Source organism: Apteryx mantelli, unplaced genomic scaffold, assembly GCF_036417845.1.
Source record: "Apteryx mantelli isolate bAptMan1 unplaced genomic scaffold, bAptMan1.hap1 HAP1_SCAFFOLD_261, whole genome shotgun sequence".
Taxonomy (NCBI): Eukaryota; Metazoa; Chordata; class Aves; order Apterygiformes; family Apterygidae; genus Apteryx; species Apteryx mantelli.
Genome location: NW_027118613.1, coordinates 1 through 62,500, shown reverse-complemented (window position 1 = coordinate 62,500; position 62,500 = coordinate 1). Strand labels below are relative to the sequence as shown.

At 54.0% G+C, this 62,500-nt stretch overlaps 5 long non-coding RNA genes across 11 annotated transcripts; all 5 read right to left on the bottom strand.

Moving 5' to 3' along the window:
- Positions 1-24,165: 24,165 nt before the first annotated feature.
- LOC136996225 (uncharacterized) lies at positions 24,166-36,648 on the bottom strand. Of its 7 annotated transcripts, none has more exons than XR_010887523.1 (8): positions 35,935-36,648; positions 33,488-33,615; positions 32,906-33,075; positions 31,252-31,441; positions 30,978-31,166; positions 30,475-30,558; positions 26,325-26,415; positions 24,166-25,822 (listed from the first exon to the last, which is right to left on the bottom strand). It is a non-coding gene; the product is annotated as an uncharacterized lncRNA (long non-coding RNA). The 7 variants fall into 7 exon arrangements; XR_010887526.1 differs by lacking the exon at positions 35,935-36,648 and adding an exon at positions 35,514-35,589; XR_010887522.1 differs by lacking the exon at positions 35,935-36,648 and adding an exon at positions 35,471-35,569.
- A 445-nt stretch (positions 36,649-37,093) lies between these two features.
- On the bottom strand, positions 37,094-43,438 carry LOC136996227 (uncharacterized). Its single transcript, XR_010887529.1, has 3 exons — positions 43,398-43,438; positions 39,253-39,343; positions 37,094-38,750 (listed from the first exon to the last, which is right to left on the bottom strand). It is a non-coding gene; the product is annotated as an uncharacterized lncRNA (long non-coding RNA).
- LOC136996228 (uncharacterized) lies at positions 43,437-44,270 on the bottom strand. The gene is made up of 3 exons (XR_010887530.1): positions 44,176-44,270; positions 43,902-44,090; positions 43,437-43,482 (listed from the first exon to the last, which is right to left on the bottom strand). It is a non-coding gene; the product is annotated as an uncharacterized lncRNA (long non-coding RNA).
- An 11-nt stretch (positions 44,271-44,281) lies between these two features.
- LOC136996229 (uncharacterized) lies at positions 44,282-46,439 on the bottom strand. Its single transcript, XR_010887531.1, has 3 exons — positions 46,422-46,439; positions 45,843-46,012; positions 44,282-44,366 (listed from the first exon to the last, which is right to left on the bottom strand). It is a non-coding gene; the product is annotated as an uncharacterized lncRNA (long non-coding RNA).
- Positions 46,440-57,052: 10,613 nt separating this feature from the next.
- On the bottom strand, positions 57,053-59,418 carry LOC136996226 (uncharacterized). The gene is made up of 4 exons (XR_010887528.1): positions 59,401-59,418; positions 58,818-58,988; positions 57,160-57,349; positions 57,053-57,074 (listed from the first exon to the last, which is right to left on the bottom strand). It is a non-coding gene; the product is annotated as an uncharacterized lncRNA (long non-coding RNA).
- Between the last annotated feature and the right edge of the window lie 3,082 nt (positions 59,419-62,500).

The window sequence follows — 62,500 nt, the reverse complement described above, 5'->3', positions numbered from 1 at the left end:
TAACCCTAACCCTAACCCTAACCCTAACCCTAACCCTAACCCTAACCCTAACCCTAACCCTAACCCTAACCCTAACCCTAACCCTAACCCTAACCCTAACCCTAACCCTAACCCTAACCCTAACCCTAACCCTAACCCTAACCCTAACCCTAACCCTAACCCTAACCCTAACCCTAACCCTAACCCTAACCCTAACCCTAACCCTAACCCTAACCCTAACCCTAACCCTAACCCTAACCCTAACCCTAACCCTAACCCTAACCCTAACCCTAACCCTAACCCTAACCCTAACCCTAACCCTAACCCTAACCCTAACCCTAACCCTAACCCTAACCCTAACCCTAACCCTAACCCTAACCCTAACCCTAACCCTAACCCTAACCCTAACCCTAACCCTAACCCTAACCCTAACCCTAACCCTAACCCTAACCCTAACCCTAACCCTAACCCTAACCCTAACCCTAACCCTAACCCTAACCCTAACCCTAACCCTAACCCTAACCCTAACCCTAACCCTAACCCTAACCCTAACCCTAACCCTAACCCTAACCCTAACCCTAACCCTAACCCTAACCCTAACCCTAACCCTAACCCTAACCCTAACCCTAACCCTAACCCTAACCCTAACCCTAACCCTAACCCTAACCCTAACCCTAACCCTAACCCTAACCCTAACCCTAACCCTAACCCTAACCCTAACCCTAACCCTAACCCTAACCCTAACCCTAACCCTAACCCTAACCCTAACCCTAACCCTAACCCTAACCCTAACCCTAACCCTAACCCTAACCCTAACCCTAACCCTAACCCTAACCCTAACCCTAACCCTAACCCTAACCCTAACCCTAACCCTAACCCTAACCCTAACCCTAACCCTAACCCTAACCCTAACCCTAACCCTAACCCTAACCCTAACCCTAACCCTAACCCTAACCCTAACCCTAACCCTAACCCTAACCCTAACCCTAACCCTAACCCTAACCCTAACCCTAACCCTAACCCTAACCCTAACCCTAACCCTAACCCTAACCCTAACCCTAACCCTAACCCTAACCCTAACCCTAACCCTAACCCTAACCCTAACCCTAACCCTAACCCTAACCCTAACCCTAACCCTAACCCTAACCCTAACCCTAACCCTAACCCTAACCCTAACCCTAACCCTAACCCTAACCCTAACCCTAACCCTAACCCTAACCCTAACCCTAACCCTAACCCTAACCCTAACCCTAACCCTAACCCTAACCCTAACCCTAACCCTAACCCTAACCCTAACCCTAACCCTAACCCTAACCCTAACCCTAACCCTAACCCTAACCCTAACCCTAACCCTAACCCTAACCCTAACCCTAACCCTAACCCTAACCCTAACCCTAACCCTAACCCTAACCCTAACCCTAACCCTAACCCTAACCCTAACCCTAACCCTAACCCTAACCCTAACCCTAACCCTAACCCTAACCCTAACCCTAACCCTAACCCTAACCCTAACCCTAACCCTAACCCTAACCCTAACCCTAACCCTAACCCTAACCCTAACCCTAACCCTAACCCTAACCCTAACCCTAACCCTAACCCTAACCCTAACCCTAACCCTAACCCTAACCCTAACCCTAACCCTAACCCTAACCCTAACCCTAACCCTAACCCTAACCCTAACCCTAACCCTAACCCTAACCCTAACCCTAACCCTAACCCTAACCCTAACCCTAACCCTAACCCTAACCCTAACCCTAACCCTAACCCTAACCCTAACCCTAACCCTAACCCTAACCCTAACCCTAACCCTAACCCTAACCCTAACCCTAACCCTAACCCTAACCCTAACCCTAACCCTAACCCTAACCCTAACCCTAACCCTAACCCTAACCCTAACCCTAACCCTAACCCTAACCCTAACCCTAACCCTAACCCTAACCCTAACCCTAACCCTAACCCTAACCCTAACCCTAACCCTAACCCTAACCCTAACCCTAACCCTAACCCTAACCCTAACCCTAACCCTAACCCTAACCCTAACCCTAACCCTAACCCTAACCCTAACCCTAACCCTAACCCTAACCCTAACCCTAACCCTAACCCTAACCCTAACCCTAACCCTAACCCTAACCCTAACCCTAACCCTAACCCTAACCCTAACCCTAACCCTAACCCTAACCCTAACCCTAACCCTAACCCTAACCCTAACCCTAACCCTAACCCTAACCCTAACCCTAACCCTAACCCTAACCCTAACCCTAACCCTAACCCTAACCCTAACCCTAACCCTAACCCTAACCCTAACCCTAACCCTAACCCTAACCCTAACCCTAACCCTAACCCTAACCCTAACCCTAACCCTAACCCTAACCCTAACCCTAACCCTAACCCTAACCCTAACCCTAACCCTAACCCTAACCCTAACCCTAACCCTAACCCTAACCCTAACCCTAACCCTAACCCTAACCCTAACCCTAACCCTAACCCTAACCCTAACCCTAACCCTAACCCTAACCCTAACCCTAACCCTAACCCTAACCCTAACCCTAACCCTAACCCTAACCCTAACCCTAACCCTAACCCTAACCCTAACCCTAACCCTAACCCTAACCCTAACCCTAACCCTAACCCTAACCCTAACCCTAACCCTAACCCTAACCCTAACCCTAACCCTAACCCTAACCCTAACCCTAACCCTAACCCTAACCCTAACCCTAACCCTAACCCTAACCCTAACCCTAACCCTAACCCTAACCCTAACCCTAACCCTAACCCTAACCCTAACCCTAACCCTAACCCTAACCCTAACCCTAACCCTAACCCTAACCCTAACCCTAACCCTAACCCTAACCCTAACCCTAACCCTAACCCTAACCCTAACCCTAACCCTAACCCTAACCCTAACCCTAACCCTAACCCTAACCCTAACCCTAACCCTAACCCTAACCCTAACCCTAACCCTAACCCTAACCCTAACCCTAACCCTAACCCTAACCCTAACCCTAACCCTAACCCTAACCCTAACCCTAACCCTAACCCTAACCCTAACCCTAACCCTAACCCTAACCCTAACCCTAACCCTAACCCTAACCCTAACCCTAACCCTAACCCTAACCCTAACCCTAACCCTAACCCTAACCCTAACCCTAACCCTAACCCTAACCCTAACCCTAACCCTAACCCTAACCCTAACCCTAACCCTAACCCTAACCCTAACCCTAACCCTAACCCTAACCCTAACCCTAACCCTAACCCTAACCCTAACCCTAACCCTAACCCTAACCCTAACCCTAACCCTAACCCTAACCCTAACCCTAACCCTAACCCTAACCCTAACCCTAACCCTAACCCTAACCCTAACCCTAACCCTAACCCTAACCCTAACCCTAACCCTAACCCTAACCCTAACCCTAACCCTAACCCTGACCCTGACCCTGACCCTGACCCTGACCCTGACCCTGACCCTGACCCTGACCCTGACCCTGACCCTGACCCTGACCCTGACCCTGACCCTGACCCTGACCCTGACCCTGACCCTGACCCTGACCCTGACCCTGACCCTGACCCTGACCCTGACCCTCTAACCCTAACCCTCTAACCCTAACCCTCTAACCCTAACCCTCTAACCCTAACCCTCTAACCCTAACCCTCTAACCCTAACCCTCTAACCCTAACCCTAACCCCTAACCCCTACCCCTAACCCCTACCCCCAGCCCTACCCCTACCCCTAACCCCTACCCCCAGCCCTACCCCTACCCCTACCCCCAGCCCTACCCCTACCCCTACCCCTACCCCCAGCCCTACCCCTACCCCTACCCCCAGCCCTACCCCTACACCTACCCCCAGCCCTACCGCTATGGCTGCCTGTAGTCCTGCTGCTAGCCCTACTGCTTTGTGTTCAAAGGAATTAGTCCTAGGCCTGTATTTGTGAATCCTAGGTCTTGTGTTTGCACTCATATTTTGGGCAGTGCATGGGTTTGCATGTCTGGATGATCACAGCTTCAGGTGACTGCACCGTCCCTGGGCTTGAGGTGCTAATGGGTGTCTGACCTGTGTACTGCTGTGTGGAGTACTGGCTGTAGTCTAAGTTTGTGGTCTATAGTTTCTGTAGTCTGTCATGTGTCTGTATGTTATGCTGTACATGCATGCAGTAATGTGTTTAGTGTGAATAGTACATTTATATTTAAAAAGAAAGAAAAATAATAAGTATAGGAAGAAATAATTTGCATATTTAATGAATTCATTAGCAGAAGTAGGATACTGGCTGGGAGTAAATAATTATTTTTTTATTTTAAATTGTAGAGTAAAATTGTTTACTCCCAGCCAGTATGCTAGAAAAAAAGCAGACAGAAAAGTAAAGTAAGGAAAGAACAAAGGAAATGCTTTTTATTCTCAGCTGAGAAAAAAAAGCAGAGAATAAAAAGCTAAAAGAAGAAAGCAAAGACTAAAAAGAGAGGAAAGAGGGGAAAAAAGGAGAAGAGAGGAGGGAGTAGAAAAACAGCAAACAACAGAAAATATAGAGAAAAACAAGAAGGAGCAGAGAGCAGAAAACAGAAGGAGCAGAGAGGAGAGCACAAAGAGCAAGGCAAAATCAGCAGAGAGGAGAGCACAAAGAGCAAGGCAAAACCAGCAGAGAGCAGAGCGCAAAGAGCAAGGCAAAACCAGCAGAGAGCAGAGAGCAGAGCACAAAGAGCAAGGCAAAACCAGCAGAGAGCAGAGCAAGGCAAAACCAGCAGAGAGCAGAAAGCAGAAAACAGCAGAAACAAAGGAGAAAAAAGCAGAAAAGAAAGAATAAAAAGCAAAGAGCAGAGAACAAAGCAGAGAATAAAGAGCAGAAAGCAAAGCTAAGCAAAGCTAAACAAAGGGCAAAGGGCAAGGCAAAGAGCAGAAAACAGAACAAAGGGCAAAGCACAGAGCGGGAAGCAGGCAATTAGGCAGAGAGGAAAGAGCAAACAGCAAAGAGATGAAAGCAATGAGCAAAGCAAAAAATGTAAAGCAGGATAGCACAAAGCAAAGAATAAAGAGCAAAGCACAAAACTAAAGTAAGATAGAGTGGAAGACTAAACAGTAAAGACTAAAGACAAAAAAGTAGAGAAAACCAGGGGTAAAGCAAAGACAAACTGGGAGAACAGAAGAAAGAGACAAAATAAGAGACACAAAGAAATAACAAAAATTAAAAAAAAGAAATCTTTTTCTTAAGAAAAAAAGAGGACAGAGGAGGACCAAGATTAAAATAAGAGGATGACAAAAAAAAATCTGTCTTCCTCTTATTCTAAAAGCAGAAAGGACCAAGAGCAAAGGGGAAAACAGCAAGAGCAAATGTGTGGCGCAGGTACTTCAAATAACACAACAGAAACAAACAAAGCCATCTTTATTTGAAAGCAGACACAAACTCAGGCATCTTGATCATGTTTATTGCTCAAAAAAATACACAACAATCTCTTTATTACAACATCATGAACAAATCTTGGCCTTCCATCACCACAAAACCAGCAGCCTTCCCTTCCCCCTACCAAAACTCAGCATCTGCACCAGCACAACAACGTTACATTTCAGTTACACAATCCATTACAAAGCAACAGACAAAACATCACAAACAAGCCCACACTCTGCATCAGCTGCACATACTCTTCAGCATCCATCTCTACAATCTCACCACTACCACTCACATCCACCCACACATACTCTACCTTCCTACAGTAACAAGCAAGCGCCACAGGTTTTTTAGACAGCCCCCAGTAACAGGGTTACCGAGTGCCTCCAAAAACCATCCTGCCTAGAAAACCCCAGCCCCGAGCCAAAACTCTGCAGCAATATTGGCGATGATCATCGCCTCGCAGAGTGGCCGGGACCAGGGAAAAAAAAACCCAGCCAGGGGAAAAAAAAAAAAATCCCCCGGCTGGGGTTTTTTTTTAATAGTTAAAAAATTCTAAATGCTAACTCCACCCTAGAGGAAAATAAAATAGAATAAAAAAACCCACACATGCATACAAAGTTAGACACATTCAATACCCAGCCCACCCAACAACCACACAACTGCCCACTCATTCCCACCATCACTGCTAATAAGATAACCACCACCTTCCATCCCTTTTTTAAGCACAACACTATATCAACATGAATAAGAACCCCCCAAAATGCCCACACCAATCAAGACAATTTAATTTTTTTTTTTTAAACAATACTTTTACACCTTACTGAAACCCCTCAAAAACTTTCATGGATACATTACTCTGCTCTGGCCACAGCCATTACCACACCCACAAACAAGGCAGCTCCAAGCACAGACACACACAGACACACACAGACACACACAGACACACACAGACACACACAGACACACACAGACACACACAGACACACACAGACACACACAGACACACACAGACACACACAGACACACACAGACTACAAGAAAAACAGCAGTACAGAAGACACTGCCAGCCAGAAAGCCCTATGAGGCCACAACCACATGGCTCTGATGCTCTGGGCAAGCCCAGAAAAGAGTCAAATGCCACTGCCCGTGATTGAAAGGGCCCAGCAAAGCCAGGCAGATCGATGCAGAAGAGGCCAGCAAGAAAGAACTAAGGACGTGACAACACAGGGAAGAAAACCCTGAAAGGAGGCCAGGAAGATGTAAAACAAGGGCGGCCTCAGAAGAGGAGTGGCCAACAAGGCCTCGATGAGGGCCACAGAGATGACTGGCCACAAATGGCCACAATGCAAAGACAGAGCAACAGACAGCCCCTTTTAGCGGGCTGCACAGAACAAGATGCCATCCATTGGCACAAAGCTGATGAGTCAGACCACTCAAAAGACAACAGATGCCTACTGCGCTAGTGCTGTACAGCGTGCTCCTTGAGCACAAGGAACAAGAGCAACATCAAGACCTGAGCAAAAGGTAGCACAACTATAACACACACCACATAGACTACACAACAACACAGACACAGGCTGGAGCTGCCCTGCCTAGCACACACTCACCTTCTGCCAGGCACACCCCACCACCTCTGCCTCACACACAGCACTCATCCACAAGAGCCCTCAACACTACACTCACTGTCAGCACACACACAGACACACCGCCAAGACAAACCAACACCCTTTGCCCCTCAACTTAGCTTCTGCACTGCTCTGGGTCACCATCTGTCTTCAAGACGCATCCTCAATGGCAGCCACATCCTCTCTGATCTTCCTCCGGTCACCACATTCACCTTCATCACCTGCCAAAACAGAGCACAAGTGGTCACCCCCACGCCAGTCAGCTCCAGCCTCGTTCACAACAGCACCCTCCACAACAAAGCCCCGCTGGCACTGCACTCACCTGCACTGCGCCAATCCCAAACTCCAACATTGTGGCTGGGGGGGACACCCATGGCACCTGCAAAAAACAAGACAAAACAACAAAATTTCTCCTCTGCCAGGCAACACTCACCAACCCCACAACACCCAACACCAGTCAACATTTCAGGCCAGCACTACTCTCCCCTGCACACTACCATAGCTAACACCCACAAGCAAGGCAGCTCCAGCCCCAAACAGACAGACACACACAAACAAACATCAGACAGACATGAAGGAAAGCCCTACACAAAAAGAACTATTCCTATGCATAAGACACTGCCAGCCAGAAAGCCCTTTGAGGCCACAACTGCATGGCTCTGATGCTCTGGACGAGCCCAGAAAAGTGACAAATGCCACTGCCCATGATGGAAAGGGCCCAGCAAAGCCAGGCAGATCGATGCGGAAGAGGCCGGCAAGAAAGGCCTAAGGACGTGACAACGCAGTGAAGAAAACCCTGAAAGGAGGCCGGAAAGATGTAAAACGAGGGCGGCCTCAGAAGAGGGGCAGCCAACGAGGCCTCGATGAGGGCCACGGAGATGACCGGCCTCAAACAGCCACAATGCAAAGATGGAGCAACCATCAGCCCCTTTTAGCTGGCTGCACAGAACAAGATGCCATCCATTGGCACAAAGCTGATGAGTCAGACCACTCAAAAGACAACAGATGCCTACCATGCTAGTGCTGCACAGCGTGCTCCTTGAGCACAAGGAACAAGAGCAACATCAAGACCTGAGCAAAAGATAGCACAGCTACAACACACACCACATAGACTACACAACAACACAGACACAGGCTGGAGCTGCCCTGCCTAAAACACACTCACCTTCTGCCACACACACCCCACCACCTCTGCCTCACACACAGCACTCATCCAGAAGAGCCTGTCACCAAAGGATTGATGCACTTCACTCCTAAGAGGGAATCAGCACTACATTTATTGCAGTAAGACAGCAACTTAACAAAGTTTACTATTAAATAAGAACAATTTAATGAGGTTCAATTGGCAAGGTTCACTCAGTTATTTACTGCATGAAGGACAGGGTCAGATGCATGCACAACAGAGACCCTCCCGTTGAGTCACGAGATTCAGACTGGACCCCCTTGCTTTCTAAACTCCTTCAGAAAGGAGCCTAGGTGCAGCTGGATCCAGTCCTAGTCCCAGACTTGGTCAACAGTTTATGTCTAAAGGGGTGAGTGCAAAGAGAACCCTCCCGTTGAGTCACGAGGTTCAGACTGGACCCCCTTGCTTTCTAAACTCCTTCCGAGAGGAGCCTAGGTGCGGCTGGATCCAGTCCTACTCCCAGACTTGGTCAACAGTTTATGTCTAAGGAATTATGCACGCAATTAGTCAGAGCTATAACTCAGGAAAGTTTCACAAAGTTTGCAAAAGTTCAGTATGCTATTAATCACTTGCTGAGGATCTGTCACAGGCAAGGAATCTCTCTCAACCTCGAGAAGTAACCTGGAGAGGCGTCCCTGCTCAAGAGGAGGTTCTGCAGTGCAGTCCGCTGCCCTGCAGGAGGGCTCAATGGGCTCTGGGCTGCCGCCTATTTATTGGGGGGGGGGAGATGATTGACTCATAGTCACATTGGCATACTAGACAGGCCTTAGTCGGCACATGCTCAACTAGCCCCTACATACGTGCTGTTTACAGGGAAATCAGGTTGAGGGGGACAGAGCACATCAGTGGTGGTGGGGGGAAAGGAGCACACCATCAGAGCCCTCCACACTACACTCACTGTCAGCACACATGTGCGCGCACACACACACACACACACACACACACACAGAGTCAAGACACACCAACACCCTTTGCCCCTCAACTTAGCTTCTGCAGTGCTCTGGGTCACCATCCATCCTCAACGGCAGCCGCATCCTCTCTGATCTTCCTCTGGTCACCACATTCGCCTTCATCACCTGCCAAAACAGAGCGCAAGCGGTCACCCCCACACCAGTCAGCTCCAGCCTCATCCGCAAGAGCACCCTCCACACCAAAGCCCCGCTGGCACTGCGCTCACCTGCACTGCGCCAATCCCAAACTCCAACACTGTGGCTGGGGGGACACCCACGGCACCTGCAAAAAACAAAACAAAACAACATTTCTCCTCCGCCAGGCAACGCTCACCAACCCCACAACACCCAACACCAGTCAACGTTCCAGTCCATCACTACTCTCCTCTGCACACTACCATAGCTAAAACCCACAGGCAAGGCAGCTCCAGCCCCAAACAGACAGACACACACACAAACATCAGACACAGACATGAAGGAAAGCCCTACACAGAAAGAACTATTCCTACACATAAGACACTGCCAGCCAGAAAGCCCTATGAGGCCACAACCGCATGGCTCTGATGCTCTGGGTGAGCCCAGAAGAGAGTCAAACGCCACTGCCCATGATGGAAAGGGCCCGGCAAAGCCAGGCAGATCGATGCGGAAGAGGCTGGCAAGAAAGGCCTAAGGACGTGACAACGCAGGGAAGAAAACCCTGAAAGGAGGCCGGAAAGATGTAAAACGAGGGCGGCCTCAGAAGAGGAGAGGCCGACGAGGCCTCGATGAGGGCCACGGAGATGACCGGTCTCAAACGGCCACGATGCAAAGACGGAGCGATGGATGGCCCCTTTTAGCAGGCTGCACAGAACAAGATGCCATCCATTGGCACAAAGCTGATGAGTCAGGCCAAGCAAAAGACAACGGATGCCTACCACGCTAGCGCTGTACAGTGTGGGCTGTGCTCCTTGAGCACAAGGAACAAGAGCAACATCAAGACCTGAGCAAAACACAACACAGCTACAACACATACCACATAGACTAGACAACAACACAGACAGAGGCTGGAGCTGCCCTGCCTAGCACACACTCACCTTCTGCCAGGCACACCCCACCGCCTCTGCCTCACACACAGCACTCATCCACAAGAGCCCTCCACACTACACTCACTGTCAGCACACATGTGCACGCGCGCGCACACACACACACACACACACACACACACACACACAGAGTCAAGACACACCAACACCCATGGCCTCTCAACTTAGCTTCTACAGTGCTCTGGGTCACCATTTGTCTTCAAGACACATCCTCAATGGCAGCCGCATCCTCTCTGATCTTCCTCCGGTCACCACATTCACCTTCATCACCTGCCAAAACAGAACACAAGCAGTCACCCCCACACCAGTCAGCTCCAGCCTCATCCACAAGAGCACCCGCCACTGAACAGCCACGGGCACTCCATTCACCTGCGCCATGCTAATTCCAAACTCCGAAATTGTGGCTGGAGGGAGCCCACGGCACTTGCAAAAAACAAAACAAAGTGACTCTTCTGCCAGGCAGTGCTCACCAGCCCTACAACACCCAACACCAATCCACTCACCTGACATCCTCAGCCATGCCTGGGAAAGGCCCACACAGGACCTGAAAAAGCAGAGCAAAAACCATCACCAACAGGCAGCCCAGCACTACCCACCACACAAGAAACCTCTGACCCAACAAGCGCACATTCTCACCTGCTCAGGCTCTTGTCAATGCTCAACTTTGCCTCTCCACAACTTCCTGCAAAACTTGCAAACACAAACAGAAAGCAAGCACTCGGGTCACACCTGCAAAACCACAGCCCACCCACATCAACCATTTCCTCCCACACCTTCACCTGTTCTGCTCGCCCATCCCAACTGCCATGCAACCAGCCACCACACCGAGGCCTGTCATGCACCTGTAAAACCAGAACAGCAGTGGGCAATGGGGACAGCACCAATGAGACAACAGCCCTATGCTAGGCTCTGCTACCGCTCTCAGACCGACACTCACCTTGCCGTGCTCCTCCCACATGTGAACAACCCACTCTCCACATTCCTCCACACCTACAAACACAAAGCAAAAATTAACCAGGGAACCCCTGACCACAATACTCTGCTTCCAGCAACAAATCTCTAGCTCACCTTCCTAGGGCATGACCCTTTCTTCCTCCATCTCCCTCAGGCACTCCAACTGCTGTGCCACATCTACAAAAAAAAAAAAAAAAAAAAAAAAAACACACACACAACAAAGTGGAGCACACAGATGCTGACTAATCACCATTCCATCACTACTCTCCTCTGCACACTACCATAGCTAAAACCCACAAGCAAGGCAGCTCCAGCCCCAAACAGACATACACACACAAATATCAGACACAGACATGAAGGAAAACCCTACACAAAAAGAACTATTCCTACACATAAGACACTGCTGGACGGAAAGCCCTATGAGGCCACAACCGCATGGCTCTGATGCTCTGGACAAGCCCAGAAGAGAGTCAAACGCCACCGCCCGTGATGGAAAGGGGCTGGCAAAGTCAGGAATATTGATGCAGAAGAGGCCGGCAAGAAAGACCTGAGTTCATGACAACACAGGGAAGAAAACCCTGAAAGAACACCAGAAACACATGGAAGAAGAATGGCCAAGAGGATCTCAGAGATGGCTGCAAAGATGACTGGCAACAAATAGCTACAATGCAAAGCCAGTGGGACAGACCACCGCTTTTAGCTGACTGCACAGAAAGAGACACGATCCATTGGCACAAAGCTGATGAGTCAGGCCAAGCAAAAGCCAACAGATGCCTACCGTGCTAGTGCTGCACAGTGTGGGCTGTACTCCTTGAGCACGAGGAACAAGAGTGACATCAAGAGCTGAGCAAAAGATAGCACAGCTACAAAGCACACCACACAGGCCACACCACATCACAGACACAAGCTGGAGCTGCCCTGCCTAGCACACCCTCACCTTCTGCCAGGCACACTCCACTGCCTCTGCCTCACACACAGCACTCATCCACAAGAGCCCTCCACTCTACACTCACTGTCAGCACACACATGCACGTGCACACGTACGCGCGCGCACACACACACACACACACACACAGAGTCAAGACACACCAACACCCATGGCCTCTCAACTTAGCTTCTACAGTGCTCTGGGTCACCATCTGTCTTCAAGAGGCATCCTCAATGGCAGCTGCATCCTCTCTAATCTTCCTCCAGTCACCACATTCACCTTCATCACCTGCCAAAACAGAGCACAAGCGGTCACCCCCAGGCCAGTCAGCTCCAGCCTCGTCTGCAAGAGCACCCTCCACCAAAGAGCCAGGGGCACTCCGCTCACCTGTGCCGTGCTAATTCTAAACTCCAACATTGTGCCTGGAGGGAGCCCGTGGCACCTGCAAAAAAGCAAAACAAAGTGACTCTTCTGCTAGGCAGTGCTCACCAGCCCTACAACGCCCAACACCAGTCTGCTCACCTGACATCCTCAACCATGCCTGGGAAAGGCCCACGCAGTACCTGAAAAAGCAGAGCAAGAGACATCACCAACAGGCAGCCCAACACCACCCACCGCACAATAAACCTCTGACCCGACAAGCTCCCCCTCTCACCTGCTCAGGCTCTTGTCAGCACTCAGCTTCTCCTCTCCACAACTTCCAGCAAAACCTGCAAACACAAACAGAAAGCAAGCGCTCAGATCATGCCTGCAAAACCACAGCCCATCCACATCAAGCATTTGCTCCCACACCTTCACCTGCTCGGCTCGCCCATCCCGACTGCCATGCTACGGGTCGCCACGCCGAGGCCTGACACGCACCTGTAAAACCAGAATAGTGGTGGGCAACACGGACAGCACCAACAAGACAACAGCCCTATGCTAGGCTCTGCTTCCGCTCTCAGACTGACACTCACCTTGCTGTGCTCCTCCTGCACGCAAGCGACCCGCTCTCCACGTTGCTCCACACCTACAAGCACAAAGCAAAAATTAACCAAGGAACCCCTGACCACAACACTCCGCTTCCAGCAACAAATCTCTAGCTCACCTTCCTAGGGCATGACCCTTTCTTCTTCCATCTCCCTCGGGCCCGCTGGGAATGCTGTGCCACATTTACAAAAAAAAAAAAAAAAAAAAAAAACCCATAAGGTGGAACACACAGAAGCTGACCAATCACTATTCCAGTTCATCACTGCCACACTCTGCACGCTACCGTTGCTAACACCCACAGGCAAGGCAGCTCCAGCCCCAAACAGACATACACACAAATATCAGACACAAACATGGAGGAGAGCCCTACACAAAAAGAACTATTCCTACGCATAAGACACTGCCGGCCAGAAAGCCCTACAATGCCACAACCGTGCGGCTCTGATGCTCTGGACAAGCCCAGAAGAGAGTCAAACGCCACCGCCCGTGATGGAAAGGGGCTGGCAAAGTCAGGAATATTGATGCAGAAGAGGCCGGCAAGAAAGACCTGAGTTCATGACAACACAGGGAAGAAAACCCTGAAAGAACACCAGAAACACATGGAAGAAGAATGGCCAAGAGGATCTCAAAGATGGCTGCAAAGATGACTGGCAACAAATGGCTACAATGCAAAGCCAGTGGGACAGACCACCGCTTTTAGCTGACTGCACAGAAAGAGACGCGATCCATTGGCACAAAGCTGATGAGTCAGACCAAGCAAAAGACAATGGATGCCTACAGCACTAGTGCTGCAGTGTGGGCTGTGCTCCTTGAGCACAAAGGAGCAGAGCATCATCAAGAGCTGAGCAAAAGATAGCACAGCTACAACACACACCACATAGACTACACAACAACACAGACACAGGTTGGAGCTGCCCTGCCTAGCACACCCTCACCTTCTGCCATGCACACCCACTGTCTCTGCCTCACACACAGCACTCATCCAGAAGAGCCCATACTACACTTTGTCAGTGCACACACAGCCAAAACACATCAACACCCTTTGCCCCTCAACTTAGCTTCTGCAGTGCTCTAGGTCAGCATTTGTCCTCAAGAGGCATCCTCAATGGCAGCCACATCCTCTCTGATCTTCCTCCAGTCACCTCATTTGCCGTCCTCACCTGCCAAACCAGAGCGCAAGCAGTCACCCCCCAGGCCAGTCAGCTCCAGCCTCGTCTGCAAGAGCGCCCTATGTCAAAGCCCCATGGGCACTCCGCTCACCTGCGCCGTGCCAATTCCAAACGCGGACATTGGGGCTGGGGGGACACCCACGGCACCTGGAAAACCAAAACAAAGTTTCTATGCTGCCAGGCAGCACTGACCAGCCCTAGAACAACTGAAACACCATTCTGATCATCCATTCTACCTCACCTGAAATCCTCAACCATTCCTGGAAAAGGCCCGCACACTACCCGAAAAAGCAAAGCATACAGCCCCAGAAGCCAGGGTAGGGGTCAGAAGCAGAGCCCCAAAAGAGCACGTGGCAGTGGGTTCAGGGGCACGGACGGAACAGAGGAGTTGGCAGGCAAGACTGCCGATGGTTCCTCACGGTCCAGAGAAGTCCAGCAGTTTCTTCCCTCTCAGCACTGAGGCTTGGCCAGGAAAAGAGGTGAGCTCGTTAGTTGTGTGTAGGTTAGTTTCTGAGCCCTTAGGGCACATGGGCTTACTCACAGTTGTGTTTGGTGTCTAATGACATGACTTCCTTTCTCATCATACTACACTTGAAGGGAAGGAGGATGCTTCCTTTCCTCTTTATCTAAAGTCAGGACTCTTCTACAAGTCTACATACCACAAAAAAATCCACACAGTTTCTCCCTGAACCGGGCTGACAATATTTCTGAGGAGCAGCAAAACATCCAGCAAGCAAGCCAGAAACCAAACTAGTTGATGAGAGTGATGCCTCACACCCCCCGCAATTGCTGGAGATGCTACAAAAAAAAAAAACAAAAAAATCCCCACATACCTAGGGTGTAAATGTAGGAGGAAATGTTTTCCCAGGACCTCTGCTGTCTCCACTTGTCCGCAGTCCAGGAGAGGGACAAACAACTCCTCAAGTGCAATCATCTTGGAAGAGTCCAGCGATGAAGCTCCATCCCTTCCACAGTAAACACACAAACACCAGAAAACAATACTGACTGGTTACAGAAGATACAACTGGAGACTCAGAAGCCTTCTTCCACCCCTGAACACCCCACACCGAGATACTGACCCAAGAAAAAAACTGCCTGCCATCAGCAGCTTTCTGGCATGCTCACAACTCCAGCTTGAGCCATTCCCTTGCTCTTACATTAAGGAATGGCCTTTGCTTCTCCAAACGCAGCAATAAATCTTCCTGGGTAGCTTTACTTCCTCAAATTCCATTATTTGCCAAGGCAATACCAGAGCACTGCTCCCATAGCAGAACAAAAGCAGAATGAACTCCCCAGTCTGAGACCCTGGGTTTATGCAACCCTAACCCCACCCACTGACCCACCCACAAGCCCTTGGAAGGGGAGGGGCAAACCAATGGCAGCCATAAATACACAGGGCTAGGCAGAAGCAAGGCTTTTTCTTCCACTCAGTATCTAGAATGGAGAGCACAGAAAGGATAAACAGACCTCTTTGATGAAGCAGACCATCTACTTGGTTACTGAGACTTCATGTACTGTATCCATAATATCAGGAGGTATGTTAACTTTTTACCCTAACTAGCACTAGCCTTTGCATTAAAAACTAGAAATCACTTCTGCTTATGCTTAGGAAGAAAGCTACAACATTCCACATAACCTATAAAGGGCACACTGTACCACACTCCTGTGATTGGTTCAGGCCTGCAGATAGTACAGCTGTTCTAGCAGGGCGGCATTTCCTGTAGGGTAAAGCAAGATATCAAAATAAACTCCTAGAACACGTGTGCTTCTGTAATGTGAGTACTTCTAAAGAGAGATGTTTCCTATATAGTACCTAGAGTAATTAGAAAAAGGGATCAATGGGCAGAATGAGTAGATCTCCAGGGGAACACGAGCTCTGTTTCTCTAGATGAATGAGACACACAAGGAGACAAGAGGGGTGCTAAGAGGACTGGAGAACCAACACAGGGCTCTAGAGCACAAAAAAGGCTTCCAAAAGAGGTTCTGAAGGTACTAGAGGGGTCCTACAAGGTCTAAAGGGCCAAAACAGAGCTTGGGAACAAAAGGAAGGCTGTAAGAATAGTCCAAAGTAAAATAAAGGGGTTCCTCAGGGCTCTACAGGACAAACAGAGATCTGTGCAGAACAACAAAGCTCTAAAGAGGAATCCAGAACAGATTAGACATCTCTTATAGAAACTAGAGAAGAACTAAAAGAAGCCAGAAGAGAACAACCAAGGTCTCCCAAAGGGTCCAGAGGAAAACAGGGTGCTCAGGCAGCTGAACAATGAAAAGAGCGCTCTAGGGCATAAAAAAGGCTGCAGGAAGAGTTCTGAGAACACTGCAGAAGTCCTAAAGGAGCTAGAGAGCCAAAAGACAACTCTAGGAAACAAGAAAGGCCAAAAGAGTAGTCCAGAACATGCTAAAGGGGTCCTAGGGGGACCAGATAGGCAAAAAGTAAAAACAGGGGAGCAAGGAAGACCTGCGGAGGTGGTCTGAGGGGACAAGAGAGGTTCTGCAGGGTGTGGAGGGCCAGAAGGCAGCTCTGGGGCACAACCAAGGTCTCCGGAGGGGTTCTGGGGGAACAAGAGGGGTCCTAAGGGGTCTAGAGGGCCAAGATACAGCTCTGGGGCAGAAGGAAGCTGAAAGAGCAGTCCAGAATGCACTAGGGGTGTGCTAAGGGGTCTACATGGCCAAAACATCACTCTGGGGAACAAGGAAGACATCTGGAGGGCTTCTGAGGAGACTAGAGGGTTACGAAGGGGGCTGGGGGGGGCCAGCGGACAGCTCTGGGGCACAACAAGCACCCCACGAGGGGTTCTGAGCAGACCAGAGAGCTTCTAAGGAGATTACACGGCCAAGAAATAAAAACAGGGCAACAAGAAAGACCTCCGGAGGTGCTCTGAGGAGACAGGAGAGGTCCGATGGAATGCGAATGGCCAAAAGAAGGCTCCGAGGCACAACAAAGATGTCAGGAGGGGTTCTGAGTGGACTAGATGGGTCCTCAGGGGTCTGGGGGGCCACAAGACAGCTTTGGGGCTTGACAGAAGCCTTTAGAAGGGTTTCTAAGGGGACTAGAGTGGTGCTAGAGGGGTCTAGAGGGACAATGGAGGTCTGTGGGTGTAAACTGAAAGGCCAAAGGAGGGGGCCAAAGCAGAACAGAGGGCTGCTAAAGGGACTGGATAGCCAACAGAGGGCTTCAGAGCATGATGAAGGGCTCCAGAGGGATCCTTGTAATCCTGCAGGATCTAGAGAGAAACAAAGACTTCTTAAGGGACAAGAGAACAAATGCAGTGCCTTGGAGCACACCTAAAGGCAAGTGGATAGGTCCTGAGGGAACTAGGGAGCAAATATGAGAGTGCTGGGGAGACAAGGGGCAAAACTGAAGATTCTGGGGCATTAACTCATCCGCCATAATCTTCCTGCTTGGACCCTGTCTCTTACCTCTGAGAGGTTGGCCTTTGCTTTTATTCTACAGGCAGCTGTCAGCTGTTGCGTAGTCTTGGCAGACAAGTTGAGGACCACTGCCCAGGCAGTTGTGACCCGCAACACCACATGCTCAGAACAGTTCTCAGGAAGTCATGCAGATTCATAACCTGAAGAGCAAAAGCAAATATCTCTTAAGCACAGTTTTCAATTCATCATAGGAGCAATTTTTCCCTCTCTTCTCCACTGTACTGCATCTAACAACACACCTTCCTCATCACCAATTTCCCCTGCTACTTCTACTCTTCTCAGTTGCCCCTGTTGCATCTCAGTTGCATCTTAGTCCTCTAAAGCACCTGTTTCTCATCCACATGTACTTTCATTTCCGGTCACCGATTACCCTTCCTGTTTGTCCTATAGCAGGCAGCCGAGACACCCTGGCCTGGTGTTTAGACACACATCCCTTTTTGTCTGGCCAGCAGCTGAGACAGAGCAGAGGGCAGCAAGAAGGGTGGCTCTGAATGTAGTAGACCTGGGCACCCAGCAACACAGAAGCAGCAGCAAGGCATCAAAGAGATCACATCTTTGTAAAGAAAATACTTATAGTTCCAGGTCTTTAGAGGCAACTGGGGATTCTCTGTATGCATACCCAGGCCTCCTACAGGCTCCTTCTGCACAGTTAAAGGTACCTGAATGCAATGACCTTGGGAGGCAGTGACACACTGTCCCTGGGGCTGCTGTAAGGTACCTGTGGCTGTTCCAGGGTCTCTCAGGCTGTTCTAGGCTCCTTGGACAGAAACAGTGCTGATCACGTTTCCTTGAGGACTTTCTCTTGTGCTGCATAACAGGACAGCTCTGCACCGAGCCCTCCCAGCACCGCTGCTCCTCATAGCTGATGCCTAACTAGCCTCAGTTCTGAGCAAAGCTATGACTACCAGTCCACACAGCCCCTCACACTCTCCTTGCCCTCCCCATTGCCGAGAGGGACAGCCCCAGCCCCTGGGGACAACCCTGCCTGGTCACACCAGAGATGCAAAACATTTCCTGACCTGTACGAGGGAAAAACTGGGAAATTCCACTGTCCCTGATGACCTATGGGGACTCTCACGTGAGTGGCACACGTCCAGTAAGGACCAGACACAGCAGGCCACTGCTGCAGGGCAGAGAAGGCACAGGCACCTGGAACTACAGCTGCTGGCCTGCCACAGAGCACAACGCGGAGGGCTGCTGGGAATCCCGCTGACAGAGACCTGCACCTCCTGTCACCTCGAGAGGCGCAACATGGTCTCCCAGAAGGCCAATATAGGAAGACTACACCTCCCGGCATGCCCTACAGAGTAAAATGGCCACCAGGAAAACCATTGCTAAAAGACTATGCCTCCCAGCATGCCGTGCAGGCTAAAATGGCCTCCCGGAAGCCTCGTGCCGGAAGACTATTGCTCCCGGCATGCCGCGCAAAACAACATGGCCGCCCGGAAGCCCCGTGCCGGAAGACTACTGCTCCCGGCATGCCGCGCAAAACAACATGGCCGCCCGGAAGCCCCGTGCCGGAAGACTACTGCTCCCGGCATGCCGCGCAAAACAACATGGCCGCCCGGAAGCCCCGTGCCGGAAGACTACTACTCCCGGCATGCCGCGCAAAACAACATGGCCACCCGGAAGCCCAGTACCGGAAGACTACTGCTCCCGGCATGCTGCGCAAAACAACATGGCCGCCCGGAAGCCCCGTGCCGGAAGACTACTGCTCCCGGCATGCCGCGCAAAACAACATGGCCGCCCGGAAGCCCCGTGCCGGAAGACTACTACTCCCGGCATGCCGCGCAAAACAACATGGCCACCCGGAAGCCCAGTACCGGAAGACTACTGCTCCCGGCATGCTGCGCAAAACAACATGGCCGCCCGGAAGCCCCGTGCCGGAAGACTACTGCTCCCGGCATGCCGCGCAAAACAACATGGCCGCCCGGAAGCCCCGTGCCGGAAGACTACTGCTCCCGGCATGCCGCGCAAAACAACATGGCCGCCCGGAAGCCCCGTGCCGGAAGACTACTACTCCCGGCATGCCGCGCAAAACAACATGGCCGCCCGGAAGCCCCGTGCCGGAAGACTACTGCTCCCGGCATGCCGCGCAAAACAACATGGCCGCCCGGAAGCCCCGTGCCGGAAGACTACTGCTCCCGGCATGCCGCGCAAAGCAACATGGCCGCTCGGAAACCCAGTACCGGAAGACTACTGCTCCCGGCATGCCGGGGGGGGGGTGTGTGTGTGTGCAGAGCTTCGTGAGGTTTGACCGTCTGGCGATTCCGTTCCGATCCGCCCCTATCCCCCCCCCCCCCCCCCGGGACCCGGATACCACCGCAAAGCCGGGACTGCGGCCTCGCGATCCCCAGCACCGGCCCCGGACTCCCACGACGCCGCCGCGACCGGCCCCAGTTCAGCTCCGACACTGCCTCTGCCCCCCCCCCCCGAAATCCTCCCCAGGGATTCTCTTGAGATCCCTCCCCCCCCCTCCCCGACACGCTCCCGGTCTGACCCAGGACCCCCTCCCCCCCCCCCGCTCCTCCGACCGCGCAATAAACCTCACCACAGCCCCGGCGCACCCCCTTCCTCTCTCCCTCTCCCCCCCCCCCCGGCACCAGCACAGCCCCGGCGCTCCCCCTTCCTACCCCCCCACCCCACCACAGCCCCAGCGCACCCCCTTCCTACCCCCCGCACTACCAAAGCCCTGGTGTACATCCTCCCTCCCCACTCTCCATGGCCCCAGTGCACTGCTCTTCCCCACCACGTCCTCGGCCGGCCCCCATTGTCCCGGTGCACCGCCATCCCCAGCCCCGGTGCGCCCTGGTTGTGCCGCGTTGCCCGGGACGCTCCCATCCGTCGGGACCCCCAGCACGTGGGGGACCCGCAGCCCCGAGTGTGGACACCCTCGCCCTGCTCACCTCCTCCATGGTGCAGCCGCCGTGCTGGTCCCAGCGGGCGGTGCTCAGCAGCAGCTCCATTGTCCCGGACTGGCCCCAGCACAGGCTCCCCCCAACTGCAGCCCCAACCCTGGTGCATACCCACTGTTGCCATCAGCCCCACCTGGGGCTCATCCTGCCCCCCAGCCCCACCTGGGGCTCGTCCCAGCCCTAGGGCCCACAGCTGCACCCATCAGGAACTGGAGAGGGGGAATGGCTATCAGCCCCATCACGGACAGCTGGGGCTCCCAGGGTAGCAGAGGCACCCCCACTCCTGAGAGCAGCTTGCTGAAAGCTGAAGGGAGACCCCTGGGGTGTACAGAGAGGAAAAGGGAGTATTCAGGGGACAAGAGAACAAATCCAGAGCTGTGGGTGCAACAAAAGTAAAAAAAGGCAATGATCGAGCAAACAGTGACTCTGGGCGCACCAAAAAGCAAAGGGAGGGCCCTGGGGCACACCAAGAAGCACGGCAGAAAACTCTGGGACAGGGGAGAAAGCTAAATGAAGAACTTTGGAGTGTGCTGCAAAGCAAACACAGGGCCCTGGGGCACACCAAAAGGCACACAGGGGGCTTGAGGGCAACCCAAAATGTGAATTGAGGGCTCCTGAGGGCATCAGAGGGCAAACACAGGGCTCTGGGGCAAACCGAAATACAAACAAAGGGCCTTGGTGCATACAAAAGGGGCCATAAGGCACATCACACGGCTCGAAGTGGCTGATGGGACAGTGCCTGCAGGCTCCCCCCCTTCCCCACAGAAACTATCTCCCAGCTCCAGGCACACAGGCCTCATCCCAGACACACGAGGGACATGGTAAAGCGCTGAAAGCAAATCTGGAAGCAGCCTGGGGACCTCACGCAGCCCTGGAGGGGCCCTGGCTGCCCCCAGGATGATGGGAAATGCCACCGACACTGCCCCAAGGTCCAGGCAATGCAAGAGAAATTCCCCACAGCCCTGCGAACAGCACTGGGTTCCCTGGGAACCGCAGGGACGCCAAAGTACGAGGGACTTGGGGACCAGCTCCCAGCACCAGACACAATGTGTAACCTCCTCCCCTGGGCATCATCTTCAGGCAAAGCAACGGCAGGAACCACAGACATGAGTGCAAAGAATAAAGCAACTGTTTATTGTTTTACTGCACAAAAACAACACCTGAGCACGAGTCTGCCATACTTCCCCTTATCCTGTGACACCTGCAGAGTCATGACCGCACCAGCGTTCATCCATCTGTCAGGGAAGGGTCAGCTCCTGCTGCTGCCCTTGACGTGACAGGTGTCTGAGTAGCCAACAGCCTACCCCCTCTGCTTTTTCCTTCAAGGATAGGATCCAGCTCTGACAGTTGAGAGGAAAATGCCTGATCTCACCTGCCTGCGCTTCTGCCCTACCCCAGACTAGAGCCCTGCAGGACACTTTCACAGTGCTCAGCTCAGCCGTCACATCACCAGTCTCGATGTGATGGGCCTGCGCCACATGAAACCCAGACGTCAGGTCAGCGCACAGAGCTGAACGCTGGGTACAGGGGAAGGTTACAAACCCCAAAGGAGGGTTCGCAGCCTGCTGCTTAGGCTTCAGGGCTTACAGTTTATTATCCAAGGATTTAACCCTTTTCATTTATCAGCAAGCTGTAAAACCTGCACCCTAAGTGACAAACTGCAAATCTTGGAATGCAAATGGTTGCCAAGGCTTTAAAATTTATGGATGAAGTTGGATTTTAAATTCAGCGACCTGATCGCTAAATGAACAAACTATAAACTCTGACTGATAAAGACTGAGCCCCACAAAATAAAGTAATACACCATAACCCCTGAGTCCTGAGTAGCAAGAGGGGCGGGGGGAGCGGGAGGGGTGGGGGGAGCAGGGGGAGCCCGAGGGGCGGGGGGAGCAGGAGGGGAGGTAAGACCCGCAATGGCGCCCTCCCATGCTCACAGCGTGGCACTGCAGCCGGGCGGCTCACGTGTGCTAACCGCAGCCCGCCGCGGCAGCCCGGGGCTCCCAGTGAGCACCCCGAGGCTGCTCGTGCCCGTGGCCGTACCCATGGCCGAGAGAGCGGCGGGGATCAGTGAGCAGGCTCCGGTGCTGCCCCGGTGAAAGAGCACCACAGAGCAGCTCCGAGATGGCACTGCCCATCCCCGTGGCACCAGGAAGCACCGATAAGGAGGAGCACTCTGCGCCACTGCTCTGTGAGCGCCGTGAAGGGGCGACGAGCACGCTCCATTCGCTTACCCGTTACCGAAACGGCAGAGAGCAGCGGCGAACACGGCGACCAGTACTGAGCGTGTGCGCGCCGGAACTCAGTGCGCATGCGCTTCCCCGTTGTGGCTGCAATACCGCTTTTTGGACACCCGAGGGCAGCAGTGAGCGCGGCGGAAATCAGTGCGCATACGCGCCCCCCCTTTCGGGTGCAATACCGCTTTTTGGACACCCGAGGGCAGCAGGGAGCACGGCCACGGTGCAGTACTGCTTTTTCGACACCCGAGCGACACGTGTCCGGTAAGGAACACACACAGCGGGCCACTGCTGCAGGGCGGAGAAGGCACAGGCACCTGGAAGTACAGCTGCTGGCCTGCCACAGAGCACAACGTGAACGGCTGCTGGGAACCCCGCTGACAGAGAACTGCACCTCCCGCCACCTCGAGAGGCGCAACATGGTCTCCCAGAAGGCCAGTATGGGAAGACTACACCTCCCGCCATGCCCTGCAGACTAAAACGGCTGCCGGGAAACCCCCTGCCAGAAAACTACAGCTCCCAGCATGCCGTGCAGATTAAAAGAGCCGCCCGGAAGCCCAGTGCCGGAAGACTACCGCTCCCGGCATGCCGCGCCAAAACGACATGGCCGCCCGGAAGCCCGGTGCCGGAAGACTACCGCTCCCGGCATGCCGCGCCAAAACGACCTGGCCGCCCGGAAGCCCGGTGCCGGAAGACTACCGCTCCCGGCATGCCGCGCCAAAACGACATGGCCGCCCGGAAGCCCGGTGCCGGAAGACTACCGCTCCCGGCATGCCGCGCCAAAACGACATGGCCGCCCGGAAGCCCGGTGCCGGAAGACTACCGCTCCCGGCATGCCGCGCCAAAACGACCTGGCCGCCCGGAAGCCCGGTGCCGGAAGACTACCGCTCCCGGCATGCCGCGCCAAAACGACATGGCCGCCCGGAAGCCCGGTGCCGGAAGACTACCGCTCCCGGCATGCCGCGCCAAAACGACATGGCCGCCCGGAAGCCCGGTGCCGGAAGACTACCGCTCCCGGCATGCCGCGCCAAAACGACATGGCCGCCCGGAAGCCCGGTGCCGGAAGACTACCGCTCCCGGCATGCCGCGCCAAAGCGACCTGGCCGCCCGGAAGCCCAGTGCCGGAAGACTACCGCTCCCGGCATGCCCGGCGCCGGGGTGGCGTTCCACTCCCCCAGGCTCGTGCCCTTCGCTCCGCAGCCACCGCGTTCCGGCCCGCCCCTCTTCCCGCTGCCCGCTCGCCCGCCCTCGGCACCCGCATACCGCCGCAGAGCCCGCCCTTTGGGGAGATTTCACCGCCCTCGCCTCAGCTCATCTGCCCTTATTTACAGCGCCTGCTGCGAGGCGCAGAGTCGCTGCGTGTCGTACTCGAGCCGTTTCTCCTAGAGGCTTCAGTCACAGCGCTTTCCTTTGAACATCGTTGCAAAATACTCCACAGACAAAAAAAATAGTCAGAGGCTGCACTAAAAAAAACAAAAACAAAAAACCCCCCACCGACTTAATGGGACAATTTGCAACCGTTCAAGAAGCAACCGTCTTCTTTAGGACTTTCAACCTCTCGCCTTTACTGATTGTTAAACAAAATAAACAGCCCAAAGCAAGCTGCGCTATTTGCTTGACAGACTGCTCAGTTTTTATTATTAAACAGCACGAGATGCTGGCACAGAGTACGTCTACCACGTTAAAGCATGAAAACATTACTATTCCCATCACCTTTTTAGCTTCTTTCCTGTAGTGCCACCAAAGGCTTGTTCCGTTTCTAAAACGGCCGGCCTTTTCTAGCAGCGATCGCAGCCTAAAGGCTATCCCTATGGGAGAAAGACTAACGGCTCGCTCACCTAGGTACCACTTACCTGGCTCCGTTACTACAGGGATTAGCAAGGAAAGCGCATCGCCTTCTCTAAAAGGGAAATACGCTCTTTTAAGCACTTCCAGCGACTCCACAGCATTGTCATTACTTTGCGCGGCTAGCCAGCTTCTTCGAAGCCAGCTGCAAGAAACAGTTTGCCTCCAAGGCGCAACTTTCCGCTCCCCAGGGGCTGCTCAAGAGGAAAGCGGGCATTCACCACCCTCTGACAAAACGCACGGTAAGCCCTAAAGTACAGCACAAGACACCTTCTCTAGGGAAACCCGCTACTACGTCTCCTTCACCGCAGGTTTTTCTCGGTATCGTGGCCCATTCAACAAACAAAAGAGGACGAGAAATGTTTTCATCTGCTCTAAGGGCTTTCGTAGAAGAGAACGACATCGAAAGGAGTTACTATGGGATTTAGGCTTCGCTACGCACGCCACCCCAGCGCCACGGACTCGCTTTCAAGGGTCGGTAACGTACGCATTTTTGCACTAATATTCACGGAACGAACAGGCGCTTCACCAAGTAGGATCGTTCATAAAAAAACTCCGACAGTGTGTTGCGAGGCAGCAAACCTAGGCGAGCAGTTATTTCCTCGGATCCTTCGGCTTACGTTTCTTCGGCTGGATGCGGTCAAAGGCGTCTTCTTCACGTCCCGCCGTCAGGGCCTCCCCAGCAATTCCTGCAGCAACTCCCCCCTCGGGACAAACAACTCAAGGACACGCACGGTCTTGCTAAAAGAACGGGGGAACAAACGCGTGCTGCGCGTGGCACTCACAGACCCGATCTTCAGGCCCAAAAGAAAACTCTCTAAAGCAGACTAGGTGGGCCAAGGAGGTCCCTTCTTTGCGCCACACTTCTTTCCTCGCACAGACGTAGGCTGCCTCTCCCTGCTCTCACGGTATCCCCTACCGGCAAGGACACAGTGAAACATTTCGGAAACTACAGCATTTACCAGAAGCGTTTCCAACACCTTGGGAAAACAGCTGAAGGAGAGGCTCACGCGGGGCGTGTAACTAGAAAGAACGCTCCGCACAAAGGCCTAAAATGACCAGCCCAGAGCAGGGATCCTGGGCTCTCCGGGAGTGCAGGAGTTCTCACGTCCTTACTGAATATAGATCGCTGCCTGTGAAACACAGTACGCCGCAGTAACGCTGATCGTTGGAGGGAAGCCTGGAATAAGAGCGAAAGAAAAGTAGACGTTGAGGACAAAGACGAAGTTACAAGCCCCTTGCAATTCAGACACGCTTCTAGATTTACCGCCTATTTAAAGGCGCACCTTCGGCAATTCTGTACAATTTATTCTCCCAGAAGCCCGAGACGAGGATGAAACGCCTCTCAAAGAAAGGTACGGCATAACCGCTCTGGCCTATAAACTACTGGTTTCAACACAGGAAAAGCACAGGGAAAGCGCTAGCGTTCCCCCCAAGAAACCACGTCAAAGCAGACCGATGAAGTAGGCCCCAAGTCTGAAACCGGACATAAAGGAGCCTGCTTGGCGGTCACGAGTTGGAATACACCGTTCTCCTTCTCACTAACAACCTCCCGTAGAGACTGGCAGCTGTACAGCGCCTTCTACGCTACACGGAGGAGTTAGATGCTGGGCAGATGCCACGTCCCGAATGCGGAACTAGAGATTTGAATGCACAGATGTAAACAAACGCCTGTGACGTACCGGAGGTCTAGCGTATTTACATTTACCATGCATCAGTTCTCCTATGCGGACAGGCCGTTCCATCTTCTTTACTTGTTAGCTGACAGATGCCCTAGGAGAAAGCAAAGAAAGGAAGAAATTCAAAATGAAATTAAACAGATCAGAGGTAGCCTCAAAGGGTTTGATCGATCCCCCCAGGCGGCCAAACCACCTTTGCAAAGGCACATCTCAAAATATGTGTCCTTCTGCGATCGCTGCATTCCTGAGAGCCTAATAGTAGATGGTGCTTGTTAAACAGAAATGAAATGGTAAAACAGATGTTTCACAGTCTCAAAGAGATTCACGGCATCTACGTATTATGATACACCAAAAAGGAAAAACAAGATACTTTTTTTTTGGGGGGGGGGGGGGGGAGGGCGGGCGGTGGGGAAATCCTTAACGCTTTCAACAACAGCATCTTAATATGGCTTATTTGCACCTTAATTCTGTCCCTTGGACTTTGAGGGCAAGGCTGCATTTAGCAAGTTACTGACGTCTCACATTCATTGCTCAAGATAACTGGGCCGAGAAGAGCCCAGAGGAATGCAGTTGTCCACCACCACACGCCCCCTGGCAGAGAGCGCTCTGCGATCCACAGAACCAAGAGCAGCAATTCATCGCACCTTTAGTTTACGCACACAAAAAGCCGGCTTTAGAAACAGCAGGACCTGGAGACTTTGTACGGCAGCTTACGGAGAAGATACAAAATCAAAACCCACCCATAAAAGAAACGGTTCAGGCTCCCGTAAAAGATGAACGTAGCTGTAAGTCATCTCCGACGAAACGGTTTCGTCAGTCACAGCTAAAGCTTGGGAAAAGCCCTCCAAAAATATAACCGCCTAGTGGTGGTTATATTGCCTTTTTAAACCGAGTTCCTCGTCTTTTTGAATTAAGTTCCAGGCAGGGCGTAAGGACGACAGAGGAGAGCAAGTCACAGCGAAGCCGCTAGACCTGACGATAGTACCGTTGCTTGCGATTTTCGCGCGACTGTGTAAGCGCAGCTGGAATCTGGGAGGAGCGGAGAACGAGCAGCAAAATGTTATGACTGCACCAGAGTAAAAGTCACGGTGAAGGGAGACAGCAGAGAGGAGTACCGGAGAACACTTCATACGTTTCATAGACAAAGCTTAACCAGCGTGCTTAACGTTTCCAAAAGTTAACCCTACACAGGGCGTGAACTTTACTCATACTTTGCACCCAGCATTTCTGTTAAAAGGAACAAAGAAAAAGAGGATAAAACTCTATACCTGCACGTAGCAATTCTTATTTAAATTACAAAATCCGCCCGTGTCTTTTAGAGAACGGATGGAATCACTCAACAGCACGCACGGATGGAGGACTGCCAAATTACTGATTAACGAGATAAGCTGAAAAATTAAAAAGAAAAGGAAAAATGCTACCAACTGGACCCTTAAAGCCCACAAAAATGGGAGGAGGCGCTCTAGCAGGAATCACAAAGTCGCTATTAATAGCAGTCGCTTGTTAGTTTCGCCTCCCAGGAGCAGCACGGAAGTAATCCGTTCCACCACTGCGGATATCCTTAGCTGTATTTTGCTTTGGCTCGCTTTTGTTGGCTTTTGTTCTCTTTCGGTATCGCAGATGCACACGTGAAAAGGGAAAGGTGCAATACTTTCTTTTGAGAGGAATTTCCCTAGCTGAAGGTAGAGACAAGTGCAAATCGTAAACAAACTGAGAGCAGAAGCGAGAAATGGATCCAATTTAAAGCTGTCTCCCCCTCCAAATAAGAGAAGCTCCGCTTCTCTCCCCGAGGATAGATGTCCCTCCTATTATCGGCTACTGCGATTAACAGATCGCCAACATACAAAGCACGGAACGGAGAATCATACACACACGCACCGAGGACGTATAAAACATCAGGCTTTCGAGAGCTACGAGAAGCCCAGGTGAATCTGTTACGTCTAGAAAAGCTTCCCGCAGCACACTGTACCGCAACATATCGTAGTCCGTTAACTGCAGCTTCACCACCCTGCGACTGGGAGGACTGCACCTGCACACAGCCTGGCTCTGCGAGGAGCCCATTTGTTTACACGCACCTATAAAAATGACCAACAGCAGCACGCAGGCTCCTCGATTGCAGGCGCTGCAAAACACTCCACGTGGGGCACGTATTCACGCGTCAAGCTGATGACAAAGGGATTTTTGTGACCGAGGAGATGACGACTTGAATTGTAAAAATGCGCAACTACGGCGTTCCTGTCTTGGGAAAGCAGCACTAGATAGCCATCGCTGCGAAGAAGTTGCCTGATCTGAGAATCACCTCTTTAAGTATGGAAAAATCGTAGGCAGTAGGCAGTATCTCTGCAAAAAGGAGCACGCTTTGAATTGGAAAGCCCCGCTTTGCAAGAAGGAACTTGGGTTTCTGCGCACCCAGCCAGAAGGACTCAGGCGCGTGTTGGCCTACGTCAAAAATTACATTTAGCGATTTTGAACGGAGCCGACTAATTCTCAGTCCCACAGCAACAAATCTGTTACCCTTTTCCCAAGGAGCGCGCGCTACCAGTACCGTAGATTACGGTTTTACTGTGTACCGTGGTGCCGTTGCTCGTACGTACGTAACCCCATTTCTCTACTAGAGCAAAGCTGCTTTTGTTGCTGGCTCCTGAAAGGAACAGTAACTTGCGAAAGCAAAAATCCCAGGTAAAGCAGTTGCACACGTAAGACATCAGCTGTGAAGGGCCTTTACCCTCAAAGTAAAAACCGATACTGGAAGCCCCGGAAGCCCTCGACTTCAAGGCAGAAAGCTCCGGGAGGATCATGGCCCAACATCAATAACACGAGGAGCAGAACCTGTTGGGAGGGACCACAACAGCAAGGAGAAAGGAGCTGCGAGGAAAGAAGCGAGCCAGAAGCTACGGAAACAGTCGCGCTCGCTAAGATAAACTCAAAGCGCTCTTCGTCAGGAAGCGATGGCGGGGGGGGGGGGGGGGGGGAAGGGGTCGCTGCTGACAGCACAGCGTGGCCCCTCGGGAAGCGCTAAACCAACGAAACGCTTGAGCCGGAGATGGAGGGAAGACGCCGGCTTGCGTAAAGGCAGACCTGACAGAAAAGCGGGCTCGATGCCAGCGTCGCGATCACGACTCGAGCTGCACCGCGCGGCAGCCCCGTCTGCGCACAGGCGGCCAAGACGCAGGAACCGCGGGCTGCGCCGACGAGCGGGACAGACGACCGCAGCAGCTCCAGAGCGCCCTGCCACGAGCACCTGTCCTAACACCCGAGTACTCGGAGCCTCTGCTGCTCTCTGCCTCCGTGACACCCTCCTTCCCCGGGAGCCTCTTCGCTGTCCACCGCATCCCCCACAGCATCTCTGGCCCATTAGCGCTCCCCCACCGCACGTCCGCAGCCCCGTGCCACTCCAGACAAAACGCAAAGGAACGACAGACCTTCAGCCGGACGCAGGGCCAGGGAGCAGAACGGAAGAAAGGAGGGAATAGAGCGCTTGGCAGATGGATGGAGAAAGAAAGAGAAGGAGAGACACCCGGCCCCAGGGTCAGGGCTCTGCACAAAGGAACAGACGGAGAGGCATCGAGGGCCAGACAGAGGGATGGAGGGCTGCACAGAGGACCGGGGAGCAGAAGAGGGAAAAAGAGGGACACGGAGGTGGACAGAAGAAGGAGGAGAGGAAAGAAGGAAAGGGGAGGCAGACAGAGGGACAGGCAGCAAAAGAGAAGGGGGGAGAAGCGGACAGAGGAATGGGGGCGGGAAGAGAGCGACAGGGAGCCGGTCAGAGCGATGGGAAGAGAATGAGAAGGGTGGAGAGCTGGCCAGAAAGGTGGCGAGGGAAAAAGAGGGAGGGAAAGTCAGACAGAGAAAGGGGACAGAGCAGGGCAGAAGAGGAATAGGGAGGCAAACAGGTGGATGGGGAGCTGAACAGAGGCACGGAAACAGAAAGAGAAGGCTGCAGAGGGGGACGGAGGGCTGGAAAGAAGCCTGGTGTTCAGTGATGGTATTTTACTACTCCTTGCGCGTTAGCCCCTTTCAGATGCTTAACCCCAAATTCTCTCAGCCCTTAACAGCTTCAGTACCCGCGGCACCTAGTTTCTCCACACTCTCCAATCTTCCTTGCTCTTTCCCGTCTTGTGCGAAAACCCTCCCAGACCCCTTCTGTACTTACACGCTTCCTTAAAACAGTATCGCCGAAATCAACCAAACGGGCTGAGCTGCTCCTCTTCCGCTTGCTGGCCCTCAGAACGTCAGCCTGCAAATGAGTCAGACCACCAAGGTCACCGGCAGAGTCTCCTTTTGGAGCTTGCCCGCGCCCCCCCCCCCCCTCCCCCCCCAAGCTTTAACGATGGTTTCCCAACCTGGGCAAACGCAGGTCCTCCCTTCAGCCCTGTAACAGTTTTTATTCCGGGGTCCCAAGTCGCTGTTACGACGCTAAGCGGCAAAGCAAGGCAAAGACAGCTGGGGCCACAGCTTACCCACCTAGCCACGAAAATTCTTATTTGAGGCCTCGCTGCTTTTTCCAGGTAAACACACCAAAATAAAGCTCCCAACAGGCAACTGAGGCTTCACACAGACCTTGGGGCCCTGCTAGCAACAGCAACGCCGTAGCCGCTGGGCTACCAGGCGCTATTCCCCACCCCGCTGCTCCGTGAATTGCGGCTTATTACTCACGAGTCCGGTAAGGACGCCGCCGACCTTCCTACGGCCGAAGGCTCCTCGTCAGGACCGGGCAGAGAACCTTTCCGCCGGCATTTGGAGTCTCCTGGCCGCTCTTGACACCTGATAACTTGCAAAGGGCTGAGGGCGGGAGCCTGTAGATCTTCACGGCAGCATACAGTCGTTCCCCGATGTTCCGAACGCCTAGCATTAACACAATTTATAAATACAAAAATACCACCACTACAGGATGTAAAGCCAAGCTAAAATTTCGGCAACCAAAGCAAACCTTTTCGCGCCTGACAGAACGAGCCACGTGCATCAGCACCTATAACTCCAGGCTAGCAAGCCCTCCCGGGCGACGTTCTTCTGGCAGGCTGCGTAGCTGAACTCCTCCGACTTGCCTAAGAGTCTCCGCTGGGACGTAACAGCTCTGTCAGCCAGCGCTTGTTGACGGAGGCTTAGTAAAATCCATCGGCCTACAAAAGCATAGAGCAAAGCAAAGCCAAAAACAAAAAGAAGAAAAAGAAGAGAAAGAAAGAAAGAAAAGAAAGAAAGAAAAGAAAAGAAAAAAAGAAAAATTCAAAGCTCTGCAGAAAATCGTAAGAATCCAAAGTTGTTTCTAAGCACAAAAGCGGATCTAATACACGCGCACACACACACGCGCACACGCACACAAGCAAGATGAACGAGAATACGCAAGCCACAAATACCGCTTCCCCCAAGCCCTCTTTTGGGAGCTACGACGACAGTCGGGCTTGCTGCGAAGGGAAAGTTAGACTAAGTAGCCGCTAGAGATCAATCTCTCAGAAACCTCCTGCGTCCACGTGTTTGGCACAACTGAGCAGACTGGATTGCCTCTGCACTCTCAAAGGCAAAAGTCTCAAAGGCGGTTACAGCCCAGATGGCTGCTAAACAGTCTTTCCCACAGCCGGAGAGTTTTTGCTGCGGCCCCAAAGGGCACGGAAGGATGCTGCTACTGGCACCCACTTTCCCTACCGCTCTTTTCTAACGGTGCTGCTCCCACGGAGTCAGCAGATGCGGAAAGCTTTACTCAAAAAGGCTTGCCTTGTCCTGGGAATTTGAGGGCAGCAGATTTTACGGCCGCTCCTTCCAGTTTAGTGAAAGCAGCGTCACCTTCCTTGTTCCGGTTCCGTTCCTGACTCCTTTCCAGTCATTTCCATCACGGTGCGCTGATACCGGCAAAGCCAGGTTAACGCTGCTGGAGGAAATTAAATCCTCCTAAGATTGCTCGGAGTTGGAACTGACGAGAAGGAGCCTTAATTCCGCAAGGCTTTAACTTTTCTTCTAGCTGCTGTCTTCCTGTTGCCCCAAATACCATTGCCAGGCAATTAACCTGGGGTCGCGCTAATTGAGCCTTCCTGAAAGCCATCTCTTCATTTTACAATTCGCACGCTTCCCTCTCCCTCTCTCTCTGGCCACCTGACCGCCGTTCCCCTAAGATAGGAATTTGCTGTCTTGGAGCTCTTAAAGCACGATGCTTCACAGACACAGAAAGTCACGCGCACAGAAACGGATGGACGCAGCATCCTTTTCGTAACGCCTACGGACCTTCCGTTAGATGTTGGTCATCTGTTATTCCGATCGCTATTAATGGTGAACCTTCCTCGCCAGGAGGAACGGGCTTTCCCTTTTGGGGCGACGGAGACAGCTCTCGCTTGGTTCCATTTGATTTTATTACTTTGGCTTGCTTACGTTTTTCTGGTCTCTTCAGCTTCAGCCGTGGCAATGAATCTAAAAATTAAATATCCTATCTTTCCTTTTCTACATACGCGTGTACGATAACAAAACAAAATACAAACAACCAAAGCAAAACTAAGGCAGCTACGGTTAACAAGAGCCGCAGGGCAGCAATGGGTTGCTTAGTCCTCAGCGCTGCCTCTGGGAGGCCGAAATAACTAACATTCAGCATCAAGAGTTACCTTAGTTACCCAGGCCAGAACACCTCCTACTGCCGCAGCTTCTGGGGATATCGAGGGTCCGCTGCTGCATTTTTGCTTCCTCGTTTCAGCCCGCCCCTTAGGGACTAAGCGCAAAAAACCACTCGTCCGGCTTTGCTCTTTGTCAGCGTTTGCTATCATTGCTTCCACCTCTGTAACAAAGAGAGAAAATTGCATTTCGCTTCCAACAAAGCACTTCGACTTATGCACGTTCTTTTTCTCTTTCCCATGTTCCCCCCCCCCCCCCTTTCTTTTTTCTTCTTTTCCTCAAAGGAAAGGTCTTAACGCACCGCTTTGCATCATACGTTACAGGGTAAACTGTTTGGAAACACTACATACGGCAATTCGGGCTAGGTTATTAGGCAGGCAGGCACATCACCTAATACTTAGCTACGCCATCTTCCGTGAAACCTCATTTTTGTTCCGCTTCGGTATTATTGCTGCTGTTCAGTATCCTTTCCGAAACCCTTGTACGCACACGCTTAACCGACAAGTCTCTCGCTCTTTAACTACGTGGAAGAACGATAGCACTCGATTTGTCCGTCTCTCTTTCAAACCTATTACCTTTTCGATACGGCTCCTAGATTCCTCTTACGCTCGGATGCTGCCCTCACAGGCGATGACCAAAATCAACAACTGCATCGCTAGGTCGAGCTGCTTCTCTTCAAGATGTCCCCCTTCGGTGGACTACCCTGCCAAACAAACCAAAAAGACTGATGAGGCCGTGAGGGTATCAGATCTTTGGACCGCTTCTCCAAGGCTTTCCGGGGCATTGACAGAAGCGCTTCTCTTCCCGTTACTCAAAGCTACGTTCACCTATTAAGACTAAACTGTTTCTGTCTTAAGAGGGCATTGTTGCTTGCTGAACCTTCACACGTAGTCCCCGACCTGCTACGCATCCTCCCCAGCCCCTTCCGCTTTCACAACGCTTTCAGGAATTCAAGGTGGTCGTTAATAGTACCCGTTGTCCTATGGGCTGCAGGAAGGCATTTCTCCTGCTCTGAGGAGGTGCCTAAGAGCCACGCTCTTTTCTGCAGCATCCCCGGGGCTTCCCAGAGCCCGCCAGCGTTCTCTTAGGCTTTTCCCGAGCCTTGTATTTTTTTTAGGTTATTCATTAGCCTGCAATTTTACGTTCATGTTCTCCTGAAGCATTGCGCGCAGCACGATTATCCCACATCAGTCACATCTTGCACGTACAGAGGGTTCTGAGAGGCAGCTCAGAGAAAAAGGGAGAAAAATCTGCTCGTCATCTGTGCACCCACCCGTCAACATTCTGCACCAAGAAGTGCTGTAAATTCCCTTTTCTCTAAAGTGGCACCGAGTCCAGGGGCAGACACACATCACCGCCCACGTTTCTTAGAACACCTCACTGCTGCGGGCACTGGCTCTGGCAGTGGTTGTAGGACTGTTTGGGACTTTGGGACAGAGTTTAGGGGCAAGGTCTGGAGTCAGGGACCATGTTGCGGCAGGGTTTGGAGGCACTTAGGGGTGCGTGGGGGTGTGGGGGCAGCATTTGTGGGTGGTTTAATGGCTTTGGGGGGGCTGGTTGCAGGAAGGGTGGGAATCTGCAGGGCCCTCAGGGCGGGGGGGGGCATCCCAGATGCGCAGTGAGTGCATAGGGGTGCCGCATGTGGCTGTCAGCTTTGCAGGAGGCACCACCGGTCTCCTACTCCACCGGGGGGGGGGGGGGGGGAATCTATGAGCTTGCAGAGAACGCCAGAAGAGGCAGCAGGGGACTCCCCAAGGGCCCCATATCCTGCAAAGAGCTGTGAAGGACCCTGTGTCCCAGACAAGAGGAGGCACCAGGCAGCTGGGCCACTGCTGGAGACATCCAGACCCCCGGGCAGCAGACGGCTGCCCGGGGAGATGTCAGAGGCGATGGAGGACCCATCGCCACGTGCTGCACTGGGCAACCCCATGGCTTTGGGGCAGCTGTTCAGCAAGCAGCAGGGCTCAGCGCAGCTCAGCAGGGCTTTCGATCAGTTGGTGCCCGCGTTGGCTGGCGCCCACACTCTGTGCCTGGCGGTGGGGGGGGCCTCCGGGTGTCTGGGAGGGCCTTTCTTCTGCCCATCTTCTTGCTTGCCTAGTCACAATTCTCAAGGAAATAACTTGGGGCTGCACTAATCGTCCCTCACTCAAATTCACCTTCAGCCTGCTCGCTCCAGAGCTTTTCAACCTTCTCGGCACTTACCAGCACTCTCGGCCGAGCCTGCCGCCACACGAGCCGTCCTCCCGCCGACGCCGCGCCGCAACCCTGCTCCGGGGCCCGCCTGCCCCCCCGCTCCGCCGCGCCGCCTCCGCAGGGGCGAGCGCACGCCCCAGCCCGCGCTGCCAACGAACCGGCGCCCTAAACGCCACACACGCAAAACGCAAAGTCACACCCGCGCTCCAGCACACCCTGCCCCGCGCTCCCGGCGCGGCGCGGCGCGGCGCCGGGCCCCAGCCCGCCCCCCCCCCCACTCGCCCCGCACCGCCGCCTCCACGCAGCGACGGCCGCAGCGGGCAGGACACAGCCCGACGCCCCCCGAACCTACGCGTTCGCCTCACCGGGGGCCCCACATCCTTCACTCCAGGCGGCCTCCGCCCTCACCCGCCGCCGCCGAGCCAAAACGCCCTCCCTGCTCGCCGCCATCTTGCTTCCCCGCCGCCGCGCACGCGCCGCGGCAGCAGCGGCGCTCGAGCACTGCGCATGCGCCGGCTCGGACGGAGCGGGGGGAGCGCGAGGGGCGGGGGGAGCGCGAGGAGCCCGAGGGGCGGGGGGAGCGAGGGGAGCTCGAGGGGCGGGGGGAGCGAGGGGAGCCCGAGGGGCGGGGGGAGCCCGAGGGGAGGCGAGACCCGTAATGGCGCCCTCCCGTGCTCGCGGCGCGGCGCTGCAGCCGGGCGGCTCACGCGTGCGAACCGCAGCCCGCCGCAGCAGCCCGGGGCTCCCAGCGAGCGCCCCGAGGCTGCCAGTGCCCGTGGCCGGTCCGTGAGCACCGGGAAGGGGCGACGAGCACGCGCCATTCGCTTACCCGTTACCGAAACGGCGGAGAGCAGCGGCGAACACGGCGACCGGTACTTAGCGTGTGCGCGCCGGAACTCAGTGCGCATGCGCGTCCCCGTTGTGGCTGCAATACCGCTTTTTGGACACCCGAGGGCAGCAGTGAGCACGGCAGAACGCAGTGTGCATGCGCGCCCCCCCTTTTGGTGCAATACCGCTTTTTGGACACCTGAGGGCAGCAGTGAGCGCGGCGGAACGCAGTGCGCATGCGCGCCCCCCCCTTTCGGGTGCAATACCGCTTTTTGGACACCCGAGGGCAGCAGTGAGCGCGGCGGAAATCAGTGCGCATACGCGCCCCCCCTTTCGGGTGCAATACCGCTTTTTGGACACCCGAGGGCAGCAGGGAGCACGGCCACGGTGCAGTACTGCTTTTTCGACACCCGAGCGACACGTGTCCGGTAAGGAACACACACAGCGGGCCACTGCTGCAGGGCGGAGAAGGCACAGGCACCTGGAAGTACAGCTGCTGGCCTGCCACAGAGCACAACGTGAACGGCTGCTGGGAACCCCGCTGACAGAGAACTGCACCTCCCGCCACCTCGAGAGGCGCAACATGGTCTCCCAGAAGGCCAGTATGGGAAGACTACACCTCCCGCCATGCCCTGCAGACTAAAACGGCTGCCGGGAAACCCCCTGCCAGAAAACTACAGCTCCCAGCATGCCGTGCAGACTAAAAGGGCCGCCCGGAAGCCCGGTGCCGGAAGACTACCGCTCCCGGCATGCCGCGCCAAAACGACATGGCCGCCCGGAAGCCCGGTGCCGGAAGACTACCGCTCCCGGCATGCCGCGCCAAAACGACCTGGCCGCCCGGAAGCCCGGTGCCGGAAGACTACCGCTCCCGGCATGCCGCGCCAAAGCGACCTGGCCGCCCGGAAGCCCAGTGCCGGAAGACTACCGCTCCCGGCATGCCCGGCGCCGGGGTGGCGTTCCACTCCCCCAGGCTCGTGCCCTTCGCTCCGCAGCCACCGCGTTCCGGCCCGCCCCTCTTCCCGCTGCCCGCTCGCCCGCCCTCGGCACCCGCATACCGCCGCAGAGCCCGCCCTTTGGGGAGATTTCACCGCCCTCGCCTCAGCTCATCTGCCCTTATTTACAGCGCCTGCTGCGAGGCGCAGAGTCGCTGCGTGTCGTACTCGAGCCGTTTCTCCTAGAGGCTTCAGTCACAGCGCTTTCCTTTGAACATCGTTGCAAAATACTCCACAGACAAAAAAAATAGTCAGAGGCTGCACTAAAAAAAACAAAAACAAAAAACCCCCCACCGACTTAATGGGACAATTTGCAACCGTTCAAGAAGCAACCGTCTTCTTTAGGACTTTCAACCTCTCGCCTTTACTGATTGTTAAACAAAATAAACAGCCCAAAGCAAGCTGCGCTATTTGCTTGACAGACTGCTCAGTTTTTATTATTAAACAGCACGAGATGCTGGCACAGAGTACGTCTACCACGTTAAAGCATGAAAACATTACTATTCCCATCACCTTTTTAGCTTCTTTCCTGTAGTGCCACCAAAGGCTTGTTCCGTTTCTAAAACGGCCGGCCTTTTCTAGCAGCGATCGCAGCCTAAAGGCTATCCCTATGGGAGAAAGACTAACGGCTCGCTCACCTAGGTACCACTTACCTGGCTCCGTTACTACAGGGATTAGCAAGGAAAGCGCATCGCCTTCTCTAAAAGGGAAATACGCTCTTTTAAGCACTTCCAGCGACTCCACAGCATTGTCATTACTTTGCGCGGCTAGCCAGCTTCTTCGAAGCCAGCTGCAAGAAACAGTTTGCCTCCAAGGCGCAACTTTCCGCTCCCCAGGGGCTGCTCAAGAGGAAAGCGGGCATTCACCACCCTCTGACAAAACGCACGGTAAGCCCTAAAGTACAGCACAAGACACCTTCTCTAGGGAAACCCGCTACTACGTCTCCTTCACCGCAGGTTTTTCTCGGTATCGTGGCCCATTCAACAAACAAAAGAGGACGAGAAATGTTTTCATCTGCTCTAAGGGCTTTCGTAGAAGAGAACGACATCGAAAGGAGTTACTATGGGATTTAGGCTTCGCTACGCACGCCACCCCAGCGCCACGGACTCGCTTTCAAGGGTCGGTAACGTACGCATTTTTGCACTAATATTCACGGAACGAACAGGCGCTTCACCAAGTAGGATCGTTCATAAAAAAACTCCGACAGTGTGTTGCGAGGCAGCAAACCTAGGCGAGCAGTTATTTCCTCGGATCCTTCGGCTTACGTTTCTTCGGCTGGATGCGGTCAAAGGCGTCTTCTTCACGTCCCGCCGTCAGGGCCTCCCCAGCAATTCCTGCAGCAACTCCCCCCTCGGGACAAACAACTCAAGGACACGCACGGTCTTGCTAAAAGAACGGGGGAACAAACGCGTGCTGCGCGTGGCACTCACAGACCCGATCTTCAGGCCCAAAAGAAAACTCTCTAAAGCAGACTAGGTGGGCCAAGGAGGTCCCTTCTTTGCGCCACACTTCTTTCCTCGCACAGACGTAGGCTGCCTCTCCCTGCTCTCACGGTATCCCCTACCGGCAAGGACACAGTGAAACATTTCGGAAACTACAGCATTTACCAGAAGCGTTTCCAACACCTTGGGAAAACAGCTGAAGGAGAGGCTCACGCGGGGCGTGTAACTAGAAAGAACGCTCCGCACAAAGGCCTAAAATGACCAGCCCAGAGCAGGGATCCTGGGCTCTCCGGGAGTGCAGGAGTTCTCACGTCCTTACTGAATATAGATCGCTGCCTGTGAAACACAGTACGCCGCAGTAACGCTGATCGTTGGAGGGAAGCCTGGAATAAGAGCGAAAGAAAAGTAGACGTTGAGGACAAAGACGAAGTTACAAGCCCCTTGCAATTCAGACACGCTTCTAGATTTACCGCCTATTTAAAGGCGCACCTTCGGCAATTCTGTACAATTTATTCTCCCAGAAGCCCGAGACGAGGATGAAACGCCTCTCAAAGAAAGGTACGGCATAACCGCTCTGGCCTATAAACTACTGGTTTCAACACAGGAAAAGCACAGGGAAAGCGCTAGCGTTCCCCCCAAGAAACCACGTCAAAGCAGACCGATGAAGTAGGCCCCAAGTCTGAAACCGGACATAAAGGAGCCTGCTTGGCGGTCACGAGTTGGAATACACCGTTCTCCTTCTCACTAACAACCTCCCGTAGAGACTGGCAGCTGTACAGCGCCTTCTACGCTACACGGAGGAGTTAGATGCTGGGCAGATGCCACGTCCCGAATGCGGAACTAGAGATTTGAATGCACAGATGTAAACAAACGCCTGTGACGTACCGGAGGTCTAGCGTATTTACATTTACCATGCATCAGTTCTCCTATGCGGACAGGCCGTTCCATCTTCTTTACTTGTTAGCTGACAGATGCCCTAGGAGAAAGCAAAGAAAGGAAGAAATTCAAAATGAAATTAAACAGATCAGAGGTAGCCTCAAAGGGTTTGATCGATCCCCCCAGGCGGCCAAACCACCTTTGCAAAGGCACATCTCAAAATATGTGTCCTTCTGCGATCGCTGCATTCCTGAGAGCCTAATAGTAGATGGTGCTTGTTAAACAGAAATGAAATGGTAAAACAGATGTTTCACGGTCTCAAAGAGATTCACGGCATCTACGTATTATGATACACCAAAAAGGAAAAACAAGATACTTTTTTTTTGGGGGGGGGGGGGGGGGGAGGGCGGGCGGTGGGGAAATCCTTAACGCTTTCAACAACAGCATCTTAATATGGCTTATTTGCACCTTAATTCTGTCCCTTGGACTTTGAGGGCAAGGCTGCATTTAGCAAGTTACTGACGTCTCACATTCATTGCTCAAGATAACTGGGCCGAGAAGAGCCCAGAGGAATGCAGTTGTCCACCACCACACGCCCCCTGGCAGAGAGCGCTCTGCGATCCACAGAACCAAGAGCAGCAATTCATCGCACCTTTAGTTTACGCACACAAAAAGCCGGCTTTAGAAACAGCAGGACCTGGAGACTTTGTACGGCAGCTTACGGAGAAGATACAAAATCAAAACCCACCCATAAAAGAAACGGTTCAGGCTCCCGTAAAAGATGAACGTAGCTGTAAGTCATCTCCGACGAAACGGTTTCGTCAGTCACAGCTAAAGCTTGGGAAAAGCCCTCCAAAAATATAACCGCCTAGTGGTGGTTATATTGCCTTTTTAAACCGAGTTCCTCGTCTTTTTGAATTAAGTTCCAGGCAGGGCGTAAGGACGACAGAGGAGAGCAAGTCACAGCGAAGCCGCTAGACCTGACGATAGTACCGTTGCTTGCGATTTTCGCGCGACTGTGTAAGCGCAGCTGGAATCTGGGAGGAGCGGAGAACGAGCAGCAAAATGTTATGACTGCACCAGAGTAAAAGTCACGGTGAAGGGAGACAGCAGAGAGGAGTACCGGAGAACACTTCATACGTTTCATAGACAAAGCTTAACCAGCGTGCTTAACGTTTCCAAAAGTTAACCCTACACAGGGCGTGAACTTTACTCATACTTTGCACCCAGCATTTCTGTTAAAAGGAACAAAGAAAAAGAGGATAAAACTCTATACCTGCACGTAGCAATTCTTATTTAAATTACAAAATCCGCCCGTGTCCTTTTAGAGAACGGATGGAATCACTCAACAGCACGCACGGATGGAGGACTGCCAAATTACTGATTAACGAGATAAGCTGAAAAATTAAAAAGAAAAGGAAAAATGCTACCAACTGGACCCTTAAAGCCCACAAAAATGGGAGGAGGCGCTCTAGCAGGAATCACAAAGTCGCTATTAATAGCAGTCGCTTGTTAGTTTCGCCTCCCAGGAGCAGCACGGAAGTAATCCGTTCCACCACTGCGGATATCCTTAGCTGTATTTTGCTTTGGCTCGCTTTTGTTGGCTTTTGTTCTCTTTCGGTATCGCAGATGCACACGTGAAAAGGAAAGGTGCAATACTTTCTTTTGAGAGGAATTTCCCTAGCTGAAGGTAGAGACAAGTGCAAATCGTAAACAAACTGAGAGCAGAAGCGAGAAATGGATCCAATTTAAAGCTGTCTCCCCCTCCAAATAAGAGAAGCTCCGCTTCTCTCCCCGAGGATAGATGTCCCTCCTATTATCGGCTACTGCGATTAACAGATCGCCAACATACAAAGCACGGAACGGAGAATCATACACACACGCACCGAGGACGTATAAAACATCAGGCTTTCGAGAGCTACGAGAAGCCCAGGTGAATCTGTTACGTCTAGAAAAGCTTCCCGCAGCACACTGTACCGCAACATATCGTAGTCCGTTAACTGCAGCTTCACCACCCTGCGACTGGGAGGACTGCACCTGCACACAGCCTGGCTCTGCGAGGAGCCCATTTGTTTACACGCACCTATAAAAATGACCAACAGCAGCACGCAGGCTCCTCGATTGCAGGCGCTGCAAAACACTCCACGTGGGGCACGTATTCACGCGTCAAGCTGATGACAAAGGGATTTTTTGTGACCGAGGAGATGACGACTTGAATTGTAAAAATGCGCAACTACGGCGTTCCTGTCTTGGGAAAGCAGCACTAGATAGCCATCGCTGCGAAGAAGTTGCCTGATCTGAGAATCACCTCTTTAAGTATGGAAAAATCGTAGGCAGTAGGCAGTATCTCTGCAAAAAGGAGCACGCTTTGAATTGGAAAGCCCCGCTTTGCAAGAAGGAACTTGGGTTTCTGCGCACCCAGCCAGAAGGACTCAGGCGCGTGTTGGCCTACGTCAAAAATTACATTTAGCGATTTTGAACGGAGCCGACTAATTCTCAGTCCCACAGCAACAAATCTGTTACCCTTTTCCCAAGGAGCGCGCGCTACCAGTACCGTAGATTACGGTTTTACTGTGTACCGTGGTGCCGTTGCTTGTACGTACGTAACCCCATTTCTCTACTAGAGCAAAGCTGCTTTTGTTGCTGGCTCCTGAAAGGAACAGTAACTTGCGAAAGCAAAAATCCCAGGTAAAGCAGTTGCACACGTAAGACATCAGCTGTGAAGGGCCTTTACCCTCAAAGTAAAAACCGATACTGGAAGCCCCGGAAGCCCTCGACTTCAAGGCAGAAAGCTCCGGGAGGATCATGGCCCAACATCAATAACACGAGGAGCAGAACCTGTTGGGAGGGACCACAACAGCAAGGAGAAAGGAGCTGCGAGGAAAGAAGCGAGCCAGAAGCTACGGAAACAGTCGCGCTCGCTAAGATAAACTCAAAGCGCTCTTCGTCAGGAAGCGATGGCGGGGGGGGGGGGGGGGGAAGGGGTCGCTGCTGACAGCACAGCGTGGCCCTCGGGAAGCGCTAAACCAACGAAACGCTTGAGCCGGAGATGGAGGGAAGACGCCGGCTTGCGTAAAGGCAGACCTGACAGAAAAGCGGGCTCGATGCCAGCGTCGCGATCACGACTCGAGCTGCACCGCGCGGCAGCCCCGTCTGCGCACAGGCGGCCAAGACGCAGGAACCGCGGGCTGCGCCGACGAGCGGGACAGACGACCGCAGCAGCTCCAGAGCGCCCTGCCACGAGCACCTGTCCTAACACCCGAGTACTCGGAGCCTCTGCTGCTCTCTGCCTCCGTGACACCCTCCTTCCCCGGGAGCCTCTTCGCTGTCCACCGCATCCCCCACAGCATCTCTGGCCCATTAGCGCTCCCCACCGCACGTCCGCAGCCCCGTGCCACTCCAGACAAAACGCAAAGGAACGACAGACCTTCAGCCGGACGCAGGGCCAGGAGCAGAACGGAAGAAAGGAGGGAATAGAGCGCTTGGCAGATGGATGGAGAAAGAAAGAGAAGGAGAGACACCCGGCCCCAGGTCAGGGCTCTGCACAAAGGAACAGACGGAGAGGCATCGAGGGCCAGACAGAGGGATGGAGGGCTGCACAGAGGACCGGGGAGCAGAAGAGGGAAAAAGAGGGACACGGAGGTGGACAGAAGAAGGAGGAGAGGAAAGAAGGAAAGGGGAGGCAGACAGAGGGACAGGCAGCAAAAGAGAAGGGGGGAGAAGCGGACAGAGGAATGGGGGCGGGAAGAGAGCGACAGGGAGCCGGTCAGAGCGATGGGAAGAGAATGAGAAGGGTGGAGAGCTGGCCAGAAAGGTGGCGAGGGAAAAAGAGGGAGGGAAAGTCAGACAGAGAAAGGGGACAGAGCAGGGCAGAAGAGGAATAGGAGGCAAACAGGTGGATGGGGAGCTGAACAGAGGCACGGAAACAGAAAGAGAAGGCTGCAGAGGGGGACGGAGGGCTGGAAAGAAGCCTGGTGTTCAGTGATGGTATTTTACTACTCCTTGCGCGTTAGCCCCTTTCAGATGCTTAACCCCAAATTCTCTCAGCCCTTAACAGCTTCAGTACCCGCGGCACCTAGTTTCTCCACACTCTCCAATCTTCCTTGCTCTTTCCCGTCTTGTGCGAAAACCCTCCCAGACCCTTCTGTACTTACACGCTTCCTTAAAACAGTATCGCCGAAATCAACCAAACGGGGCTGAGCTGCTCCTCTTCCGCTTGCTGGCCCTCAGAACGTCAGCCTGCAAATGAGTCAGACCACCAAGGTCACCGGCAGAGTCTCCTTTTGGAGCTTGCCCGCGCCCCCCCCCCCCCTCCCCCCCCAAGCTTTAACGATGGTTTCCCAACCTGGGCAAACGCAGGTCCTCCCTTCAGCCCTGTAACAGTTTTTATTCCGGGGTCCCAAGTCGCTGTTACGACGCTAAGCGGCAAAGCAAGGCAAAGACAGCTGGGGCCACAGCTTACCCACCTAGCCACGAAAATTCTTATTTGAGGCCTCGCTGCTTTTTCCAGGTAAACACACCAAAATAAAGCTCCCAACAGGCAACTGAGGCTTCACACAGACCTTGGGGCCCTGCTAGCAACAGCAACGCCGTAGCCGCTGGGCTACCAGGCGCTATTCCCCACCCCGCTGCTCCGTGAATTGCGGCTTATTACTCACGAGTCCGGTAAGGACGCCGCCGACCTTCCTACGGCCGAAGGCTCCTCGTCAGGACCGGGCAGAGAACCTTTCCGCCGGCATTTGGAGTCTCCTGGCCGCTCTTGACACCTGATAACTTGCAAAGGGCTGAGGGCGGGAGCCTGTAGATCTTCACGGCAGCATACAGTCGTTCCCCGATGTTCCGAACGCCTAGCATTAACACAATTTATAAATACAAAAATACCACCACTACAGGATGTAAAGCCAAGCTAAAATTTCGGCAACCAAAGCAAACCTTTTCGCGCCTGACAGAACGAGCCACGTGCATCAGCACCTATAACTCCAGGCTAGCAAGCCCTCCCGGGCGACGTTCTTCTGGCAGGCTGCGTAGCTGAAACTCCTCCGACTTGCCTAAGAGTCTCCGCTGGGACGTAACAGCTCTGTCAGCCAGCGCTTGTTGACGGAGGCTTAGTAAAATCCATCGGCCTACAAAAGCATAGAGCAAAGCAAAGCCAAAAACAAAAAGAAGAAAAAGAAGAAAAAGAAGAGAAAGAAAGAAAGAAAAGAAAGAAAGAAAAGAAAAGAAAAAAAGAAAAAATTCAAAGCTCTGCAGAAAATCGTAAGAATCCAAAGTTGTTTCTAAGCACAAAAGCGGATCTAATACACGCGCACACACACACGCGCACACGCACACAAGCAAGATGAACGAGAATACGCAAGCCACAAATACCGCTTCCCCCAAGCCCTCTTTTGGGAGCTACGACGACAGTCGGGCTTGCTGCGAAGGGAAAGTTAGACTAAGTAGCCGCTAGAGATCAATCTCTCAGAAACCTCCTGCGTCCACGTGTTTGGCACAACTGAGCAGACTGGATTGCCTCTGCACTCTCAAAGGCAAAAGTCTCAAAGGCGGTTACAGCCCAGATGGCTGCTAAACAGTCTTTCCCACAGCCGGAGAGTTTTTGCTGCGGCCCCAAAGGGCACGGAAGGATGCTGCTACTGGCACCCACTTTCCCTACCGCTCTTTTCTAACGGTGCTGCTCCCACGGAGTCAGCAGATGCGGAAAGCTTTACTCAAAAAGGCTTGCCTTGTCCTGGGAATTTGAGGGCAGCAGATTTTACGGCCGCTCCTTCCAGTTTAGTGAAAGCAGCGTCACCTTCCTTGTTCCGGTTCCGTTCCTGACTCCTTTCCAGTCATTTCCATCACGGTGCGCTGATACCGGCAAAGCCAGGTTAACGCTGCTGGAGGAAAATTAAATCCTCCTAAGATTGCTCGGAGTTGGAACTGACGAGAAGGAGCCTTAATTCCGCAAGGCTTTAACTTTTCTTCTAGCTGCTGTCTTCCTGTTGCCCCAAATACCATTGCCAGGCAATTAACCTGGGGTCGCGCTAATTGAGCCTTCCTGAAAGCCATCTCTTCATTTTACAATTCGCACGCTTCCCTCTCCCTCTCTCTCTGGCCACCTGACCGCCGTTCCCCTAAGATAGGAATTTGCTGTCTTGGAGCTCTTAAAGCACGATGCTTCACAGACACAGAAAGTCACGCGCACAGAAACGGATGGACGCAGCATCCTTTTCGTAACGCCTACGGACCTTCCGTTAGATGTTGGTCATCTGTTATTCCGATCGCTATTAATGGTGAACCTTCCTCGCCAGGAGGAACGGGCTTTCCCTTTTGGGGCGACGGAGACAGCTCTCGCTTGGTTCCATTTGATTTTATTACTTTGGCTTGCTTACGTTTTTCTGGTCTCTTCAGCTTCAGCCGTGGCAATGAATCTAAAAATTAAATATCCTATCTTTCCTTTTCTACATACGCGTGTACGATAACAAAACAAAATACAAACAACCAAAGCAAAACTAAGGCAGCTACGGTTAACAAGAGCCGCAGGGCAGCAATGGGTTGCTTAGTCCTCAGCGCTGCCTCTGGGAGGCCGAAATAAACTAACATTCAGCATCAAGAGTTACCTTAGTTACCCAGGCCAGAACACCTCCTACTGCCGCAGCTTCTGGGGATATCGAGGGTCCGCTGCTGCATTTTTGCTTCCTCGTTTCAGCCCGCCCCTTAGGGACTAAGCGCAAAAAACCACTCGTCCGGCTTTGCTCTTTGTCAGCGTTTGCTATCATTGCTTCCACCTCTGTAACAAAGAGAGAAAATTGCATTTCGCTTCCAACAAAGCACTTCGACTTATGCACGTTCTTTTTCTCTTTCCCATGTTCCCCCCCCCCCCTTTCTTTTTTCTTCTTTTCCTCAAAGGAAAGGTCTTAACGCACCGCTTTGCATCATACGTTACAGGGTAAACTGTTTGGAAACACTACATACGGCAATTCGGGCTAGGTTATTAGGCAGGCAGGCACATCACCTAATACTTAGCTACGCCATCTTCCGTGAAACCTCATTTTTGTTCCGCTTCGGTATTATTGCTGCTGTTCAGTATCCTTTCCGAAACCCTTGTACGCACACGCTTAACCGACAAGTCTCTCGCTCTTTAACTACGTGAAGAACGATAGCACTCGATTTGTCCGTCTCTCTTTCAAACCTATTACCTTTTCGATACGGCTCCTGGATTCCTCTTACGCTCGGATGCTGCCCTCACAGGCGATGACCAAAATCAACAACTGCATCGCTAGGTCGAGCTGCTTCTCTTCAAGATGTCCCCCTTCGGTGGACTACCCTGCCAAACAAACCAAAAAGACTGATGAGGCCGTGAGGGTATCAGATCTTTGGACCGCTTCTCCAAGGCTTTCCGGGGCATTGACAGAAGCGCTTCTCTTCCCGTTACTCAAAGCTACGTTCACCTATTAAGACTAAACTGTTTCTGTCTTAAGAGGGCATTGTTGCTTGCTGAACCTTCACACGTAGTCCCCGACCTGCTACGCATCCTCCCCAGCCCCTTCCGCTTTCACAACGCTTTCAGGAATTCAAGGTGGTCGTTAATAGTACCCGTTGTCCTATGGGCTGCAGGAAGGCATTTCTCCTGCTCTGAGGAGGTGCCTAAGAGCCACGCTCTTTTCTGCAGCATCCCCGGGGCTTCCCAGAGCCCGCCAGCGTTCTCTTAGGCTTTTCCCGAGCCTTGTATTTTTTTTTAGGTTATTCATTAGCCTGCAATTTTACGTTCATGTTCTCCTGAAGCATTGCGCGCAGCACGATTATCCACATCAGTCACATCTTGCACGTACAGAGGGTTCTGAGAGGCAGCTCAGAGAAAAAGGGAGAAAAATCTGCTCGTCATCTGTGCACCCACCCGTCAACATTCTGCACCAAGAAGTGCTGTAAATTCCCTTTTCTCTAAAGTGGCACCGAGTCCAGGGCAGACACACATCACCGCCCACGTTTCTTAGAACACCTCACTGCTGCGGGCACTGGCTCTGGCAGTGGTTGTAGGACTGTTTGGGACTTTGGGACAGAGTTTTAGGGCAAGGTCTGGAGTCAGGACCATGTTGCGGCAGGGTTTGGAGGCACTTAGGGGTGCGTGGGGGTGTGGGGGCAGCATTTGTGGGTGGTTTAATGGCTTTGGGGGGGCTGGTTGCAGGAAGGGTGGGAATCTGCAGGGCCCTCAGGGCGGGGGGGGGCATCCCAGATGCGCAGTGAGTGCATAGGGGTGCCGCATGTGGCTGTCAGCTTTGCAGGAGGCACCACCGGTCTCCTACTCCACCGGGGGGGGGGGGGGGGGGAAATCTATGAGCTTGCAGAGAACGCCAGAAGAGGCAGCAGGGGACTCCCCAAGGGCCCCATATCCTGCAAAGAGCTGTGAAGGACCCTGTGTCCCAGACAAGAGGAGGCACCAGGCAGCTGGGCCACTGCTGGAGACATCCAGACCCCCGGGCAGCAGACGGCTGCCCGGGGAGATGTCAGAGGCGATGGAGGACCCATCGCCACGTGCTGCACTGGGCAACCCCATGGCTTTTGGGGCAGCTTGTTCAGCAAGCAGCAGGGCTCAGCGGCAGCTCAGCAGGGCTTTTCGATCAGTTGGTGCCCGCGTTGGCTGGCGCCCACACTCTGTGCCTGGCGGTGGGGGGGGCCTCCGGGTGTCTGGGAGGGCCTTTCTTCTGCCCATCTTCTTGCTTGCCTAGTCACAATTCTCAAGGAAATAACTTGGGGCTGCACTAATCGTCCCTCACTCAAATTCACCTTCAGCCTGCTCGCTCCAGAGCTTTTCAACCTTCTCGGCACTTACCAGCACTCTCGGCCGAGCCTGCCGCCACACGAGCCGTCCTCCCGCCGACGCCGCGCCGCAACCCTGCTCCGGGGCCCGCCTGCCCCCCCGCTCCGCCGCGCCGCCTCCGCAGGGGCGAGCGCACGCCCCAGCCCGCGCTGCCAACGAACCGGCGCCCCTAAACGCCACACACGCAAAACGCAAAGTCACACCCGCGCTCCAGCACACCCTGCCCCGCGCTCCCGGCGCGGCGCGGCGCGGCGCCGGGCCCCAGCCCGCCCCCCCCCCCCACTCGCCCCGCACCGCCGCCTCCACGCAGCGACGGCCGCAGCGGGCAGGACACAGGCCCGACGCCCCCCGAACCTACGCGTTCGCCTCACCGGGGGCCCCACATCCTTCACTCCAGGCGGCCTCCGCCCTCACCCGCCGCCGCCGAGCCAAAAACGCCCTCCCTGCTCGCCGCCATCTTGCTTCCCCGCCGCCGCGCACGCGCCGCGGCAGCAGCGGCGCTCGAGCACTGCGCATGCGCCGGCTCGGACGGAGCGGGGGGAGCGCGAGGGGCGGGGGGAGCGCGAGGAGCCCGAGGGGCGGGGGGAGCGAGGGGAGCTCGAGGGGCGGGGGGGAGCGAGGGGAGCCCGAGGGGCGGGGGGAGCCCGAGGGGAGGCGAGACCCGTAATGGCGCCCTCCCGTGCTCGCGGCGCGGCGCTGCAGCCGGGCGGCTCACGCGTGCGAACCGCAGCCCGCCGCAGCAGCCCGGGGCTCCAGCGAGCGCCCCGAGGCTGCCAGTGCCCGTGGCCGGTCCGTGAGCACCGGGAAGGGGCGACGAGCACGCGCCATTCGCTTACCCGTTACCGAAACGGCGGAGAGCAGCGGCGAACACGGCGACCGGTACTTAGCGTGTGCGCGCCGGAACTCAGTGCGCATGCGCGTCCCCGTTGTGGCTGCAATACCGCTTTTTGGACACCCGAGGGCAGCAGTGAGCACGGCAGAACGCAGTGTGCATGCGCGCCCCCCCTTTTGGTGCAATACCGCTTTTTGGACACCTGAGGGCAGCAGTGAGCGCGGCGGAACGCAGTGCGCATGCGCGCCCCCCCCTTTCGGGTGCAATACCGCTTTTTGGACACCCGAGGGCAGCAGTGAGCGCGGCGGAAATCAGTGCGCATACGCGCCCCCCCTTTCGGGTGCAATACCGCTTTTTGGACACCCGAGGGCAGCAGGGAGCACGGCCCACGGTGCAGTACTGCTTTTTCGACACCCGAGCGACACGTGTCCGGTAAGGAACACACACAGCGGGCCACTGCTGCAGGGCGGAGAAGGCACAGGCACCTGGAAGTACAGCTGCTGGCCTGCCACAGAGCACAACGTGAACGGCTGCTGGGAACCCCGCTGACAGAGAACTGCACCTCCCGCCACCTCGAGAGGCGCAACATGGTCTCCCAGAAGGCCAGTATGGGAAGACTACACCTCCCGCCATGCCCTGCAGACTAAAACGGCTGCCGGGAAACCCCCTGCCAGAAAACTACAGCTCCCAGCATGCCGTGCAGACTAAAAGGGCCGCCCGGAAGCCCGGTGCCGGAAGACTACCGCTCCCGGCATGCCGCGCCAAAACGACATGGCCGCCCGGAAGCCCGGTGCCGGAAGACTACCGCTCCCGGCATGCCGCGCCAAAACGACCTGGCCGCCCGGAAAGCCCGGTGCCGGAAGACTACCGCTCCCGGCATGCCGCGCCAAAGCGACCTGGCCGCCCGGAAGCCCAGTGCCGGAAGACTACCGCTCCCGGCATGCCCGGCGCCGGGGTGGCGTTCCACTCCCCCAGGCTCGTGCCCTTCGCTCCGCAGCCACCGCGTTCCGGCCCGCCCCTCTTCCGCTGCCCGCTCGCCCGCCCTCGGCACCCGCATACCGCCGCAGAGCCCGCCCTTTGGGGAGATTTCACCGCCCTCGCCTCAGCTCATCTGCCCTTATTTACAGCGCCTGCTGCGAGGCGCAGAGTCGCTGCGTGTCGTACTCGAGCCGTTTCTCCTAGAGGCTTCAGTCACAGCGCTTTCCTTTGAACATCGTTGCAAAATACTCCACAGACAAAAAAAAATAGTCAGAGGCTGCACTAAAAAAAACAAAAACAAAAAACCCCCCACCGACTTAATGGGACAATTTGCAACCGTTCAAGAAGCAACCGTCTTCTTTAGGACTTTCAACCTCTCGCCTTTACTGATTGTTAAACAAAATAAACAGCCCAAAGCAAGCTGCGCTATTTGCTTGACAGACTGCTCAGTTTTTATTATTAAACAGCACGAGATGCTGGCACAGAGTACGTCTACCACGTTAAAGCATGAAAACATTACTATTCCCATCACCTTTTTAGCTTCTTTCCTGTAGTGCCACCAAAGGCTTGTTCCGTTTCTAAAACGGCCGGCCTTTTCTAGCAAGCGATCGCAGCCTAAAGGCTATCCCTATGGGAGAAAAGGACTAACGGCTCGCTCACCTAGGTACCACTTTACCTGGCTCCGTTACTACAGGGATTAGCAAGGAAAGCGCATCGCCTTCTCTAAAAGGGGAAATACGCTCTTTTAAGCACTTCCAGCGACTCCACAGCATTGTCATTACTTTGCGCGGCTAGCCAGCTTCTTCGAAGCCAGCTGCAAGAAAACAGTTTTGCCTCCAAGGCGCAACTTTCCGCTCCCCAGGGGCCTGCTCAAGAGGAAAGCGGGCATTCACCACCCTCTGACAAAACGCACGGTAAGCCCTAAAGTACAGCACAAGACACCTTCTCTAGGGAAACCCGCTACTACGTCTCCTTCACCGCAGGTTTTTCTCGGTATCGTGGCCCATTCAACAAACAAAAGAGGACGAGAAATGTTTTCATCTGCTCTAAGGGCTTTCGTAGAAGAGAACGACATCGAAAGGAGTTACTATGGGATTTAGGCTTCGCTACGCACGCCACCCCAGCGCCACGGACTCGCTTTCAAGGGTCGGTAACGTACGCATTTTTTGCACTAATATTCACGGAACGAACAGGCGCTTCACCAAGTAGGATCGTTCATAAAAAAACTCCGACAGTGTGTTGCGAGGCAGCAAACCTAGGCGAGCAGTTATTTCCTCGGATCCTTCGGCTTACGTTTCTTCGGCTGGATGCGGTCAAAGGCGTCTTCTTCACGTCCCGCCGTCAGGGCCTCCCCAGCAATTCCTGCAGCAACTCCCCCCTCGGGACAAACAACTCAAGGACACGCACGGTCTTGCTAAAAGAACGGGGAACAAACGCGTGCTGCGCGTGGCACTCACAGACCCGATCTTCAGGCCCAAAAGAAAAACTCTCTAAAGCAGACTAGGTGGGCAAGGAGGTCCCTTCTTTGCGCCACACTTCTTTCCTCGCACAGACGTAGGCTGCCTCTCCCTGCTCTCACGGTATCCCCTACCGGCAAGGACACAGTGAAACATTTCGGAAACTACAGCATTTACCAGAAGCGTTTCCAACACCTTGGGAAAACAGCTGAAGGAGAGGCTCACGCGGGGCGTGTAACTAGAAAGAACGCTCCGCACAAAGGCCTAAAATGACCAGCCCAGAGCAGGGATTCCTGGGCTCTCCGGGAGTGCAGGAGTTCTCACGTCCCTTACTGAATATAGATCGCTGCCTGTGAAACACAGTACGCCGCAGTAACGCTGATCGTTGGAGGGAAGCCTGGAATAAGAGCGAAAGAAAAGTAGACGTTGAGGACAAAGACGAAGTTACAAGCCCTTGCAATTCAGACACGCTTCTAGATTTACCGCCTATTTAAAGGCGCACCTTCGGCAATTCTGTACAATTTATTCTCCCAGAAGCCCGAGACGAGGATGAAACGCCTCTCAAAGAAAGGTACGGCATAACCGCTCTGGCCTATAAACTACTGGTTTCAACACAGGAAAAGCACAGGGAAAGCGCTAGCGTTCCCCCCAAGAAACCACGTCAAAGCAGACCGATGAAGTAGGCCCCAAGTCCTGAAACCGGACATAAAGGAGCCTGCTTGGCGGTCACGAGTTGGAATACACCGTTTCTCCTTCTCACTAAACAACCTCCCGTAGAGACTGGCAGCTGTACAGCGCCTTCTACGCTACACGGAGGAGTTAGATGCTGGGCAGATGCCACGTCCCCGAATGCGGAACTAGAGATTTGAATGCACAGATGTAAACAAACGCCTGTGACGTACCGGAGGTCTAGCGTATTTACATTTACCATGCATCAGTTCTCCTATGCCGGACAGGCCGTTCCATCTTCTTTACTTGTTAGCTGACAGATGCCCTAGGAGAAAGCAAAGAAAGGAAGAAATTCAAAATGAAATTAAACAGATCAGAGGTAGCCTCAAAAGGGTTTTTGATCGATCCCCCCAGGCGGCCAAACCACCTTTGCAAAGGCACATCTCAAAATATGTGTCCTTCTGCGATCGCTGCATTCCTGAGAGCCTAATAGTAGATGGTGCTTGTTAAACAGAAAATGAAATGGTAAAACAGATGTTTCACGGTCTCAAAGAGATTCACGGCATCTACGTATTATGATACACCAAAAAGGAAAAACAAGATACTTTTTTTTTGGGGGGGGGGGGGGGGAGGGCGGGCGGTGGGGAAATCCTTAACGCTTTCAACAACAGCATCTTAATATGGCTTATTTGCACCTTAATTCTGTCCCTTGGACTTTGAGGGCAAGGCTGCATTTAGCAAGTTACTGACGTCTCACATTCATTGCTCAAGATAACTGGGCCGAGAAGAGCCCAGAGGAATGCAGTTGTCCACCACCACACGCCCCCTGGCAGAGAGCGCTCTGCGATCCACAGAACCAAGAGCAGCAATTCATCGCACCTTTAGTTTACGCACACAAAAAGCCGGCTTTAGAAACAGCAGGACCTGGAGACTTTGTACGGCAGCTTACGGAGAAGATACAAAATCAAAACCCACCCATAAAAGAAAACGGTTCAGGCTCCCGTAAAAGATGAACGTAGCTGTAAGTCATCTCCGACGAAACGGTTTCGTCAGTCACAGCTAAAGCTTGGGAAAAGCCCTCCAAAAATATAACCGCCTAGTGGTGGTTATATTGCCTTTTTTAAACCGAGTTCCTCGTCTTTTTTGAATTAAGTTCCAGGCAGGGCGTAAGGACGACAGAGGAGAGCAAGTCACAGCGAAGCCGCTAGACCTGACGATAGTACCGTTGCTTGCGATTTTCGCGCGACTGTGTAAGCGCAGCTGGAATCTGGAGGAGCGGAGAACGAGCAGCAAAATGTTATGACTGCACCAGAGTAAAAAGTCACGGTGAAGGGAGACAGCAGAGAGGAGTACCGGAGAACACTTCATACGTTTCATAGACAAAGCTTAACCAGCGTGCTTAACGTTTCCAAAAGTTAACCCTACACAGGGCGTGAACTTTACTCATACTTTGCACCCAGCATTTCTGTTAAATGGAACAAAGAAAAAGAGGATAAAACTCTATACCTGCACGTAGCAATTCTTATTTAAATTACAAAAATCCGCCCGTGTCTTTTTAGAGAACGGATGGAATCACTCAACAGCACGCACGGATGGAGGGACTGCCAAATTACTGATTAACGAGATAAGCTGAAAAATTAAAAAGAAAAGGAAAAATGCTACCAACTGGACCCTTAAAGCCCACAAAAATGGGAGGAGGCGCTCTAGCAGGAATCACAAAGTCGCTATTAATAGCAGTCGCTTGTTAGTTTCGCCTCCCAGGAGCAGCACGGAAGTAATCCGTTCCACCACTGCGGATATCCTTAGCTGTATTTTGCTTTGGCTCGCTTTTGTTGGCCTTTTGTTCTCTTTCGGTATCGCAGATGCACACGTGAAAAGGGAAAGGTGCAATACTTTCTTTTGAGAGGAATTTCCCTAGCTGAAGGTAGAGACAAGTGCAAATCGTAAACAAACTGAGAGCAGAAGCGAGAAATGGATCCAATTTTAAAGCTGTCTCCCCTCCAAATAAGAGAAGCTCCGCTTCTCTCCCCGAGGATAGATTGTCCCTCCTATTATCGGCTACTGCGATTAACAGATCGCCAACATACAAAGCACGGAACGGAGAATCATACACACACGCACCGAGGACGTATAAAACATCAGGCTTTCGAGAGCTACGAGAAGCCCAGGTGAATCTGTTTACGTCTAGAAAAGCTTCCCGCAGCACACTGTACCGCAACATATCGTAGTCCGTTAACTGCAGCTTCACCACCCTGCGACTGGAGGACTGCACCTGCACACAGCCTGGCTCTGCGAGGAGCCCATTTGTTTACACGCACCTATAAAAATGACCAACAGCAGCACGCAGGCTCCTCGATTGCAGGCGCTGCAAAAACACTCCACGTGGGGCACGTATTCACGCGTCAAGCTGATGACAAAGGGATTTTTGTGACCGAGGAGATGACGACTTGAATTGTAAAAATGCGCAAACTACGGCGTTCCTGTCTTGGGAAAGCAGCACTAGATAGCCATCGCTGCGAAGAAGTTGCCTGATCTGAGAATCACCTCTTTAAGTATGGAAAAATCGTAGGCAGTAGGCAGTATCTCTGCAAAAAGGAGCACGCTTTGAATTGGAAAGCCCCGCTTTGCAAGAAGGAACTTGGGTTTCTGCGCACCCAGCCAGAAGGGACTCAGGCGCGTGTTGGCCTACGTCAAAAATTACATTTAGCGATTTTGAACGGAGCCGACTAATTCTCAGTCCCACAGCAACAAATCTGTTACCCTTTTCCCAAGGAGCGCGCGCTACCAGTACCGTAGATTACGGTTTTACTGTGTACCGTGGTGCCGTTGCTCGTACGTACGTAACCCCATTTCTCTACTAGAGCAAAGCTGCTTTTGTTGCTGGCTCCTGAAAGGAACAGTAACTTGCGAAAGCAAAAATCCCAGGTAAAGCAGTTGCACACGTAAGACATCAGCTGTGAAGGGCCTTTACCCTCAAAGTAAAAACCGATACTGGAAGCCCCGGAAGCCCTCGACTTCAAGGCAGAAAGCTCCGGGAGGATCATGGCCCAACATCAATAAACACGAGGAGCAGAACCTGTTGGGAGGGACCACAACAGCAAGGAGAAAGGAGCTGCGAGGAAAGAAGCGAGCCAGAAGCTACGGAAACAGTCGCGCTCGCTAAGATAAACTCAAAGCGCTCTTCGTCAGGAAGCGATGGCGGGGGGGGGGGGGGGGGGAAGGGGTCGCTGCTGACAGCACAGCGTGGCCCCTCGGGAAGCGCTAAACCAACGAAACGCTTGAGGCCGGAGATGGAGGGAAGACGCCGGCTTGCGTAAGGCAGACCTGACAGAAAAGCGGGCTCGATGCCAGCGTCGCGATCACGACTCGAGGCTGCACCGCGCGGCAGCCCCGTCTGCGCACAGGCGGCCAAGACGCAGGAACCGCGGGCTGCGCCGACGAGCGGGACAGACGACCGCAGCAGCTCCAGAGCGCCCTGCCACGAGCACCTGTCCTAACACCCGAGTACTCGGAGCCTCTGCTGCTCTCTGCCTCCGTGACACCCTCCTTCCCCGGGAGCCTCTTCGCTGTCCACCGCATCCCCCACAGCATCTCTGGCCCATTAGCGCTCCCCCACCGCACGTCCGCAGCCCGTGCCACTCCAGACAAAACGCAAAGGAACGACAGACCTTCAGCCGGACGCAGGGCCAGGGAGCAGAACGGAAGAAAGGAGGGAATAGAGCGCTTGGCAGATGGATGGAGAAAGAAAGAGAAGGAGAGACACCCGGCCCCAGGGTCAGGGCTCTGCACAAAGGAACAGACGGAGAGGCATCGAGGGCCAGACAGAGGGATGGAGGGCTGCACAGAGGACCGGGGAGCAGAAGAGGGAAAAAGAGGGACACGGAGGTGGACAGAAGAAGGAGGAGAGGAAAGAAGGAAAGGGGAGGCAGACAGAGGGACAGGCAGCAAAAGAGAAGGGGGGAGAAGCGGACAGAGGAATGGGGGCGGGAAGAGAGCGACAGGGAGCCGGTCAGAGCGATGGGAAGAGAATGAGAAGGGTGGAGAGCTGGCCAGAAAGGTGGCGAGGGAAAAAGAGGGAGGGAAAGTCAGACAGAGAAAGGGGACAGAGCAGGGCAGAAGAGGAATAGGGAGGCAAACAGGTGGATGGGGAGCTGAACAGAGGCACGGAAACAGAAAGAGAAGGCTGCAGAGGGGGACGGGAGGGCTGGAAAGAAGCCTGGTGTTCAGTGATGGTATTTTACTACTCCTTGCGCGTTAGCCCCTTTCAGATGCTTAACCCCAAATTCTCTCAGCCCTTAACAGCTTCAGTACCCGCGGCACCTAGTTTCTCCACACTCTCCAATCTTCCTTGCTCTTTCCCGTCTTGTGCGAAAACCCTCCCAGACCCCTTCTGTACTTACACGCTTCCTTAAAAACAGTATCGCCGAAATCAACCAAACGGGCTGAGCTGCTCCTCTTCCGCTTGCTGGCCCTCAGAACGTCAGCCTGCAAATGAGTCAGACCACCAAGGTCACCGGCAGAGTCTCCTTTTGGAGCTTGCCCGCGCCCCCCCCCCCCCTCCCCCCCAAGCTTTAACGATGGTTTCCCAACCTGGGCAAACGCAGGTCCTCCTTCAGCCCTGTAACAGTTTTTATTCCGGGGGTCCCAAGTCGCTGTTTACGGTCGCTAAGCGGCAAAAGCAAGGCAAAGACAGCTGGGGGCCCACAGCTTACCCACCTAGCCACGAAAATTCTTATTTGAGGCCTCGCTGCTTTTTTCAGGTAAACACACCAAAATAAAGCTCCCAACAGGCAACTGAGGCTTCACACAGACCTTGGGCCCTGCTAGCAACAGCAACGCCGTAGCCGCTGGGCTACCAGGCGCTATTCCCCCACCCCGCTGCTCCGTGAATTGCGGCTTATTACTCACGAGTCCGGTAAGGACGCCGCCGACCTTCCTACGGCCGAAGGCTCCTCGTCAGGACCGGGCAGAGAACCTTTCGCCGGCATTTGGAGTCTCCTGGCCGCTCTTGACACCTGATAACTTGCAAAGGGGCTGAGGGCGGGAGCCTGTAGATCTTCACGGCAGCATACAGTCCGTTCCCCGATGTTCCGAACGCCTAGCATTAACACAATTTATAAATACAAAAATACCACCACTACAGGATGTAAAGCCAAGCTAAAATTTCGGCAACCAAAGCAAACCTTTTCGCGCCTGACAGAACGAGCCACGTGCATCAGCACCTATAACTCCAGGCTAGCAAGCCCTCCCGGGCGACGTTCTTCTGGCAGGCTGCGTAGCTGAACTCCTCCGACTTGCCTAAGAGTCTCCGCTGGGACGTAACAGCTCTGTCAGCCAGCGCTTGTTGACGGAGGCTTAGTAAAATCCATCGGCCTACAAAAGCATAGAGCAAAGCAAAGCCAAAAACAAAAAGAAGAAAAAGAAGAAAAAGAAGAGAAAGAAAGAAAGAAAAGAAAGAAGAAAAGAAAAGAAAAAAAGAAAATTCAAAGCTCTGCAGAAAATCGTAAGAATCCAAAGTTGTTTCTAAGCACAAAAGCGGATCTAATACACGCGCACACACACACGCGCACACGCACACAAGCAAGATGAACGAGAATACGCAAGCCACAAATACCGCTTCCCCCAAGCCCTCTTTTGGGAGCTACGACGACAGTCGGGCTTGCTGCGAAGGGAAAGTTAGACTAAGTAGCCGCTAGAGATCAATCTCTCAGAAACCTCCTGCGTCCACGTGTTTGGCACAACTGAGCAGACTGGATTGCCTCTGCACTCTCAAAGGCAAAAGTCTCAAAGGCGGTTACAGCCAGATGGCTGCTAAACAGTCTTTCCACAGCCGGAGAGTTTTTGCTGCGGCCCCAAAGGGCACGGAAGGATGCTGCACTGGCACCCACTTTCCCTACCGCTCTTTTCTAACGGTGCTGCTCCCACGGAGTCAGCAGATGCGGAAAGCTTTACTCAAAAAGGCTTGCCTTGTCCCTGGGAATTGAGGGCAGCAGATTTTACGGCCGCTCCTTCCAGTTTAGTGAAAGCAGCGTCACCTTCCTTGTTCCGGTTCCGTTCCTGACTCCTTTCCAGTCATTTCCATCACGGTGCGCTGATACCGGCAAAGCCAGGTTAACGCTGCTGGAGGAAATTAAATCCTCCTAAGATTGCTCGGAGTTTGGAACTGACGAGAAGGAGCCTTAATTCCGCAAGGCTTTAACTTTTCTTCTAGCTGCTGTCTTCCTGTTGCCCCAAATACCATTGCCAGGCAATTAACCTGGGGTCGCGCTAATTGAGCCTTCCTGAAAGCCATCTCTTCATTTTTACAATTCGCACGCTTCCTCTCCCTCTCTCTCTGGCCACCTGACCGCCGTTCCCCTAAGATAGGAATTTGCTGTCTTGGAGCTCTTAAAGCACGATGCTTCACAGACACAGAAAGTCACGCGCACAGAAACGGATGACGCAGCATCCTTTTCGTAACGCCTACGGACCTTCCGTTAGATGTTGGTCATCTGTTATTCCGATCGCTATTAATGGTGAACCTTCCTCGCCAGGAGGAACGGCTTTCCCTTTTGGGGCGACGGAGACAGCTCTCGCTTGGTTCCATTTGATTTTATTACTTTGGCTTGCTTACGTTTTTCTGGTCTCTTCAGCTTCAGCCGTGGCAATGAATCTAAAAATTAAATATCCTATCTTTCCTTTTCTACATACGCGTGTACGATAACAAAACAAAATACAAACAACCAAAGCAAAACTAAGGCAGCTACGGTTAACAAGAGCCGCAGGGCAGCAATGGGTTGCTTTAGTCCTCAGCGCTGCCTCTGGGAGGCCGAAATAACTAACATTCAGCATCAAGAGTTACCTTAGTTACCCAGGCCAGAACACCTCCTACTGCCGCAGCTTCTGGGGATATCGAGGGTCCGCTGCTGCATTTTTGCTTCCTCGTTTCAGGCCCGCCCCTTAGGGACTAAGCGCAAAAAACCACTCGTCCGGCTTTGCTCTTTGTCAGCGTTTGCTATCATTGCTTCCACCTCTGTAACAAAGAGAGAAAATTGCATTTCGCTTCCAACAAAGCACTTCGACTTATGCACGTTTCTTTTTCTCTTTCCCATGTTCCCCCCCCCCCCCTTTCTTTTTTCTTCTTTCCTCAAAGGAAAGGTCTTAACGCACCGCTTTGCATCATACGTTACAGGGTAAACTGTTTGGAAACACTACATACGGCAATTCGGGCTAGGTTATTAGGCAGGCAGGCACATCACCTAATACTTAGCTACGCCATCCTTCCGTGAAACCTCATTTTTGTTCCGCTTCGGTATTTATTGCTGCTGTTCAGTATCCTTTCCGAAACCCTTGTACGCACACGCTTAACCGACAAGTCTCTCGCTCTTTACTACGTGGAAGAACGATAGCACTCGATTTGTCCGTCTCTCTTTCAAACCTATTACCTTTTCGATACGGCTCCTGGATTCCTCTTACGCTCGGATGCTGCCCTCACAGGCGATGACCAAAATCAACAACTGCATCGCTAGGTCGAGCTGCTTCTCTTCAAGATGTCCCCCTTCGGTGGACTACCCTGCCAAACAAACCAAAAAGACTGATGAGGCCGTGAGGGTATCAGATCTTTGGACCGCTTCTCAAGGCTTTCCGGGGCATTGACAGAAGCGCTTCTCTTCCCGTTACTCAAAGCTACGTTCACCTATTAAGACTAAACTGTTTCTGTCTTAAGAGGGCATTTGTTGCTTGCTGAACCTTCACACGTAGTCCCCGACCTGCTACGCATCCTCCCAGCCCCTTCCGCTTTCACAACGCTTTCAGGAATTCAAGGTGGTCGTTAATAGTACCCGTTGTCCTATGGGCTGCAGGAAGGCATTTCTCCTGCTCTGAGGAGGTGCCTAAGAGCCACGCTCTTTTCTGCAGCATCCCCGGGGCTTCCCAGAGCCCGCCAGCGTTCTCTTAGGCTTTTCCCGAGCCTTGTATTTTTTTTAGGTTATTCATTAGCCTGCAATTTTACGTTCATGTTCTCCTGAAGCATTGCGCGCAGCACGATTATCCCACATCAGTCACATCTTGCACGTACAGAGGGTTCTGAGAGGCAGCTCAGAGAAAAAGGGAGAAAAATCTGCTCGTCATCTGTGCACCCACCCGTCAACATTCTGCACCAAGAAGTGCTGTAAAATTCCCTTTTCTCTAAAGTGGCACCGAGTCCAGGGGCAGACACACATCACCGCCCACGTTTCTTAGAACACCTCACTGCTGCGGGCACTGGCTCTGGCAGTGGTTTGTAGGACTGTTTGGGACTTTGGGACAGAGTTTAGGGGCAAGGTCTGGAGTCAGGGACCATGTTGCGGCAGGGTTTGGAGGCACTTAGGGGTGCGTTGGGGGTGTGGGGGCAGCATTTGTGGGTGGTTTAATGGCTTTTGGGGGGCTGGTTGCAGGAAGGGTGGGAATCTGCAGGGCCCTCAGGGGCGGGGGGGGGCATCCCAGATGCGCAGTGAGTGCATAGGGGTGCCGCATGTGGCTGTCAGCTTTGCAGGAGGCACCACCGGTCCTCCTACTCACCGGGGGGGGGGGGTGGGGGGGGGAATCTATGAGCTTGCAGAGAACGCCAGAAGAGGCCAGCAGGGGACTCCCCAAGGGCCCCATATCCTGCAAAGAGCTGTGAAGGACCCTGTGTCCCCAGACAAGAGGAGGCACCAGGCAGCTGGGCCACTGCTGGAGACATCCAGACCCCCGGGCAGCAGACGGCTGCCCGGGGAGATGTCAGAGGCGATGGAGGGACCCATCGCCACGTGCTGCACTGGGCAACCCCATGGTTTTGGGGCAGCTGTTTCAGCAAGCAGCAGGGCTCAGCGCAGCTCAGCAGGGCTTTCGATCAGTTGGTGCCCGCGTTGGCTGGCGCCCACACTCTGTGCCTGGCGGTGGGGGGGGCCTCCGGGTGTCTGGGAGGGCCTTTCTTCTGCCCATCTTCTTGCTTGCCTAGTCACAATTCTCAAGGAAATAACTTGGGGCTGCACTAATCGTCCCTCACTCAAATTCACCTTCAGCCTGCTCGCTCCAGAGCTTTTCAACCTTCTCGGCACTTACCAGCACTCTCGGCCGAGCCTGCCGCCACACGAGCCCGTCCTCCCGCCGACGCCGCGCCGCAACCCTGCTCCGGGGCCCGCCTGCCCCCCCGCTCCGCCGCGCCGCCTCCGCAGGGGCGAGCGCACGCCCCAGCCCGCGCTGCCAACGAACCGGCGCCCCTAAACGCCACACACGCAAAACGCAAAGTCACACCCGCGCTCCAGCACACCCCTGCCCCGCGCTCCCGGCGCGGCGCGGCGCGGCGCCGGGCCCCAGCCCGCCCCCCCCCCCCACTCGCCCCGCACCGCCGCCTCCACGCAGCGACGGCCGCAAGCGGGCAGGACACAGCCCGACGCCCCCCGAACCTACGCGTTCGCCTCACCGGGGGCCCCACATCCTTCACTCCAGGCGGCCTCCGCCCTCACCCGCCGCCGCCGAGCCAAAAACGCCCTCCCTGCTCGCCGCCATCTTGCTTCCCCGCCGCCGCGCACGCGCCGCGGCAGCAGCGGCGCTCGAGCACATGCGCATGCGCCGGCTCGGACGGAGCGGGGGAGCGCGAGGGGCGGGGGGAGCGCGAGGAGCCCGAGGGGCGGGGGGGAGCGAGGGGAGCTCGAGGGGCGGGGGGGAGCGAGGGGAGCCCGAGGGGGCGGGGGGGAGCCCGAGGGGAGGCGAGGACCCGTAATGGCGCCCTCCCCGTGCTCGCGGCGCGGCGCTGCAGCCGGGCGGCTCACGCGTGCGAACCGCAGCCCGCCGCAGCAGCCCGGGGCTCCCAGCGAGCGCCCCCGAGGCTGCCAGTGCCCGTGGGCCGGTCCGTGAGCACCGGGAAGGGGCGACGAGCACGCGCCATTCGCTTACCGTTACCGAAAACGGCGGAGAGCAGCGGCGAACACGGCGACCGGTACTTTAGCGTGTGCGCGCCGGAACTCAGTGCGCATGCGCGTCCCCGTTGTGGCTGCAATACCGCTTTTTGGACACCCGAGGGCAGCAGTGAGCACGGCAGAACGCAGTGTGCATGCGCGCCCCCCCCTTTTGGTGCAATACCGCTTTTTGGACACCTGAGGGCAGCAGTGAGCGCGGCGGAACGCAGTGCGCATGCGCGCCCCCCCCTTTCGGGTGCAATACCGCTTTTTGGACACCCGAGGGCAGCAGTGAGCGCGGCGGAAATCAGTGCGCATACGCGCCCCCCCTTTCGGGTGCAATACCGCTTTTTGGACACCCGAGGGCAGCAGGGAGCACGGCCACGGTGCAGTACTGCTTTTTCGACACCCGAGCGACACGTGTCCGGTAAGGAACACACACAGCGGGCCACTGCTGCAGGGCGGAGGAAGGCACAGGCACCTGGAAGTACAGCTGCTGGCCTGCCACAGAGCACAACGTGAACGGCTGCTGGGAACCCCGCTGACAGAGAACTGCACCTCCCGCCACCTCGAGAGGCGCAACATGGTCTCCCAGAAGGCCAGTATGGGAAGACTACACCTCCCA